At 38.3% G+C, this 71354-nt stretch overlaps 7 protein-coding genes and 3 long non-coding RNA genes across 13 annotated transcripts; 8 read left to right on the forward strand and 2 right to left on the reverse strand.

Moving 5' to 3' along the window:
- The first annotated feature begins 4261 nt into the window (after positions 1-4261).
- LOC103433033 (cyclin-dependent kinase F-4-like) lies at positions 4262-5611 on the forward strand. The gene has a single exon (XM_008371258.3). The coding sequence runs from the start codon at positions 4467-4469 to the stop codon at positions 5403-5405; it is 939 nt and encodes a 312-aa protein (XP_008369480.2). The 5' UTR covers positions 4262-4466; the 3' UTR covers positions 5406-5611.
- A 1264-nt stretch (positions 5612-6875) lies between these two features.
- On the forward strand, positions 6876-7772 carry LOC103419252 (cullin-1-like). The gene is made up of 2 exons (XM_008357371.2): positions 6876-7106; positions 7248-7772. Exons 1-2 carry the CDS (start codon positions 6876-6878, stop codon positions 7770-7772), a joined length of 756 nt encoding a protein of 251 aa, XP_008355593.2.
- Positions 7773-8539: 767 nt separating this feature from the next.
- LOC139195136 (uncharacterized) lies at positions 8540-10291 on the forward strand. Its single transcript, XR_011579770.1, has 3 exons — positions 8540-9010; positions 9103-9180; positions 9272-10291. It is a non-coding gene; the product is annotated as an uncharacterized lncRNA (long non-coding RNA).
- Positions 10292-20011: 9720 nt separating this feature from the next.
- Positions 20012-20536, forward strand: LOC139194966 (cyclin-dependent kinase F-4-like). Its single transcript, XM_070820128.1, has one exon. It carries the CDS (start codon positions 20012-20014, stop codon positions 20534-20536), a length of 525 nt encoding a protein of 174 aa, XP_070676229.1.
- Positions 20537-22008: 1472 nt separating this feature from the next.
- Positions 22009-22904, forward strand: LOC114824479 (cullin-1-like). The gene is made up of 2 exons (XM_029101622.2): positions 22009-22239; positions 22380-22904. Exons 1-2 carry the CDS (start codon positions 22009-22011, stop codon positions 22902-22904), a joined length of 756 nt encoding a protein of 251 aa, XP_028957455.2.
- Positions 22905-23671: 767 nt separating this feature from the next.
- LOC139195137 (uncharacterized) lies at positions 23672-26970 on the forward strand. Its single transcript, XR_011579771.1, has 3 exons — positions 23672-24141; positions 24234-24311; positions 24403-26970. It is a non-coding gene; the product is annotated as an uncharacterized lncRNA (long non-coding RNA).
- A 2428-nt stretch (positions 26971-29398) lies between these two features.
- LOC103433037 (cyclin-dependent kinase F-4-like) lies at positions 29399-30478 on the forward strand. The gene has a single exon (XM_008371261.3). The coding sequence runs from the start codon at positions 29539-29541 to the stop codon at positions 30475-30477; it is 939 nt and encodes a 312-aa protein (XP_008369483.2). The 5' UTR covers positions 29399-29538; the 3' UTR covers position 30478.
- A 429-nt stretch (positions 30479-30907) lies between these two features.
- LOC103419235 (uncharacterized) lies at positions 30908-35276 on the reverse strand. The gene is made up of 10 exons (XM_008357351.4): positions 35022-35276; positions 33639-33698; positions 33475-33514; positions 33158-33336; positions 32986-33024; positions 32739-32825; positions 32512-32572; positions 31797-31921; positions 31319-31410; positions 30908-31165 (listed from the first exon to the last, which is right to left on the reverse strand). The coding sequence occupies exons 1-10, from the start codon at positions 35067-35069 to the stop codon at positions 31051-31053; spliced, it is 846 nt and encodes a 281-aa protein (XP_008355573.1). The 5' UTR covers positions 35070-35276; the 3' UTR covers positions 30908-31050.
- Positions 35277-55641: 20365 nt separating this feature from the next.
- LOC114824347 (probable glycosyltransferase At5g03795) lies at positions 55642-60418 on the forward strand. Of its 4 annotated transcripts, none has more exons than XM_029100989.2 (6): positions 55642-55783; positions 56546-57214; positions 57300-57433; positions 58022-58370; positions 58688-59595; positions 60103-60418. In XM_029100989.2, the coding sequence occupies exons 2-5, from the start codon at positions 56741-56743 to the stop codon at positions 59372-59374; spliced, it is 1644 nt and encodes a 547-aa protein (XP_028956822.1). In that variant the 5' UTR covers positions 55642-55783; positions 56546-56740; the 3' UTR covers positions 59375-59595; positions 60103-60418. The 4 variants fall into 4 exon arrangements, with proteins under 4 accessions (XP_028956822.1, XP_028956821.1, XP_028956823.1 ...); XM_029100988.2 differs by having other exon boundaries at positions 60203-60418; XM_029100990.2 differs by having other exon boundaries at positions 60208-60418.
- A 6628-nt stretch (positions 60419-67046) lies between these two features.
- LOC114824348 (uncharacterized) lies at positions 67047-68474 on the reverse strand. Its single transcript, XR_003772597.2, has 2 exons — positions 68115-68474; positions 67047-67294 (listed from the first exon to the last, which is right to left on the reverse strand). It is a non-coding gene; the product is annotated as an uncharacterized lncRNA (long non-coding RNA).
- Positions 68475-71354: the final 2880 nt, after the last annotated feature.

Here is a 71354-nt window from a genome sequence, read left to right on the forward strand (position 1 = left end):
TCTTTCTGTTATGTAAGGCTTATATAAAGCCGGTTTTCTTGATTAATGACTATGTGAATTTCCTCCCAGTTTACAGAGATCTTTTTCAATAAACACTTGGTTCTAACATTTGGTATCAGAGCCCCACCCTGGGGCTCTTGATCGAAGCTTGAGAGATAGCAATCTTTTGAGTGAAGAGGTACGAGAATATGGCAGGCGACGGAAGTGGTTTTGTGTAAGCATCCATTCCAAAACTGGATGGGCATTATGACCACTGGGCGATGCTTATGGAAAATTTCCTACGTTCAAAGGAATACTGGAGTATTGTGGAGCATGGAATCCCTGCAGCAGCAGAAGCAGCCTCACCCTCGGAGGGGCAACGGAAAGTGCTCGAAGATCAAAAGTTGAAAGATCTAAAGGCCAAGAACTACCTGTTTCAGGCAATTGATCGGGGTGTTTTGGAAACGATCTTGAATGAGGATACGGCTAAGGAGATTTGGGATTCGTTGAAACAGAAGTATCAAGGGACTGCTCGAGTCAAGCGAGCACAGTTGCAAGCACTTCGAAAGGAGTTTGAGATGCTTCACATGAAGACAGGAGAAACTGTGAATGAGTTTTTTGGTCGAACTCTGACCATAGCCAACAAGAGAAGGATCAATGGCGACAAATTGACGGATGTAGAAGTCATTGAGAAGATCTTGAGATCGATGACTCCTAAATATGACTATGTGGTTTGTTCAATTGAGGAATCCAAAGATCTAGATATTCTCTCAATTGATGAACTGCAAAGTAGTTTGCTAGTGCATGAGCAGCGGATGATTGGACACATTGTGGAGGAGCAAGCACTAAAGGTGACCTATGAAGAGAATTCTGGAGGAAGAGGACGTGGTCGAGGAAGCTTCCGTGGAAGAGGTAGAGGAAGAGGTCGGCAAAATTTTGACAAATCAGCAATTGAGTGCTATAATTGTCATGAATTAGGGCACTATCAGTATGAGTGTCCTAAGAAAGACAAGGAAACAAAGGTCAACTATGCAGAGGCTGGTGAAGAGATGTTGCTAATGGCGTACGTAGATACTCAAGAGATCAAAGAAGATATTTGGTTCCTGGACTCGGGTTGCAGCAATCATATGTGTGGTAAGAGGGAGTTATTCTCTGATTTTGATGGAAGTTTTAGAGAAACTGTGAAACTAGGGAACAACACTAGTATGGCTGTTTTGGGAAAAGGAAACATTCGACTACAAGTGAGTGGATTGATTCAGGTGATCACGGGAGTCTTCTATGTGCCTGCTTTAAAGAACAATCTTCTAAGTATTGGTCAGCTTCAAGAGAAAGGTCTTGCTATTCTCATTCAACACGGGAGATGCAAGATCTTTCATCCTAAAAGGGGACTGATCATAGAGACGGTTATGGCTGCAAACCGCATGTTCACTCTTGTTGCCCAATATCAATCCAATGTCCAGGAATGTTTCAATGCCCTCACGGATGATCCGATTCAGTTGTGGCATTGCAGATATGGGCATTTGAGTCTTGGTGGCTTAAAGACTCTACAACAGAAGCAGATGGTGAGTGGATTACCTCAGATAAATGACTCTTCAAGAATATGCGAGATTTGCTTGGTAGGCAAGCAATCGAGAGATTCCTTTTCCAAAAATGAGTACTTGAAGGGCTTGTCAAATTCTACAACTCATTCATGCAGATATATGTGGACCGATAAAGCCTACCTCCAATAGCAAGAAGAGGTATTTACTCACCTTCATTGATGATTTTAGTCGTAAGACTTGGATCTATTTTTTAACTGAAAAGTCAGAAGCTTTTCGAGTTTTTAAAGCTTTCAAAAGTCTTGTGGAGAATGAAACTGATGCAAGTATTAAAAGATTGCGGACGGATCGTGGAGGAGAGTTTACATCTCACGAGTTTGTTGAGTTTTGTGTTGAGAATGGGATCCAACGACAACTGACAGCAGCTTACACCCCGCAGCAGAACGGAGTAGCTGAACGTAAGAATCGGACCATCATGAACATGGTTCGAAGCTTATTAACCGAGAAGAAGATGCCAAAGACTTTTTGGCCTGAAGCAGCAAACTGGACAGTTCATGTGCTCAACAGGAGTCCCACACTTGCAGTAAAAAACAAAACACCCGAGGAAGCGTGGAGTGGTACGATACCGTCAGTGAGTTACTTCAGGGTTTTTGGGTGCATTTCATACATACATATTCCAGACAATAAGAGGACCAAGCTGGATGACAAAAGTATGAAATGTGTGCTACTTGGAGTTAGCGAATGATCAAAGGCCTATCGGCTATTTGATCCAGTTTCGCAGAGGATCGTAATCAGCCGTGATGTTAGATTTGATGAGAATAGCAGCTGGGAATGGGATGAGCATCATCATGAAGCTGTCATAGCAGATCTGGAATGGGATGAAAGTGATGAAGATAAAGAAGTTGAAGCTGATGAAGTTGATAATCAGGGAGAAGATGAAGATGGATTCGATGGAAATGAAAATAACACAAGCAACAATAGTGGATCATACGGAGTCTCAGAAGCAAGTTCATCCAGTCCAGAAGAAAGAAGACCTAGGGCTCCGCCGGTGTGGATGAGAGATTATGTAACGGGAGAAGGATTATCTGAAGAAGAAGACATGGTGCACTTGGCTCTTTTAGCAAACAGCGATCCAACCAGCTACAATGAAGCTGCAAAAAGTGGTAAATGGAGGAAAGCTATGGATGTCGAGATAGCAGCTATTGAGAGGAACAACACTTGGGAATTGACAGATTTACCTCAAGGTGGGAAGATGATCGGAGTCAAATGGGTTTACAAGACTAAACTGAATGAGAATGGAGAGGTGGACAAGTACAAAGCTCGGCTTGTGGCTAAAGGGTATGCTCAAGAATATGGGGTTGATTATGCTGAAGTGTTTGCTCCTGTGGCTCGGTTGGATACCATTCGAGTTGTCATTGCACTTGCTGCGCAAAGGGAATGGACGATTCATCAACTGGACGTGAAAAATGCCTTCCTACATGGAGATATCAGTGAAGAAGTGTTTGTAGAACAACCACCTGGGTATGTGCAGAGAGGAAAGGAGCATAAAGTTTACAAATTAAGGAAAGCTCTATATGGACTTAAACAAGCCCCTCGTGCTTAGTATAGTCGTAATAGAAGCTTATTTCTTGAAGGAAGGGTTTGTGAAGTGTCCCTATGAACACACTTTGTTCATTAAAACTGGAGAAGGAGGTACCAAGCTAACGAAGGATGTGACGGGTGAGAAGGTCGACAATACCTTCTACAAACAGATCGTGGGGAGCCTCATGTATCTCACAGCCACTCGGCCTGACACTATGTTTGTAGTAAGCCTAATTAGCAGGTTTATGGAGAGTCCAACCGAGATGCATTTGGCAGCGGCAAAAAGGGTTCTGAGGTATTTAAAAGGCACGATCAGCCTTGGAATTCTTTACAAAAAGGGAGAACATGTTGAGCTCAGAGGCTATTCAGATAGTGATTATGCAGGTGACTTAGATGACAGAAAGAGCACATCGGGGTATTTGTTTATGCTAAGCTCAGGAGCTGTGTGTTGGTCTTCCAAGAAGCAACCTGTGGTCACGTTATCAACAACTGAAGCCGAATTCATAGCAGCAGCTTCATGTGCCTGTCAGGCAACCTGGTTGAGAAGAATAATGAAGGAATTAGGTCAAACTCAGCAAGACTCCACAACGATTTTTTGTGACAACAGCTCAGCAATAAAGCTCTCCAGGAATCCTGTAATGCATGGTCGAAGCAAACACATAGATGTACGTTTCCACTTTCTTCGTGAGCTGACTAAGGATGAAATTGTGAATTTGGTTCATTGCAACACTCAAGAACAAGTAGCAGACATATTAACCAAGCCTTTGAAGACTGATGCTTTTCTGAAGATGCGTGAGCTTATGGGAGTGTGTCTGGAACCAGGAGTAAACTGAATACTTAGTAATCAGTTTAAGGGAGGATGTTAGAATTATTAGGTTTGTTGAATGTAGTGGTTCTATCCACTACGTCAGCTTAGTTTTTGTTCGGGATAGCAGTTATAACTGCATGACTAAATAAACCCTAGAATGTAGGGATCAGTTGAAGTTGTTTTATTTCAGAGTTAGTCATACACCACGTTTAGGTTTGTGTTTAACGTGGGTTGCATGCTTATCTTTCTGTTATGTAAGGCTTATATAAAGCCGGTTTTCTTGATTAATGACTATGTGAATTTCCTCCCAGTTTACAGAGATCTTTTTCAATAAACACTTGGTTCTAACACTTGCTTCTCTCTCTCCCGTTATTTCAAAAGCTCTCAACTTTCAAATCTTCTGTTCTCAGAGATCCGGAACCCTAATCAGTGTTCAATTGTTCATACGTTCTAGGGTTTTCCTCAGAGATCGCAACTAGTTCCTTGGCGTTGAGGGGTTTAGTTTAGCTTCATTAACTATTGGAGGGTTGGTTCGGCTCCTTACGAGTTACGACCGGATCATGGACAAGTTTTGGATTACTAAGCAACTAGGCGGTGGTTCTTTCGGAACGGTATTTGAGGCGCAGCACCGACCGACGGGTGAAGTCGTTGCAGTCAAGTATCTGAGGGAGACATTCAGTTCCTTTGAGCAGTGCTTAAGCCTACCGGAAGTTCAGTCCCTTTCCAAGCTCAGGCACCCCAACATTGTCCAGTTGAAGGATGTCATCTTCGAAAACGATTCTGCATTCCTTGTCTTTGAGTATATGCAGAGCAGTCTGCTTGATCTTATGATGAAAAGGCGAACCAAATTCACCGAGGAAGAAGTTAGAAGCATCTGCTTTCAGAAGTTTCAGGGCCTGGCTTATATGCACAGAAACGGCTATTTCCACCGTGATTTGAAGCCCGCTAATGTGTTGGTTAAGGATGGTGCGCGTGTGGTCAAGATTGCAGATTTGGGTTCGGCTAAGGAGATTGATTCACCTCCTCCCTATACAGACTACGTCACTACTCGTCCGTATCGTGCTCCTGAGGTGTTTCTTCGGTCAGGCTTGTATGGTCCTAAGGTCGATATGTGGGCAATGGTTGCCATCATAGCGGAGCTGTTTTCATTCTGGCCTCTATTTCCCGGTGAAAGTGCTGATGATCAGATGTTCAAGATTTGCAGTGTTATAGGCAGTCCCACTTGGGAGTCATGGCCAGAGGGACAGCTTCTTGCCCAAAACTTGAACTATCAGTTTCCAAAAATTGGCGGGGTTGGTCTATCTGCGATGATTCCTTCTGCAAGCAGATCTGCCATCCAGCTGATTTCTTCCCTTTGTTCTTGGGACCCTTCCGCGAGGCCTACTGCTGCTGAGGCACTACGGCATCCTTTCTTCGTTGGCAACTACAAGATTCCACGAGCCATCCCTTTGAGACAAAGCAATATCCTGCCTGCATCAAACTCTCTTATTTTCGCCTAGATTTGACACGAATAATGTGGGTAGTTAACTGCATTTGATTCATTAGCTTTCAAAAACTAGATACAAATTTTATTTTAACGAGTGTAGTTTATTTGAATGCTCAACGTAGAGTGGCAGCAGGCCAACTACATGTAATGTATGTATGTATGATACAGTTTAGTAAGCTCTCATTAATCTGCGATATATACCTACAAATTTCATTTCAACTGAGTCCCATTGTTTTGTTTGGTTCACATTTCAGTGTTCGAAACATAATCAGACATCGACACTTAGTAAGTAAATGAACAAATTACTTGCAGGCTAATTTGCGAGGAAAAAGGAAACTCAGATAACATAACGCAAGGCTTTAATTTACAACTCAAGGCATCCAACAACGAAGTAGAGTATGATGCCTTATTAACAGGACTCTGAATGGCACAAGATCTGGCAGTCAAGAGGCTCGCAATCCATTCCGATTCTCAGCTCATCACTAGCCAGACTACCAGGGAGTATGCAACAAAGCATCTAAGGATGACATTATACCTCGAGAAGGTACGAAAGCAACTTGAGGCGTTTCAGACTTAGACCCTCACATAGGTGCCATAGGTAAATAACGCTCATGCAAACACCATGACAGCCTTCAACTCTACTTTGGACTACCAATTCAGATGCTCCATCCCGATCGAGTATTTGGGAAAGCCGAGTATAGAAGAAGAACCAACAGCTGAGGGGTTACAAGTTAGTACAATCCCAAGTTGGCAAGATCCTATCATCTACTACCTAGTCAATAGGACACTTATTGTAGAAAGATTAAAAGCTAGGAAGCTACAAATAAAGGTGACATGCTACTATATGTGGAACGACATTCTCGTCTGAAGGTCCTTTTCAGGCCCACATCATTCGTTGCAAAGTGCCTCCTGATGACTTAAAAGTTTTGAGCTCGATCCACAAAGGAGTTTGCGAAAACCACTAAGGAGGCCGATCCTTAGCACATAAGGTCTTCAACGCCGGCTACTACTAGTCTACCGTGCATTAAGACGCTAAGGAATTGTTCAAAAGTACAACAGATATCAACGCTCAAGCCTGTACCCTTACTACTTGCCAGCGAGCTCCACCCGCAGACAAGCCTATGGCCATTTATGCAGTGGGAAATCAACCTAGTAGGGCCCAAGCTGCCTGATACTAGGGGCAAAGCATAATGATTGTGGCTACCAACTACTTCACCAAGTGGGTAGAAGCTGAGCTCATGACCACCACTACTCAATTAGACATAGAGTGCTTCAACCATAATCTATCATCACTGACAATTGCCTGTAATTCGTGGGCAAAGACTTGGCGAAGTTGTTCTAGAAATATGGCATCAAGCAGAATATATCTACGCTTAGATATCCCCAAAGCAATGGGCAGGCGAAGGCATCCAACAAGACAATGGGTTACTAAGTTATCGAGTGGGATCAAGGATGGGACCACGTACAGCAGGGGATCGTAAAGATGAACAGGATTATACAAGGATCATCAGAACCTCAGTTCACCTCAGAAGAATATATGAGCCTTTACACAACTCTCTATAACATGTCTATTCAACAACCTCCTCATAATTATTCTCAGCAGCTCTATGAAAAGTATCAGGAGACAATTGAGGAATACATTTCTTCAACAGTGCTGCCGCCCCTAATGGAGAAGCAGGATGAGTTTATGTTGCAGGAGTACGTCAAAAATTGGGTAAATTATAAAGTTATGTTTAGGTGGCTCTCACACTTCTTTTGTTTTTTTTATGACCGTGGCATCACTCGGAATCAGACATCACTTCCTGGGCCGAATGAAGTTGTACTTAACTGCTTCTGTAATTTGGTTTATCTGAAGGTAAATGCTAATGTGAGATATTATGTACTTGGACTTATGCATAAAGAACGTGAGGGAGAGAAAATTGACAGAGCACTACTAAAGAATGTGATAAATATATATGTTGAAATTGAAATGGGAGAATTGGATGCGTATGAAAAGGACTTCGAAGAATACATGCTCATTGATACTCGCAAGTACTATTTGCATAAAGCATCAAGTTGGATTTTGGAGTACTCGTACACGGATTACATGTTGAAGGTAGAGGCATGCTTGAGAAGGGAGAGGGATAGAGTTTCTTGTTACCTGCTTCCGAGCAGTCAGAAGAAGCTAATGGAGACAGTGAAACATTGCTTGGTGGTTGTTCATGGAAGTCAATTGATTCAGAAGAAGCATTCTGTATCTGGATGTACTTTGCTCACGGTTGAAAATCTGGAGGAGCTTTCTAGGAAATTTATTGCTAATTTGGCATTGGAACAGCGAGTCTCTGCTAAAGGTTCACCATTTATTCGACAGGCAGAAGATGTAGCAATGATTGAGGATTGAGGGGAGTCCTACTGCAACAATTGACCTGTAGAAAAATGGTAAAAAATGTTTGGTTATTAGGGGTTTTACTGTCGAATATGCTGCAAATTTTGCGGTGCTTGTTTTGAGATCCTTTGATCCACCCTCTGATATGTCATATAACTAACTACCTTGGTGCCAAGTATGTTTTGTAATTGTTGTCGCTGTGGCATTAAAATGGATGTTTGGAAAACAATGGAAAACGTGGTTGATAAAATCGTTGTCGTTATGTCTTAGCTTTGCGTACTTGTGTTCAAGCATCAAATTGTAGTTTCAATGCAGCGTTTGAATCCAAATGTTAAAAAACAGAATCAAGAAATAGAAGTTGCGTTACAGTGTCTGATCGGTATTGACCTAAGTTGTAACAGCCTGTCCCTAAAAATGATGATTTTATAATTTTAATAGTTGAGTTATGAAGATGCCCTTCGAGGCAAAGTGTTGACTTGTGTTGACTACCGCGTCGTGTCATGTGAGACTCATTTTCTTGGCGTATTCTCATGTTACTAGTCGCTACGGACGTGTGGGCGCAAACAGGATGGGATTTGGAGCTATAACGAAAGAGTTATTAATATTTAAAGTTAAAAATATTTTAGTAAATTAATTAATTTCAAATTTTGTTGAGGGGAAAATCTGGAATGCCACGTGGGTGGCCCAGATTAAAGGAAATGAGGAATGGATGGTGGAGATGTAAAGGAAAGAAGATAAAAGAAAAAATGAGAGGAAGTGTGTGACTAATAGGGAGAGGAGAGAGTTAGGATGACCCAATCAAAAACAAAGGAAAGGAGGAAAAAAGGAGGGAAGAGAGGAGCGGGGGATTCGTTGACCCGGTTCCATTTTTCGACCCGACCCGGTCCTTTTCATCTTCTCCGGGGGTTTTTCGTCGGTTTTTCCGGCGAACCACGTTATCTAACCCTCTGGAAAATGTTCCACGACCTTCCCTCTACCCATTACAACCCAAAATTGTAGAAATTTAACCATGAAGGTATGAAAACCGCACCAGTGGGTGCGGGAAACCTTTACTGTCGATTCTCCTATTATTGAAACGATTTTCACCAATTACCACCACCTATAGCATCCTCATGAGGTCTTGAATAAAGCCCAAACAAGTTTTGGGGCGTCGGAGTTCGTTCGATGTCGAATGGAGCACACCCAAATTCAAGGGTTTCGTACGGTTCGTGGTGATTTGAGGTGTTTCTCGACCCAATTGGCCTTCGTAGCAGGTACAAAACAATTCCCCATGTTTTGTAGATGAATCCTCATGTTTGGATCATTTAATTTGGTGGAGAAATGAGATAGCTATAACGATTTTAAGGTTGCCAAGTTTCCGGTGACCTCAGCCACTTTCGGGGCGTTTTCCGGCTAAACTACGGCGAGTTAGCCATCATGTAAGGTACCAATCTCTTCGTCTCATCGCGAACTATGATTTCCGTTTTGAATCACCTATTTTCGTTAAGTATTGACAAAGTTATCGACATTGAAAGGTAGCCCAGAAATTCCGGCCAGTTACTAGTTTTCCCTCGGACAATCATCTTTCAGACCATTGTCCGACCACCTCCGGCCACCATTTGGAATCCAAGCTGGTATAAATTTGTTCTACATTTCTCTAGCTTCGATTTGGTATATTATGGGATGAATTTGGTTGAAAAACAAGTGAGATATGGAGTTCCAAAGATCGCCCAGGAAATCTGCAAAATCTGTAGAATCCGGCAAAGTTCCACTAAGGTCCATCACTTGATTATGAGAGTAATCGACGATCCGACCGTTGGATCGTCACCAAAATTTAATACATTATATTACCTAATATTTGAGAACCATAGAAACTTACAGATAGGGAATCTGAAGTACGGATCTTCCCGAATTGGATTTGTAAGTTTATAAAATAAATGTTAACTGCCACTTAGTTTTGGGCAATTGGCGGAGATCCGACCGTTGGATCGTAATGAAATTTTAGTATGTTATTCTAGAAGCATAATGTGGATCTTTGGAAGTTGCGGATTGTAAATCTAACGTGCGAATCTTCTGGATCGAGTTATACAGAGTTGTGGACCCAACCATCGATCTTCCATCGACGATTGACTCTTGGTCAATGGGTCTCAAATTATTCTTGAAGGTCCTTGAGGATATTTTTTTATGTAAATTATGTATTTTACTGGTAAGAACTCTAAGTCATGATTTGATACTTGGCCACAGGCGACGATAGTTCGTAATGTCTCGATATTTGTGCAAGAGAGTTGTAGCGCGGACCTAAGGTGAGTAGGTCTTTTCTCTTCTATAGTATATATCTATATATATAAGATTGACATCTCCTTAAACGTTTATAAATTGAATATTTCATATAATTACTGTCAATACTTTGAAGTACTAATGTGAACTACGAATGACTTGATCCCTGTTTAGGGTACGTAGGTAGTCTAACGAGACGTTAGATGCAGCCATACAATAAGTGAGATTAAATAATCGAGACAAAAGCTTTGTTTGGGAAAATGAGCAATGTGAAGGAATCTGGTGAAAAACGTGATATTTAACCCTATGTTTTGGGTGAATAAATGTTGGTTATAAATCAACGTACGAGGAAACAAGAAATTGTGGTTTTATGTTTTATAAATGCCATGCCATAATTAGTCTACATTTTAGTATGTGATTTAGTATAACCTTGCACAATGTTGAATTCACCTAAGTTACTCATTCCTATTAAGATAATTGACATAGCATAACCGTAAGACTATCATTTTGGTTATGGTCTTGATTTATAGTCACGCCTGTTATTTTCTGGGAAATTAAGCAAGTATTGCGGCAAGGGGCTACTATCTTTGGTAGTTGAAATTGGTTTGAAGAGTTTTATTTGACTCACTCACATTTTCTGTTTTTGTACCCCTCCAGGTTCTAGCATCAGAGTTCTGTATCACGAGGATTCGTGCCACTTCCCAGTGTAGGTGGCTTCTTATGATGGTATAATCATTATCTTACTTATTGTACTTTACTTATGCTTTGTATCATGTGCGAAATGGGCCCAAACCCGCTCACCGCGCACTTGTGTACTTAGGCACTTTTAGATTTTAATTTATTCACATTTTATACATTATCACACTTTATGGCTTCGTCACCTTCCAGGTGTCGGCCAGTACGGCTCGATTCGGGGTCCTAGTGGACATTCTGGGTCGGGGTGCGTCATAAGTCGCAGGTTTTGAAATTTTTTATTATTTTAAATGGCATTTGAGTATCACAATACATGATTGACATGTTTATAATTAAATAAATATTGTTGACATGCGCTTGATATTGTAATATTTTATTGATTTTATACAAAATCATTCTTAAAAATATTCTCTATATATTCTATTAAAAATATTCTCTATATATTCTATTTGATCGTATTTTACTTAACCCTATTATATGAGGGTTTAGTAAGAGAACATGTGTCGATTAATTAGATAGGACACATGAAAATCGACCACAAAAGATTTGAACTTGACTATTAAAGGTGAACGAGTAAAAAAAAAATTGTTTGATAAGCGATAGCGTTAGTGGGTTAAATTGTTAGTTGTTAAAGCAAAGATGATCGGTGAAAATGAAATCTGCATTAGAGTGTATATACACTTGTTTTTTGCCACTGCAGCAAAACGCGATCTGCGAACTAGTAGACATATTGTCTTCAAGGCAAATGAGCATCTAACCTTATGAGACCTGCATATTAAAAAATTGATGAAACGGGATTTGACACATCAGTTAGTTGCTGAAGGGCATCCTGCTTCTTGCCTTCAAATCCTAGTCAGACGTAATCAAGGGCGGCCCTGAGGGTAGCCCAAGTAGGCGCCCACCTAAGGCTCCTACTTTGGAAGGGCCCCAAAAAAGTTTTATATCCTGTAATTAACATATAAATACAAAAAAAAAGTAAGAAATATCATAATTCATTTGTTAGTGCAGTGAAAATGTTGGCTTCATTTTTCTTTGGAGTGTTGACTTCGAAACATGATGCTGCCTTTCAGTCACTAGATTTTTCTTGATTTTCAAATTTATTGCCAATCCATCTGTCCAACTCCCAATCCATCTGTCCAACTCTCAATCCATTTGTCCAAATGCATATAAAGTTATAAAACTCAAGTCTCTTTGTGATCTTTTTTTTTCTTTCAACTTCTCATTCTCTCCGTTTTTGTTGAATGTTTAAACCAACTTCTCATTCTCTCCATTTCTATTGAATGTTTAAACCAACTATCATATGGTCTTAAAGATTGTACTTTAAGGTAATAAAAATTTTGAATTTATATTTTTCTTTTCAATAACTTTTTATTCAATGGATTATTTTAATATTCAATTCGTTAGTGTGATGTTGATTTTAGAAGAAAAAAAAACACAAGAGAAACAATTGGCATTGAATTTATTATACTCGTCAATCAAGTTTTATTGTTCTTCACTCTCAATCTTAGACTTTTGACTGTAAACATTTAGTACATTTGTGTCTAAAAACATGAATCGTGTAAGGTTTAAATAATGTTTGTACATTTATCTTCTTTTGATATTAATTTTTAATGATATTTGATATGAAAATAAAACTTTTTATGTATTTAGCGAATTCTTTTTTATACAAATCAATATACAAAGAACCAAAGATCATAGAATTTTAGGGCCCCACTTTGAAGGCTTGCCTAGGGCCCCCAAATTCTCAGGGCCGGCCCTGGATGTAACCCTTCGGTTAGAGCACTTTGACGACATAACCCTTTGGTTAGAGCACTTTGACACCCCCACTTAGTTGATGCTCTAAATAAGCCTAAAGTTGTGTAATTAATTAGAAGAATTAGGTCACTTAGTATTTCGGTCTAGTAGTATTCCTCTTCATTTGTAAGTGAGAGGTCAATAGCCTACGGTTTAGTGGTATTGCTAGCTCATTGTGAGGCTAAGCCTACCCCTCTCCTTTAATGTAGATAATAAAAAATAAATAAAAATAAATAAAAAGTAAGAGGTCTCAAGTTCAAGTCTCGTCAAAGGTGAATTGGAACCAAATTGTTGCTAACTCGTTATGAGGCTAAACTCACCCCCTTCCTCTTAGTATAGATAATATCGTTTGTTCAAAAAAAAAATTAAAATATGAGAGATAAAGCTTTGTTGTTGTGAGGGGGTTGGTTTTGTTTTTGGGAGATTATACTTGCACATCCCAAATTAATTCTCCCACACCCTTTTAATTTTTTAATGTTTTATAATGTCTGGACCGTTGACAGCTATTGATCCATGTGAAAAGGAGTTTTAGAAAATCCAGACCGTTGGAAAATCCTATCCTTGTGCCCAAAGTCAAACCAATTTACGAAAAAGCCCTTTCCATATCGCAGTGGAGTTAAGTAGCAACTAGCAACTGGGAGAGTGAGGTTGCTTGCGTTACACGAATGGAACTACCAATACAATTAAGCCACGTGAGTTGCAATCCAATTAAACCGAGTGAGTTGCTTGTTTGCCGCGTTTCCTTGTTCAATCGGGAGATAATGGAATGGAAGAAGCTATAAATTGGAACCCTAATTTCCACACTATCCATAATTTCCCGAATCTCAAACCACAATTACCAACTTGCTTCTCTCTCTCTCTCGTTATTCCAAAAGCTCTCAACTTTCAAGTCTTCTGTTCTCAGGAACCCTAATCAGTGTTCAATTGTTCATACGTTCTAGGGTTTTCCTCAGAGATCGCAACTAGTTCCTTGGCGTTGACGGGTTTAGTTTAGCCCCACATTAACTGTTGGAGGGTTGGTTCGGTTCCTTACGAGTTACAACCCGATCATGGACAAGTTTTGGATTACTAAGCAACTAGGCGGTGGTTCTTTCGGAACGGTATTTGAGGCGCAGCACCAACCGACGGGTGAAGTCGTTGCAGTCAAGTATCTGAGGGAGACATTCAGTTCCTTTGAGCAGTGCCTAAACCTACCGGAAGTTCAGTCCCTTTCCAAGCTCAGGCACCCCAACATTGTCCAGTTGAAGGATGTCATCTTCGAAAACGATTCTGCATTCCTTGTCTTTGAGTATATGCAGAGCAGTCTGCTTGATCTTATGATGAAAAGGCGAACCAAATTCACCGAGGAAGAAGTTAGAAGCATCTGCTTTCAGATGTTTCAGGGCCTGGCTTATATGCACAGAAACGGCTATTTCCACCGTGATTTGAAGCCCGCTAATGTGTTGGTTAAGGATGGTGTGCGTGTGGTCTAATAACCAATATAACAGAATTGCCACATGTATAACAGAAATGCCACATGGCATTATCTAGAAGGTGGGTTAGTTAATACAGGTAGAAGGCTATTGTTGTAATTAGTTCTTATGGGTATATAAGGGGTAATAGGGTTCTCATTTGAGTAAGAATGTATTGTAAGAATTACTGAAAGCCTTAATACATTTCCTCTTTCTTCCACTCTATCTTTTCTCATCATCTTCTTATTCGATTCTAGTATCCATTGCTATTCATAGCTTCTCTGTGTTAATATGGTATCAGAGCCGGTTTAGCTCGTCGCCACTCTCGGTTCTGGTGAAGACTTCCGCTGTTTTGGGTGCTATTTTGACGATTGGGTGTTCGAAGATTTGGGTGTTTAGTGGTTATCTGGAACGGCGTTCTTCGGAGTTTCGTGGTGCGATTGTCAGCAAATCAGGTGATTGTGTTTCTCTCTGGGTGCTGTGGTTCGATTTGTTGGAATTTGATTGATGCGAAGATTTGGGTTGTTGTGTTGATTTCTGCCATTCTCATTCTGTGTGTATTGTTCCTTGGAGTATTATTCTCTAGGACTTGTTGATTTTCAAGCAGAAAGTGTCATTCTTTCTATGAATCTTAGAGTTTCAATCTCCTGTGCTGTGTTTGTTCCTTGGAGTATCATTCTCTAGGACTTGTTGATTTTAAAGAAGAAAGTGTCATTCTTTCTATGAATCTTGGAGTTTCAATCTCATGTGCTGTGTTTGTTCCTTGGAGTATCATTCTCTAGGACTTGTCGTTTTTAAAGAAGAAAGTGTCAGTCTTTCTATGATTCTTGGAGTTTTAATCTCCTGATTTGGTGTCGTGAGTTGAAATGTGTAATTTGGGTTGTGATTTGGAGTGTCATTCTCCCATATTTGGGTCTTGTTTTTGTGAATTTTAGAAGTCAGAAGTGTGGTTCATTGACTTTATTTCCAATGGCGTCTTCTTCATTCAAGATTGAGAATTTGTTGGGTATGTTGACTATAAAACTTCGAGATGATAATTTTGCTAAATGGGCCTTTCAGTTTCAGTCGGTTCTTAAAGGGTACAAATTGTTTGGTCATTTTGATGGTTCGATTGGTTGTCCATCAAAGTATGCTGTGAATTCTGACACTGGTATTACAAGGGAGATTACCACAGAGTTTCTTGATTGGGAGTCCACTGATATGGCGCTTATTAGTTTGCTGCTTTCTACACTCACAGATGAGGCCATGGAGTATGTCTTAGGGTGCAGGACTGCTTTTGAAGCATGGTCGAATCTTGTTGAAAGATATGCGTCTGTTTCGAAGTCTCGAGTTAATCATTTGAAAACAGAGTTGCAAACGATTCAGAAGGGGGCAGATAACATTGATAAATACTTGTTACGTCTGAAGACTATCAGAGATCAGTTAATGGCTGCTGGTGAGACAATTTCTGACAATGACATTATCATTGCTGGCCTGGCAGGTTTACCTAAGGAATATAGTGTTATTCGCACAGTTATCTTGGCACGGGAATCTTCCATTACCTTAAGGGAATTTCGTGCTCAACTACTTGGTACTGAAAATGAGGTTGAAGGAGAAATGAGTCTGCTATCTCAGAATATGAATGCTCTTTTTGTTCAGGGTTCTCAGTCTGGTCAGCATACTAGTTTGGGATCTTCCAGTGGTGCATCTTCATCACATTCTCAAGATCATGCTCATATACCTGCTACTACAGCAGGTACTATTGTTTGGCAACCACAGGGGTCATTTAATAATGCTCATCAACATGGTATGGAGTCTAAGATGTGTGGTTCTAATAATTTTCCTCCAGGGCATCATGATCACTCTTGTGGATCCGGATCTCAGATGTGTGGTTCTAATACTTTTCCTCCAGGGCATTATGATCACTCTTGTGGATCCGGATCTCAGATGTGTGGGTTTGTAGCTCACTCTTATTCTGGTCAGCAGCATGGTTTCAGATCTCAGAACTATAATGGGGGTTACAGATCTGGAAATGGTGGTCAATCCAGGAATAATAGCAACAACTATAGAACTGGTAACAACTTCAGAGGACGTGGGTTTTATGGTGGAAATGGTCCTTATTCTTCAGGGACAAGACAAGGTCAGAATGTTACTGGGTCGTGGTCAGGCAATACTGAAGCTAAAACAAATGTTGTAGTTGAGTGTCAAATTTGCAATAAAAGAGGTCATACTGCAGTGAACTGTTTTCACAGAAATACAGGCAATACACCAGCTGGGTTTATTGTGGAGTGTCAGATATGTGGGAAAAGAGGCCATTCTGCTCTAGACTGTTTTCACAGAGCCAACTACACATATCAAGGTCAGCCACCCCCAGCCTCACTATCTGCCATGAGTGCACAACAAACATCTCAGGATCTTTCTCAGGATTTGTGGATTGTGGATTCAGGTGCTTCACATCACATGACTGCAGATTTAAATGTTTTAAACCAAGTGGCTCCTTATCAAGGGTCTGATAATATAACCATTGGTAATGGTTCAAGTCTACCAATTAAACATATCGGTTCCACTGCACTTAATACTGCTGATCATTCTCTAGTTCTCAGTAAAGTCCTTCATGTTCCAAATATTGCCAGAAACCTTCTTTCAGTTAAACAATTGTGTGCAGATAATAATAGCTGGTTTATATGTGATGAGTGTGAGTTCTTTGTGCAGGACAAGAAGACAAAGGAGGTGGTGTATCACGGAAGGAGTAAACCCGAAGAGTTATTTCAGATTCCAGTGGTTAAAGCTTCTAGAGAGAACAAGTTTGTTACAAGCAATCCAGTGGCTTACTTAGGGAAAATGGTGAAATCAGATATTTGGCATCAACGGTTGGGTCACCCTGCACATGATACTATGGCTGCAATGTTAAAACAGTCTAAGGTTTTACACAAGTTAGATGCAACTTGTACTACTTGTATTTCTTGTATTAGGGGTAAAATGTCTAGGATACCTTTTCCTGTGAGAAATGCTAGTTGTTTGGCTCCATTTGAGAAAGTTCATACCGATGTTTCGGGTCCAACACCTGTAAGGTCTGTGGAAGGCTTTAGATACTATGTACTTTTCGTAGATGAATATACAAGATTTACTTGGATATTTCCCATGTGCAACAATTCTGATGTGTATGCAATTTTTCTCAAGTTCTATGCTTTCATTTACACTCAGTTTGGGTTAACAATTAAAGGTTTGCAAACAGATGGTGGAGGTGAATACACTTGCAAGCGGTTTACATCTTTTTTGGCTGCAAAAGGCATTATGCAATTTATTTCTTGCCCATACACGCCTCAACAGAATGGAATGTCAGAAAGGAAACATAGACATGTGGTGGACATTGCTCTCACTTTGTTAAATGCTTCTGGTTTAAGTAGTGAGTTTTGGTACTTTGCTTGTGCTCATGCAGTTTTTCTGATTAATAAAATGCCGTGTAAAACCTTGTCATTTAGTTCTCCCTATTTCCTGCTATACAACAAAGTGCTTGAGGTACAGTCCTTAAGAATTTTTGGAACTGCTGTGTTTCCATGGATCAAGCCGTATAACAGTCATAAATTGCAGTATAAGTCCAAAATATGTATCTTTTTAGGATATTCAATGGGGTATAAGGGAGTGATATGTTATGATCCACAGTCTAAGAAATGCATTATATCACGGCATGTTATTTTTGAAGAGTCAATATTTCCAGCAAGGTTGAGACCTTCTCACAGTGGTCTGGCATTAGCTGAGACAGTCCATCAAACTAGCTCTGTGATTATTCCATTTCCTATTCCCATGCAGTCTCCAATGGGTCAATCTGAGCAGGATGGGACATCGATGTCTAACTCATCAGCATCAACCTCCTCTCCAGCTAGTGATACACCAACTCCACCTTCTTTGCTTCCTGTCCTCGATCCTACTCAACTTCAGGTATTATTACCTTTGTCTGAGCACTCCTCTAGTAATGCTTCCCCTGTATTACCTGTACAAAATCCACTTCCTTCTCGGATTCAAACTAGGTTACAAACAGGTGCTATTTCAAGAAAGAATTATGCAGCTTATTTGGCCACTTTTCCTGAGTTAAATTCCTTACAAATACTGGAGTCTTGCTCGGATATGTCCTGGTCTAAGTCCATTCCTAGTGCATGTCCTGGAGGGTTTTCATTTCTGGCTGATATCACAGAACCTGATGAACCTATAACTTTTAGGGTAGCATCGTGTAAATCTGAATGGCAACATACTATGCAAGAAGAATATAATGCATTAAAGGCTCAAGGTACATGGGTTCTAGTTCCCTCTCCATCTCACAGAACAATTGTAGGTAGCAAATGGGTGTATAAAATCAAGAAAAATCCAGATGGTTCAATATCAAGGTATAAGGCTCGGTTAGTTGCTCAGGGGTACACTCAAGAACATGGCCTAGATTACTCAGAGACTTTCAGTCCTGTGGTTAGACACACTACTATTCGTTTAATTCTTGTTTTAGCTGCACAGTTTGGTTGGAATCTGCGACAACTTGACATTAAAAATGCCTTTTTGCACGGTGATCTCGAGGAAGAGGTCTACATGCTGCAACCTCAAGGATTTGTGGATCCTTCCTGTCCAAGTTATGTGTGTAAGCTCATTAAATCTCTCTATGGCTTGAAACAAGCCCCGCGAGCCTGGAACTCAAAGTTTACAAGTTATCTTCCATCCCTTGGGTTCACAACTTCCTTATCGGATACAAGCTTATTTGTTAAAGTAGATAAAGGGGATATTGTTCTCTTATTGCTTTATGTAGACGATATTATACTCACTGGTTCCAATCCTATAACAGTTCAAGTAGTGATCAGTGAACTTGCTGAAGTGTTTGATCTCAAGGACATGGGCAGATTATCTTATTTCTTGGGATTGCAGATTCAGTATAAAGATGATGGTTCATTGTTCATCAGTCAATCGAAATATGCTAAAGATCTCCTCAAGAAGGCAGCAATGGAGACATGTAAGCCTACATCAACACCATCTAAGCCCCATGCACAATTTCTTGAACAAGAAGGGGCTCCTCTCTCTGACCCAAGTCATTATCGAAGTTTGGTAGGGGCTCTCCAATATTTGACATTTACTCGGCCAGATCTTGCTCAGGCTGTTAACATGGTTTGTCAGTTTATGACTTCCCCGACCGATCTTCATATGCATCTTGTCAAACGCATCTTACGGTACTTGAAAGGCACACTTGAGTATGGTTTGCATTACAAAAAGAGCTTGGATTTCAATTTGCTTGCCTATTCTGATTCAGACTGGGTGGCAGACATAAACACCCGACGTTCTATAACTGGTTTTGTGATTTACTTGGGCGATAATCCCATTTCATGGCAGTCTAAGAAGCAATCCATCGTATCTCGCAGCTCTACTGAGGCTGAATACAAAGCTCTAGCACATTCTGCAGCAGATTTGTTTTGGATTCGATCTCTTCTCAAAGACATACATCAGTGCATCTTGGTGCCTCCAGTCATTCACTGTGACAATCTGAGTGCTTTAGCTCTAAGATCGAATCTTATCTTTCACTCGAAGATAAAACATCTTGATACCGACTATCATTTTGTTCGTGAAAAGGTACAACGGGGTGATTTACTTGTCCAATATATACCTACTGAAGAACAGGTTGCAGATGTTTTCACCAAAGGTCTGCATGGTCCTGTGTTTGCAAAGCACTACCGATATCTTGCTCTTGCTGTTTCAGGTTCAGTTTTAGATCCGGTTTCAGGTGGTTAGCTGTTTCAAACTTCACTTGGCAGATCTATGTTCAGTTTGAGGGGGGAGTAATAACCAATATAACAGAATTGCCACATGTATAACAGAAATGCCACATGGCATTATCTAGAAGGTGGGTTAGTTAATACAAGTAGAAGGCTATTGTTGTAATTAGTTCTTATGGGTATATAAGGGGTAATAGGGTTCTCATTTGAGTAAGAATGTATTGTAAGAATTACTGAAAGCCTTAATACATTTCCTCTTTCTTCCACTCTATCTTTTCTCATGATCTTCTTATTCGATTCTAGTATCCATTGCTATTCATAGCTTCTCTGTGTTAATATGGTCAAGATTGCAGATTTGGGTTCGGCTAAGGAGATTGATTCACCTCCTCCCTATACAGACTACGTCACTACTCGTCCGTATCGTGCTCCTGAGGTGTTGCTTCGGTCAGGCTTGTATGGTCCTAAGGTCGATATGTGGGCAATGGGTGCCATCATAGCGGAGGTGTTTTCATTCCTGCCTCTATTTCCCGGTGAAAGTGCTGATGATCAGATGTTCAAGATTTGCAGTGTTATAGGCAGTCCCACTTGGGAGTCATGGCCAGAGGGACAGCTTCTTGCCCAAAACTTGAACTATCAGTTTCCAAAAATTGGCGGGGTTGGTCTATCTGCGATGATTCCTTCTGCAAGCAGATCTGCCATCCAGCTGATTTCTTCCCTTTGTTCTTGGGACCCTTACGCGAGGCCTACTGCTGCTGAGGCACTACGGCATCCTTTCTTCGTTGGCAACTACAAGATTCCACGAGCCATCCCTTTGAGACAAAGCAATATCCTGCCTGCATCAAACTCTCTTATTTTCGCCTAGATTTGACACGAATAATGTGGGTAGTTAACTGCATTTGATTCATTAGCTTTCAAAAACTAGATACAAATTTTATTTTAACAAGTGTAGTTTATTTGAATGCTCAACGTAGAGTGGCAGCAGGCCAACTACATGTAATGTATGTATGTATGATACAGTTTAGTAAGCTCTCATTAATCTGCGATATATACCTACAAATTTCATTTCAACTGAGTCACATTGTTTTGTTTGGTTCATATTTCAGTGTTCGAAACATAATCAGACATCGACACTTAGTAAGTAAATGAACAAATTACTTGCAGGCTAATTTGCGAGGAAAAAGGAAACTCAGATAACATAACGCAAGGCTTTAATTTACAACTCAAGGCATCCAACAACGAAGTAGAGTATAATGCCTTATTAACAGGACTCTGAATGGCACAAGATCTGGCAGTCAAGAGGCTCGCAATCCATTCCGATTCTCAGCTCATCACTAGCCAAACTGCTGGGGAGTATGCAACAAAGCATCTAAGGATGACATTATACCTCGAGAAGGTACGAAAGCAACTTGAGGCGTTTCAGACTTACACCCTCACATAGGTGCCATATGTAAATAACGCTCATGCAAACACCATGACAGCCTTCAACTCTACTTTGGACTACCAATTCAGATGCTCCATCCCGATCGAGTATTTGGGAAAGCCGAGTATAGAAGAAGAACCAACAGCTGAGGGGTTACAAGTTAGTACAATCCCAAGTTGGCAAGATCCTATCATCTACTACCTAGTCAATAGGACACTTATTGTAGAAAGATTAAAAGCTAGGAAGCTACAAATAAAGGTGACACGCTACTATATGTGGAACGACATTCTCGTATGAAGGTCCTTTTGAGGCCCACATCATTCGTTGCAAAGTGCCTCCTGATGACTTAAAAGTTTTGAGCTCGATCCACAAAGGAGTTTGCGAAAACCACTAAGGAGGCCGATCCTTAGCACATAAGGTCTTCAACGCCGGCTACTACTAGCCTACCGTGCATTAAGACGCTAAGGAATTGTTCAAAAGTACAACAAATATCAACGCTTCAAGCTTGTACCCTTACTACTTGCCAGCGAGCTCCACCCGCAGACAAGCCTATGGCCATTTATGCAGTGGGAAATCAACCTAGTAGGGCCCAAGCTGCCTGATACTAGGGGCAAAAGCATAATGATTGTGGCTACCAACTACTTCACCAAGTGGGTAGAAGCTGAGCTCATGACCACCACTACTCAATTAGACATAGAGTGCTTCAACCATAATCTATCATCACTGACAATTGCCTGTAATTCGTGGGCAAAGACTTGGCGAAGTTCTTCTAGAAATATGGCATCAAGCAGCATATATCTACGCTTAGATATCCCCAAAGCAATGGGCAGGCGAAGGCATCCAACAAGACAATGGATTACTAAGTTATCGAGTGGGATCAAGGATGGGACCACGTACAGCAGGGGATCGCAAAGATGAACAGGATTATACAAGGATCATCAGAACCTCAGTTCACCTCAGAAGAATATATGAGCCTTTACACAACTATCTATAACATGTCTATTCAACAACCTCCTCATAATTATTCTCAGCAGCTCTATGAAAAGTATCAGAAGACAATTGAGGAATACATTTCTTCAACAGTGTTGCTGCCCCTAATGGAGAAGCATGATGAGTTGATGTTGCAGGAGTACGTCAAAAATTGGGTAAATTATAAAGTTATGTTTAGGTGGCTCTCACACTTCTTTTGTTTTTTTATGATCGTGGCATCACTCGGAATCAGACATCACTTCCTGGGCCGAATGAAGTTGTACTTAACTGCTTCCGTAATTTGGTTTATCCGAAGGTAAATGCTAATGTGAGATATTATGTACTTGGACTTATGCATAAAGAACGCGAGGGAGAGAAAATTGACAGAGCACTACTGAAGAATGTGATAAATATATATGTTGAAATTGAAATGGGAGAATTGGATGCGTATGAAAAGGACTTCGAAGAATACATGCTTATTGATACTCGCAAGTACTATTTGCATAAAGCATCAAGTTGGATTTTGGAGTACTCATACACGGATTACATGTTGAAGGCAGATGAATGCTTGAGAAGGGAGAGGGATAGAGTTTCTTGTTACCTGCTTCCGAGCAGTCAGAAGAAGCTAATGGAGACAGTGAAACATTGCTTGGTGGTGGTTCATGGAAGTCAATTGATTCAGAAGAAGCATTCTGTATCTGGATGTACTTTGCTCACGGATGAAAATCTGGAGGAGCTTTCTAGGAAATTTATTGCTAATTTGGCATTGGAACAACGAGTCTCTGCTGAAGGTTCACCCTTTGTTCGACAGGCAGAAGATGTAGCAATGATTGAGGATTGAGGGGAGTCATACTGCAACAATTGACCTGTAGAAAAATGGTAAAAAATGTTTGGTTATTAGGGGTTTTACTGTCGGATATGCTGCAAATTTTGCGCTGCTTGTTTTGAGATCCTTTGACCCACCCTCTGATATGTCATATAACTAACTACCTTGGTGCCAAGTATGTTTTGTAATTGTTGTCACTGTGGCATTAAAATGGATGTTTGGAAAACAATGGAAAACGTGGTTGATAAAATCGCTGCCGTTATGTCTTAGCTTTGCGTACTTGTGTTCAAGCATCAAATTGTAGTTTCAATCCAGTGTTTGAATCCAAATGTTAAAAAACAGAATCAAGAAATAGAAGTTGCGTTACAGTGTCTGATCAATATTGACCTAAGTTGTAACAGCCTGTCCCTAAAAATGATGATTTTATAATTTTAATAGTTGAGTTATGAAGATGCCCTTCGAGGCAAAGTGTTGACTTGTGTTGACTACCGCGTCGTGTTATGTGAGACTCATTTTCTTGGCGTATTCTCTTGTTACTAGTCGCTACGGACGTGTGGGAGCAAACAGGATGTGATTTGGAGCTATAACGAAAGAGTTATTAATATTTAAAGTTAAAGATATTTTAGTAAATTAATTAATTTCAGATTTTGTTGAGGGGAAAATCTGGAATGCCACATGGGTGGCCCAGATTAAAGGAAATGAGGAATGGATGGTGGAGATGTAAAGGAAAGAAGATAAAAGAAAAAATGAGAGGAAGTGTGTGACTAATAGGGAGAGGAGAGAGTTAGGATGACCCAATCAAAAACAAAGGAAAGGAGGAAAAAAGGAGAGAAGAGAGGAGCGGGGGATTCGTCGACCCGGTTCCATTTTTCGACCCGACCCGGTCCTTTTCATCTTCTCCGATGGTTTTTCGTCAGTTTTTCCGGCGAACCACGTTATCTAACCCCCTGGAAAATGTTCCACGACCTTCCCTCTACCCATTACAACCGAAAATTGTAGAAATTTAACCATGAAGGTATGAAACCGCACCAGTGGGTGCGGGAAACCTTTACTGTCGATTCTCCTATTATTGAAACGATTTTCACCAATTACCACCACCTATAGCATCCTCATGAGGTCTGGAATAAAGCCCAAACAAGTTTTGGGGCGTCGGAGTTCGTTCGACGTCGAATGGAGCACACCCAAATTCAAGGGTTTCGTACGGTTCGTGGTGATTTGAGGTGTTTCTCGACCCAATTGGCCTTAGTAGCAGGTATAAATCAATTCCTCATGTTTTGTAAATGAATTCTCATGTTTGGATCATTTAATTTGGTGGAGAAATGAGATAGCTATAACGATTTTTAGGTTGCCAAGTTTCCAGTGACCTTAGCCACGTTCGGGGCGTTTTCCGGCTAAACTACGGCGAGTTAGCCATCATGTAAGGTACCAATCTCTTCGTCTCATCGCGAACTATGATTTTCGTTTTGAATTACCTGTTTTCGTTGGGTATTGACAAAGTTATCGACATTGAAAGGTTGCCCAGAAATTCCGGCCAGTTACTTGTTTTCCCTCGGACAATCGTCTTTCAGACCATATTCCGACCACCTCCGGCCACCATTTGGACTCCAAGTTGGTATAATTTTGTTCTACATTTCTCTAGCTTCGATTTGGTGTATTAAGGGTTGAATTTGGTTGAAAAACAAGTGAGATATGGAGTTCCAAAGATCGCCCAGGAAATCTGCAAAATCTGTAGAATCCGGCAAAGTTCCACTAAGGTCCACCACTTGATTATGTTAGTAATCGACGATCCGACCGTTGGATCGTCACCAAAATTTAATACATTATATTACCTAATATTTGAGAACCATAGAAACTTACAGATAGGGAATCTGAAGTACGGATCTTCCTAAATTGGATTTGTAAGTTTATAAAATAAATGTTAACTGCCACTTAGTTTTGGGCAATTGGCGGAGATCTGACCGTTGGATCGTAATGAAATTTTAGTATGTTATTCTAGAAGCATAATGTGGATCTTTGGAAGTTGCGGATTGGAAATCTAACGTGCGGATCTTCTGGATCGAGTTATACAGAGTTGTGGACCCAACCATCGATCTTCGATCGACGATTGACTCTTGGTCAATGGGTCTCAAATTATTCTTGAAGGTCCTTGAGGATATTTTTTTTTATGTAAATTATGTATTCTATTGGTAAGAACTCTAAGACATGATTTGATACTTGGCCACAGGCGACGATAGTTCGTAATGTCTCGATATTCGTGCAAGAGAGTATAAGATTGATATCTCCTTAAACGTTTATAAATTGAATATTTCTTATAATTACTGTCAATACTTTGAAGTACTAATGTGAACTACGAATGGCTTGATCCCTGTTTAGGGTACGTAGGTAGTCTAACGAGACGTTAGATGCAGCCATACAATAAGTGAGATTAAATAATCGAGACAAAAGCTTTGTTTGGGAAAATGAGCAATGTGAAGGAATCTGGTGAAAAAATGTGATATTTAACCCTATGTTTTGGGTGAATAAATGTTGGTTATAAATCAACGTACGAGGAAACGAGAAATTGTGGTTTTATGTTTTATAAATGCCATGCCATAATTAGTCTACATTTTAGTATGTGATTTAGTATAACCTTGCACAATGTTGCACACCAATGCGGAAGCTAAGGTAAGTTCAGGTGAGTATATAATGTGGTAGGATTGATGAGATATGAATATGTCGTACATGTCACTAAAGGTGACTCGAACTTATATGCTAGCAACGATTGATGAGATACTCCGACTTATATGCTAGCAACGATTGATGAGATATATGATGAGATATGAATATGTCGTACATGTTACTAAAGGTGACTCGGACTTATATGCTAGCCATGATTGATGAGATATGTGATGAGATATGAATATGTCGTACAAGTCACTAAAGATGACTCCGACTTATATGCTAGCCATGATTGAAGAGATATATGATGAGATATGTGATGAAATGCTAGCATAAATGTGGTGATATATGATGAGATGCTAGCATATATTTATGATGAGATATGTGATGAAATGCTTGCATATATTTATGATGAGATATGTGATGAAATGCTAGCATAAATGTGGTGATATATAGCATACATTTATGATGAGATATGTGATGAAATGCTAGCATATATTTATGATGAGATATGTGATGAAATGCTAGCATAAATGTGGTGATATATGATGAGATGCTAGCATATATTTATGATGAGATAGATATGTGATGAAATGCTAGCATATATTTATGATGAGATATGTGATGAAATGCTAGCATAAATGTGGTGATATATGATGAGATGCTAGCATATATTTATGATGAGATATGTGATGAAATGCTAGTATATATTTATGATGAGATATGTGATGAAATGCTAGCATAAATGTGGTGATATATGATGAGATGCTAGTATCTATTTATGATGAGATATGTGATGAGATGCTAGCATATATGGGATGAAATATTGATTCAACCGTACATGATGGGTGGATCCGACTAACATGCCATTTCCTATTGGTTTAATTCACCTAAGTTACTCATTCCTATTAAGATAATTGACATAGCATAACCGTAAGACTATCATTTTGGTTATGGTCTTGATTTATAGTCACGCCTGTTATTTTCTGGGAAATTAAGCAAGTATTGCGGCAAAGGGCTACTATCGTTGGTAGTTGAAATTGGTTTGAAGAGTTTTGTTTCACTCACTCACATTTTCTGTTTTTGTACCCCTCCAGGTTCTAGCATCAGAGTTCCGTATCACGAGGATTCGTGCCACTTCCAAGTGTAGGTGGCTTCTTATGATGGTATAATCATTATCTTACTTATTGTACTTTACTTATGCTTTGTATCATGCGCGAAATGGGCCCAAACCCGCTCACCGCGCACTTGTGTACTTAGGCACTTTTAGATTTTAATTTATTCACATTTTATACATTATCACACTTTATGGCTTCGTCACCTTCCAGGTGTCGACCAGTACGGCTCGATTCGGGGTCCTAGTGGACATTCTGGGTCGGGGTGTGTCATAAGTGGCAGATTTTGAAATTTTTTATTATTTTAAATGGCATTTGAGTATCACAATACATGATTGACATGTTTATAATTAAATAAATATTGTTGACATGCGCTTGATTTTGTAATATTTTATTGATTTTATACAAAATCATTCTTAAAAATATTCTCTATATATTCTATTAAAAATATTCTCTATATATTCTATTTGATCGTATTTTACTTAACCCTATTATATGAGGGTTTAGTAAGAGAACATGTGTCGATTAATTAGATAGGACACATGAAAATCGACCACAAAAGATTTGAACTTGACTATTAAAGGTGAACGAGTAAAAAAAAAATTGTTTGATAAGCGATAGCGTTAGTGGGTTAAATTGTTAGTTGTTAAAGAAAAGATGATCGGTGAAAATGAAATCTGCATTAGAGTGTATATACACTTGTTTTTTGCCACTGCAGCAAAACGCGATCTGCAAACTAGTAGACATATTGTCTTCAAGGCAAATGAGCATCTAACCTTATGAGACATGCATATTAAAAAATTGATGAAACGGGATTTGACACATCAGTTAGTTGCTGAAGGGCATCCTACTTCTTGCCTTCAAATCCTAGTCAGACGTAATCAGGGGCGGCCCTGAGGGTAGCCCAAGTAGGCGCCCACCTAAGGCTCCCACTTTGGAAAGGCCCCAAAAAAGTTTTATATCCTGTAATTAACATATAAATACAAAAAAAAAGTAAGAAATATCATAATTCATTTGTTAGTGCAGTGGAAATGTTGGCTTCATTTTTTTTTGGAGTGTTGACTTCGAAACATGATGCTGCCTTTCAGTCACTAGATTTTTCTTGATTTTCAAATTTATTGCCAATCCATCTGTCCAACTCCCAATCCATCTGTCCAACTCTCAATCCATTTGTCCAAATGCATATAAAGTTATAAAACTCAAGTCTCTTTGTGATCTTTTTTTTTCTTTCAACTTCTCATTCTCTCCGTTTCTGTTGAATGTTTAAACCAACTTCTCATTCTCTCCATTTATATTGAATGTTTAAACCAACTATCATATGGTCTTAAAGATTGTACTTTAAGGTAATAAAAATTTTGAATTTATATTTTTCTTCTCAATAACTTTTTATTCAATGGATTATTTTAATATTCAATTCGTTAGTGTGATGTTGATTTTAGAAGAAAAAAAAAACACAAGAGAAACAATTGGCGTTGAATTTATTATACTTGTCAATCAAGTTTTATTGTTCTTCACTCTCAATCTTAGACTCTTGACTGTAAACATTTAGTACATTTGTGTCTAAAAACATGAATCGTGTAATGTTTAAAGAATGTTTGTACATTTATCTTCTTTTAATATTAATTTTTAATGATATTTGATATGAAAATAAATTTTTTTATGTATTTAGCGAATTCTTTTTTATACAAATAAATGTACAAAGAACCAAAGATCATAGAATTTTAGAGGCCCACTTCGAAGGCTTGCCTAGGGCCCCTAAATTCTCAGGGCCGGCCTTGGATGTAACCCTTCGGTTAGAGCACTTTGACGACATAACCCTTCGGTTAGAGCACTTTGACACCCCCACTTAGTTGATGCTCTAAATAAGCCTAAAGTTGCGTAATTAATTAGAAGAATTAGGTCACTTAATATTCCGGTCTAGTAGTATTCCTCTTCATTTGTAAGTGAGAAGTCAATAGCCTACGGTTTAGTGGTATTGCTAGCCCATTGTGAGGCTAAGCCTACCCCTCTCCTTTAATGTAGATAATAAAAACTAAATAAAAAAAAAGTAAGAGGTCTCAAGTTCAAGTCTCGTCAAAGGTGAATTGGAACCAAATTGTTGCCAACTCATTATGAGGCTAAACTCACCCCCTTCCTCTTAGTATAGATAATATCGTTTGTTCAAAAAAAAAAAAAATATGAAAGATAAAGCTTTGTTGTTGTGAGGGGATTGGTTTTGTTTTTTGGAGATTATACTTGCACATCCCAAATTACTTCTCCCACACCCTTTTAATTTTTTAATGTTTTAATGTTTTATAATATCTGGACCGTTGACAGCTATTGATCCATGTGAAAAGGAGTTTTAGAAAATCCTGACCGTTGGAAAATCCTATCCTTGTGCCCAAAGTCAAACCAATTTACGAAAAAGCCCTTTCCCTATCGCAGTGGAGTTAAGTAGCAATTAGCAACTAGCAACTAGCAACTGGGAGAGTGAGGTTGCTTGCGTTACACGAATGGAACTACCAATACAATTAAGCCACGTGAGTTGCAATCCAATTAAACCGAGTGAGTTGCTTGCTTGCCGCGTTTCCTTGTTCAATCGGGAGATAATGGAATGAAAGAAGCTATAAATTGGAACCCTAATTTCCACACTTTCCATAATTTCCCGAATCTCAAACCACAATTACCAACTTGCTTCTCTCTCTCTCTCGTTATTCCAAAAGCTCTCAACTTTCAAGTCTTCTGTTCTCAGGAACCCTAATCAGTGTTCAATTGTTCATACGTTCTAGGGTTTTCCTCAGAGATCGCAACTAGTTCCTTGGCGTTGACGGGTTTAGTTTAGCCCCACATTAACTGTTGGAGGGTTGGTTCGGTTCCTTACGAGTTACAACCCGATCATGGACAAGTTTTGGATTACTAAGCAACTAGGCGGTGGTTCTTTCGGAATGGTATTTGAGGCGCAGCACCAACCGACGGGTGAAGTCGTTGCAGTCAAGTATCTGAGGGAGACATTCAGTTCCTTTGAGCAGTGCCTAAACCTACCGGAAGTTCAGTCCCTTTCCAAGCTCAGGCACCCCAACATTGTCCAGTTGAAGGATGTCATCTTCGAAAACGATTCTGCATTCCTTGTCTTTGAGTATATGCAGAGCAGTCTGCTTGATCTTATGATGAAAAGGCGAACCAAATTCACCGAGGAAGAAGTTAGAAGCATCTGCTTTCAGATGTTTCAGGGCCTGGCTTATACGCACAGAAACGGCTATTTCCACCGTGATTTGAAGCCCGCTAATGTGTTGGTTAAGGATGGTGCGCGTGTGGTCAAGATTGCAGATTTGGGTTCGGCTAAGGAGATTGATTCACCTCCTCCCTATACAGACTACGTCACTACTCGTCCGTATCGTGCTCCTGAGGTGTTGCTTCGGTCAGGCTTGTATGGTCCTAAGGTCGATATGTGGGCAATGGGTGCCATCATAGCGGAGCTGTTTTCATTCCGGCCTCTATTTCCCGGTGAAAGTGCTGATGATCAGATGTTCAAGATTTGCAGTGTTATAGGCAGTCCCACTTGGGAGTCATGGCCAGAGGGACAGCTTCTTGCCCAAAACTTGAACTATCAGTTTCCAAAAATTGGCGGGGTTGGTCTATCTGCGATGATTCCTTCTGCAAGCAGATCTGCCATCCAGTTGATTTCTTCCCTTTGTTCTTGGGACCCTTCCGCGAGGCCTACTGCTGCTGAGGCACTACGGCATCCTTTCTTCGTTGGCAACTACAAGATTCCACGAGCCATCCCTTTGAGACAAAGCAATATCCTGCCTGCATCAAATTCTCTTATTTTCGCCTAGATTTGACACGAATAATGTGTGCATTTAACTGCATTTGATTCATTAGCTTTCAATAGCTGCAGATTTTATTTTAGAGAGTTTAGTTTATTTGAGTAGAGTGGCAGCAAGCCAACTAGAAGTAATGTATGTCTGATACTTGTAAGCTCTCAATAATCTGCAATATATACCTACAAATTTCACTTCAATTGAGTCACTTTGTTTTGTTTGGTTCATATTTCAGTGTTCGAAACATAATCAGACATCGACGCTTAGTAAGCAAATGAACAAATTACTCGCAGGCTAATTTGCGAGTAAAAGGAAACTCAGAAAACATAACGCAAGGCTTTAATTTACAACTCAATCATGACTTCACAGTACGGATTAGTCAGGAACTCGTCTACAAGCCTATGATTGACCGAGAATTTTAGGCAAAGTAAAACAGAAATCCAAGTGACAAAAATCTAAAATCTTCTGTATCTATTGATCTGATCATGTTGAAATCGACTTGAGCTACAGAAACCACTGTTGAAAAACAACGGATATGATACTGGCATCTCTGTGGATCGAAGATGAAAAGGAAAAAAAAAGTGAAATTCATACATCGGTCAAGATTAACGAAGATACAATCACAACATATGCCAGGAAAAAGAAAATGGCTATCTGCACGTAGAACTTCGGATTTTCCCTCATGTTTGGAGATGTAACAGCCCTGTAAACAAAACCATACATTCTATTTGTTAAAGCTAGAAATAAAGCAGAAGTCAGCAGATGAAACTGAGCAAAATGTTGGAGAAGAGAAACCGATTAAGTTCAGGTACTTGACTATCTCTGCGGAATATATGGTTGCAAAATAAACAGTTACCTAGCAATACGCTGAGAAAATCGATGAAAAGGTAAACTCTGAATGAAGACGATGCCTGGCCCAGTTAGAACAGCAGTTACCAGATTGTCACTCTGTGATTCGGTCAACTGTTAGGAATACTTGATTCTTGGAAATTGGAAATGGAAAGAAATAGCATGCTTAAGTTATATAATTTAGGGAGCTGGAAAGCATATTAGAAAAGGTTTTCACTCAAAGTATCTTTTTCAGCTTGGGGGAGGATTCTTTTAATAATCCGCCGGGGATGGTTCAATTAAAATTATTAAATTGCCTTTTATGTGTCATGCCGATAAATTTGGACAGCAATATTTTAAATGCAATGCAACTATACAAGGATGACGCTAATTTTGTTCAATGTGGTCCAAAGCAATTCCTGAATCTTTCAGTTGCATTAACAGCTCATAATATAAACACAAGCACTAAAAAAGAGTGCAAACTGAAGGAAATGGAAGCAACTTACACCAAACAGTGCTCTTCTCATGGTACCACTGAATTTGATTTGGATATTAACTGTTGCAGTCACGGCAGCTATACAAGACACATCAACAGATAACACCTCGCCCACTTCAAGATTTTTCTGTACAACTGGCAAAAGGTGAAACCAGAAAGGCTTCCAATTAGTCTTAGGGTGATAAATCCTTCCATAACTAAAGTAATCCTTAATCCTAGCTAATTTAGGGGTTCTTGGATAACCATTTTGTTTTGAGTTTTTAGTTTTCATTATTCAAGTTTTCAGTTTTCAGAAAAAGTGAAAACAAAACTGATAATTGATAACATAGTGGTTATCAAATGGCACCTTATATTTTCCAAGAAGAGGTAATCAGTCTTTTCACTTTATTTTCTCATGCATAAAAATTTATAATAATAAAAAATAAAAAAAAACTATAAACAGGTTGGTTTGGAATTCAAGGCAACCTGTCAGATCAAAAACAGAAACGAAAAAGGTGACAAAAATGAAGGTAATCCGATTTGGAAAGTACACCAACACATCTGAATTGAGAATTAGAAACTAAATGACTGAACAAATTATGGAAAACATGGAAATAAACCACCGAGAAATGTAAACCTTCAACAGGCATAAAATGCCTTCACTTTAAAGCAAGAACTGAAATTCTCTGCAGATATTGGGGCACACCCAAATTTTAAAAGGGTGAATCTGAAATTTAAACACTTACCAGATCCACCTCCAAGGATAAATGCAAGACCTCGGCCAGACAGCTTCTGTCTTAGAAATATCTGTAATAGTGTTATCACAGCCGTCAGAAAGATAAAGATAATACAAATGGCTTTGAGAAACAATTAAAGTGACGAATTAGAAAAAGGAAAAGGGAAATTGGTTGATTGTAAGAGCAGTCTAAGAAAATTCAAAAGAAGAAATTCTGAAACTTCCGTCATATCTCACCTCTGGACCAGGAATAACATTACGTGCCCTTTGGTCGAGTGTATTACTGACTTTAACATCATTCACAGAACAAAGGAATGCATCTGGCTACAAAAATTGTAACGAACTCCATAAATTTCCAGCTGATTAAGACTAGTATAAATTGACTGTAACAGAAAGCATGGAATAGCTAAATTTGTTCACTGAAAACTGGGAGAATAACAGAAACTGACAGGAAACAGTTACTCAACAGAAAAATTATATATACCTGGCACAAAATCTCTCCACCAAACATAGCCAAATCAATCTGTCAAAAGAAACAAAAATACAGACAACCGAAACTAAACTAAGTCATTTACCGTGTATGGGGTCAAGAGCAATGCTAAGTAATCAAAAAAGTGCTTTATTCACATAAATTTGGCATGCTTAAAATCACCAACCGGGAGAACTCTAGCAAGATAAGGTGCACCAATTCCAACAAATCCATCACTTTGACCAGCATTACGAAAAACTATGCTACTGACTGTCTTCCCAAAAATCCACTGCCACATGCTTCCTTCATTTTCAGGAACAAAAACATTTTCCAATTCCATCGACCCAGACATGAAGCACATTGAACCTAAAATTTATTCCTCAATCAGTTGCAAATGCGATAGTGACAACAAATTACATGTTTTCTAAGGGCTTGGAAACAATTTAGATAACTTCATCGTGACAATGCACCTCACAGAAAGTAAAGCCCGGGCTTGCAACTTACCAGGCTTGGCTATAACCTTTTCGTCTGGCTTCAACATTATCTGATAAACCAAATGCAGAAGTTTTTAATTCTAGTGATGAAAACGAAATTCAGAAGATGAGTAGAAAATACAGACAGGAGACACACACACACATGATATAGGTTGGGATTCTTATAGCATGTACCTGAACCAGTTGAGCTTCACCGCCCAAAATTTGAAAAGGTGTCACGGCATCTTGTGGACTCTACAGTACATTATAGAAGATACAAACATTAGTGACGTTTAAGTTACACAATCCAACTTCATTTTTTTCCATTAAAGTTGACAATTAAATATTTGCGGAACAAACCAGACACCATAAACCAGTGTAATGACCATTAACATGAGATTACTACCCATACCCACCAATGACTAGACATTTTGATTCAAAGTGTATTATAGATTGCCGTGTATCAAACTACAATGTTTATACCAAAAAAGGAATTCAACAAAATCTTGCAAAAACAAAGAAAAAAGTTGGTTTGTTGAAGGAGCCTCTTGTTGCAGACAGAAGGAATTCTACTCAAAGTACTGCATTTGTCTGCCAATTTATGTCCAAGTGGCAGAAATAGTAGCAGACATAATAATATAAGAAATAAAAACCAGTAGAGAGTAGTCCATGTATAGTTTATACTTCCTATAGAACAAGTATGTGTTGGTTTAAATCATATACTTCTATACAAGTCAATATACATTCACCATTCTTTCTTAATAGTAGTTCTGCTTGTACAAAAAGAAATATGAACGGCTATAGAAGCCACTATCATGTCGACCCGTTAACGAGTGGCTGAATATCTCCGTTTGGAGGATGAAGTTATAGGTTAATGGTAGCACAATCCATGAAAGCAGCATCTATCACCTGTACATCCAGACATGTTAATGGCATAATTAACCTCTTACCACCTCAACCGACCACTGAAGTTGGAATGTCGATTTGAAGGATCATGCACGTGAGCCGTACAGCAAAAGATCAGAACTTGTATCACATCAACATTTTCCATGGAGTAAATTCATGCCAATCTACCTTTTATAGCATTTAACTTACTGTCTACTTAATTTCTTCACGATTTTTTGTACTAAACCCACTATCCACGTACCCGCAATTTCTTCCCATAATACATGATTTTCATAAACTAAGAGGCAGAGATGCATCCAAACATCTACCAACTGAACACTATCTAAGCAAATCTTAGACATTGAATTAAACTTTGAAAGTAATTAAGCCAAACAGTACAGCTGATAAACACAGATCAATTTTAGCCAATCACCATCACCACACGAGTAACACGAATCAAATCCCTAACTTGAAGCAAAAACACCAGATCAAAACCAAACAAAAACCCAAAAATAACTTATTCAAATGCTTAATTCAGTCTCTGCAATTCAGTAATCAACTGAATTTATCAACATAAAAGATACGGAAATTAACCAATTTTCTATATTTTTTCCAGAGCTTTCTCGGCAACCAAACAGATGACTATAAAAAAAAATTAATGTATTCATAAATTAATAAATAAAAAATGAGTACCTGGTAAACGTAAGGCTGAAAAGGCGTTGAGAAAAACGGAGCAGCCATGGGAGGATGATCAGAAGCTCTGAATTCGACGAAGATCAAACAGAATTGATGAAATCAAAAGCTGCAATCTGGCGATTTCTACAACCATTCACTGAGCCATTTACACTCTTTTTGTTTTATATTTTTTAATTTACGAACCAAAATAATTCCATTTCGTTTTTCTTCTGGTCTTTTATTTGTCTTTGTATATTTATACCCGGTTTTAATGGGTACAGTAATAAGTGTGATTGAATTCCAACAAAAAATAAATAAAAACAAAATTATTGTTTTGATTTATGATTTCGTCTAATTGACTAAAATAACCTTTTTCGGAAGTTTTGTTAGGCTCTAGGTGGAAGGATTGTAAAGTTTATGCAGTGGCAATTTTGTCAGTCTAAGTCACGCGTCAACTTATTTGACGTGGCGATTTCTCATTGGTAGCAATGACAAATCTCGACGTGTTAAAGAAGTAGTAGTCAGTCATTCAATCTCTCAACTCCTTGTCTCATTAGCATAAGGCTCTCATAAGAGCAAGTTCATCTCTAAAAAAATGTGTCAGTATCCAGCCTATTTAATATACTCAGTAAATCGTGATAGATCCTAATGAACAGTAATAGACCGAATGCATTTCCACTCTAAACAAAAAATAACCTAGCCAATTTTATTAAAATATTATTATTTTTTATTATAAAATAATAAAAACAATAATTTTATTTTTAAAAAAAAAGGTAAGTCTGGAACCTCCATGGTTCCACTAGAACGCTCTATACTCTCCATCTACATCCTCCTCAATTTGTTTCTCCGATCATCCCTAAACACCAACTATTGCCACTACCGACGCGTCAACCTCCATTTGCATCTCTCTCTCTCTCTCTCCCTCTCTTTCTCTCTCCCCATTTGGATTTGGAATTGCGTCTGTTGGGTAGAATTTTTGAGGTGGGTTAGTGATGGGTATTGGCAGTCTGGGAGGTGCTGTAGTGGTATGCATTGGTTCAGGGGTGGGGATGGGTGCGTTTTAGGTGTTCTCATCCTTCTCCCTCTGTGGTTCCTTCCCTCCTGACACCTTCTCCCGCCTCGACCTGCTCCGCTACTCAGCCTCCACAACAACTCCCTCTTTGGCGAAAAAAAAAGGTGGTCGACATGACGCTGGCTTTAGCATGACGTTAGATGGGCTGGTCTATGGCTCTGTCGATTCTGGGATGGTGTGGATTGGCTGGGTGCCAGCCTAAAGAGTCCCCGGTGGAACTGCTCTAAGTATTTAGTGAGGTTGGAGGTCTAATATACATGAAGAGGATCATTTTCAGATTCACTTTGTAAGGATCTTAGGGATCCTTACATTCTAACCGTTCATCGTATATTTTGCGATCAGTTTTCGTCGGATACTATTTGTGTTTAATTTTAAATAAAAAAAGTCAAATGATTTATGACCGTACAATACACGATAAACGACCCACAAAGTGGATCCAGATGGGATCCCATTCCTAATATACAATACTTGAAGAGTGAATTGCAGACATATCTTCCTTGATGAATTTGTAAGCCTTACATTATCTTTATCTCATTAAAAAGAGAAAGACAACACCAAGGACGTTGCGATCCTTGAAATAGTGTCAGTAAAACCTATGAAACAACTTCAATTTGTAAAGCATGAATTCCCATATGTTGAAACAAAACAACCATATGATGACACACTCCAACTCTGATATTCAAGTGGATATCGAAATTGAGGCATAATGCTTGACACTTAAAAGATGACGAAGCCATAACATACAAATTCTGTGTAAAAAAAAATGCAAATTTGTAAAACTAAAGTCTAGAACTAAGAGTAAGAGTGCATAGTGTGGAATGAATCCTTAATACAATGCATGCAACATCAAAGCATCAGTATAAATGTAGCAAAAAAGAATATTCTCATCCTGGCTATGATGAATATTTTACAACTAACAGACAATAAATTTCCTACACTGTTAAAAGTGGATGTCTGAATCCATCAATGATCCCTCGCTTGCCACATGATCCAACTATTAAGTCCTGGAGGAAAACAAAACAGAAAGTGTGAGTAAATAAAAATAAGGATTTACTACCACTTTGTTTTTTCGCAACATATAATCCCTCGCTGTAAAATCCGTATAGTTTTCAAAATCATACTAGAAATAAGCATGAAAAACTAAAGCGAATAGTATAAAAGCAGTTATCCTAAGGACACTAGTAAATAACAAATATCTCAACAAATGTAATATGCTCATTAAAAATGCAGACACACGAATCCATGCAAAAGTAACAATCTAGGTGCAATAATCTACACTTTTGTACTACATACAAGTGAAGCTAGCGCTAAGCGTGTCGTTGGATTTGAATTCTAACATTAACGTTGAATTTCAATTCAAACAAAAATCAACCTTAAAGTAATCCTACAAATTAGTAGGAATGTAATTAGGGACTAATATCAATGATTACATGAAATCACATGTAATTAGCTTGCTGACTATTATCAAAGGGCAAGTTAATGTCATGAACTCTTGATATTATTTACCAAAACTAACAACATATTATAGCGCTGTGATGGAGGGATTGGACTCTTTTTCATGGATAGAAGTCAAAACCTCCTATAGTAGTCTCTGCAAAGACACAACATATAGACTTTCTATTGAGCGTTTATAAGGGTGGGTATTTTGTAGAAGACTATAGGCGTTCAAATTTGCTTCCCATAGATATCAAAATCACCGCATTAATTTAATGAACCTTCAATGACTAAGTCTGTTTCTCTAGAGAGAGAGAGATTTAGGGTTAAGTTACAGAGAGTTCACTTCAACTTCATTCGGAAGTGTGTAGAATGAGCTTTTTATAGGGAGCATAACCGCCCACATGTGTAGATTTTTCATGCCACATGTTAATGTTTAGTTGGTCAAGGTGTGTTATCCAATGGATGGAGTTGTACTTCAATGATGGTCCCACGGATAATCCTTGAAGCTTGAAGACATTATTAAAATAATTAATGAATAATATCCTAAGAATTATTTGGGAGAATCCTTGATTGGATGTGAGTGGGTTTGAATAAAGGAATATGTCTTCAATTATGAAAGCTTAAAGGTAGGGTTTAGTTATTAATTCTACCTTCAATTCAATTGTCACTTCGAGAAGTTGTAGTCAAATCTCACATCTCTTGGTGGTTGAATTGCGAGTGGAATTGATATGGGCATCGCCAATTTAATCAAGGGCATTCTCGTTAATTGTGAATAAAACTTCACGTGTCAAGTTCAGGTGTATCTAATCAGGATTTTAATATAGTTTATGACATTCCAAGTGTATTTAATTAGAATTTTTTTTTTTAAAAAAAGTTTGGGAATTTGAGAGATTTCATAGTGTATTTTAAGCATTTTCAAATGTCACATCTCCTAAGAGAATTTGAGGGCTTTCAGTCAAAATTATACATAAAATCTCTAGAAATCAATTCAATTGGGATTTTGAAATATTTTAATTCTTTTAATGAATAGAGGGGTATTCAATTAGAATTTTAAGTGATTCTCTGAAATTTAACCTACATTCAATTAGGATTTTAAGAAAGTTTATTAAAATCCATAAAAATTCGAGTGTATTCAATTAAGATTTTGAAGAAGTTTATTACATTCATATATTCAATTAGAATTTTATTTTAAAGAATTTTAAAAAATTGAGAAATTCGAGGAAAATGAAGAGATTTTGTTGTGTATTTTAAGTATTTACAAATCTCACATCTCCCTGAGAACTTAAGAGAATTAAATCAAAATTTTACAGGGAATTTTTACAAATCAATTAAACTGCATTAGCATTTATGGATTTATAAATCCACTAAAATCCGTCAAAATCTCAATTGAATACTCTCATAAAACTGCATCAAAATCTATGAATTTATAAACCCATTAAAAATCTCAATTGAATACACACTCCTAAACTGCATCAAAATCCATAAATTTATAAATCCATTAAAATCCCTCAAAATCTCAATTGAATACAGCTAATTCTAAAAGCAAACGAAAATGTTTAGAAAATTATCAATCCAATCCCAAACTTGTATACCCTGACATCATTTACTAAATAAATGTCACGCTATCGACATTTCAATTATCGAATCACATATTAAATGAAAAAAAAATAAAAAAGTAAATCTGTGTTGATATAATTTTAATTATTCAAGCAACTCTATAAATTCAATCCCACAGCTACAGCAACGAATCACAAATCCAAATCTAATAGTAAGATTGTTCTATTTTTTTTAGAAAATAGTAATTGTAAGGGGATATGATGGCGAAGGTGGTACCTCAACTCAACCTTGTAATCATCATGGTTATGCTTGGTTCAGGTATATTGTCTTTATGTTCCATGTTTGTCAATTAGCCAAATAACAACGTTTTTATTAACCATTTTGTTGGTGGTTAATCAGCAATCGTCACCAAAGCAATCATTCAAGGACGTGACTCAAACGGTAAGTTTAAAATCATTTTATCTTCGTATTATACCAATAATACTCGACCAATAAGGTCCAGTTTTGATACAAACCAATGAGGCTCTAATTAAAAAGACTGAATAAGACATTTTCGCAGGGTTCGAAACTCATTGCTGGTGTGGAAGTCAGATTTGTGGTCGGGAAATGCTAAAATGCCTCTATGAGTCTTTCCGACCTCTCAGAAGAAGTAGATAATCGTATTTTACCACCAGTTATCTTAAAAAAATAAATAAATAAAAAATAATAATAATAAAGACATTCTCACTTGACTTAACATGTTTGTATTAAAAAAAAAAATCGAAAACATGACGTTTTTAGGACCACCTACTCCAACTTGGTATCGATAATTTTGTAGGCTCCAAAAACCCCAAATTAAAAATCGAAGCGAACAAGTTTGGGAATTTAAAATGTTTATCGAAACCGAACTGTAATGTTTGATTTCTTGAAATTTAGTAAAATTGGAAAAAATTTAGTATTTCGAGTCGGTTCGGCGAAAGCATATCAAAAAGAAGGAAGGAGAAATTGTACGAGTATTCAAATTGCTTCAAATTGGAAGAGGATTCAAATCTTAGAAACAACCAACAACTGCAAACAAAAAAACAACAGCAACCATCAAAGTCATAACCCTTAAATTCAGCCAATTCTCTAGTAATTTACCCCAAATTCTATAATTCATCGCCAATTTGAAATCAAAATACTTAATTTTAGAATTCCACAATTTGTAATTAGACTTATTTTGAAGGAGAGAGACGAGCAAGACGGACTGGTGGTGTTTGGCCACCGTTTAGAATGAGAGGGAGAGAGACGACCAACCAAGTGGTTGTGGTGGCTTGGTTCGAGATCGCGAAGATGGTATGGGTTCAAGATTTTTGCGATTTGCAATTGAGGGCGAGGTTTGGTTTGGTGTGGGCGGCAACGTTTAGACAGGCAAAGAAGAAAGTAAGGAGAAATCGAGAGAGGGCGTCAGAGTCGAGAGAGAGAGAGGGAGTGAGATTCTGAGGTTAGGTTGAGAGAGTTGAGTTTAAACGAACGATTGAGATTCAATCTCAAACAAATCTAACATCTAATATTAATTCAATTAAAAATAAAATTGTATTAAAAACTATTTCGGTTCGGTTCGAGATTACTGAACAAATGTTTAATGAAAAACTAAATCATAGCGAAACTTTTGGTTTTGATTTTTTGGTTTTCGGTATAGTTCATTTTCGGATGGTTCGGTTTTGGGTTCAATAATTTTCGGTTCTGGTTTGGGTGTTTTGAGAATTTTATTTAGCCTTATAATTTTGTAGAATTTATTGCTTTATTGTTGTTGTCGTTGATGTTGTTGTTTTTTCCATGTAAAATTGGCATTTGTGCAGGTAATATGGTGACGACGACAGTTGAGAATGGGTGCAACAAAGTGTTGTACGATGTGTATTGCAGCAAACCAGGACATGACAAGAAATGCACTAAGAAATGTTTGGAGGTAGATCCCCAAAGCGATTCATACTGCGACCTACAAGTACCGGGCCAGACCAAGCATAAATATTTTTGTATATGTATCTTGCCTTGCTAGATGCTCTTTTGCTCCATTTTGGTTGTCTATCCTTTGAATAAATAAAAAGATGACAAAAATATAATAAATAAATATAAGATATAAATATTTTTTTTTCTATTGCATAAATAAGTGATACCAATGAATTTGGTTAGTTTGGGTTATCATATTGAACCACCACGCGGTGGCCTAGTAGTTGTGGATGAATTTCAGGTTCGTATTCCACACGATACGTCCTGGTTTTGATTCCTAGAGCTGATGAATCTCACTCTACCTTTCTTCTAGGTTACTTCATCTATCTATTCTTGACCAGAGCACGCTCGCGAAGGTCAGCTCACAATACTTTATATTGACTCAAGATAAACCCAATTTTGTTAATCAACATTATTCGTGTGGTGGGAAGAATGACATTGATGTACGGTAGTATAATTTGACAAAATTGGATGGGAGGGAGGGACGACATTGATGTACAGTAGTATATTTCAAAGACGTCATTGATTGATTTTTGATTTAAAGAGCGAAACTGATGAGATATGTCAATTTCAGGACTTTTTGTAATAAAAACCCTTATTTATTTATTTTTTTATGAAGTTGTTTCACTTGAGCATTTTAATTTGTTTTTCATTCCAATAAAACTAGAAAAGGCACACAGACTAGGCGTGAAAGAATTTTTTTTGGTTTCTTTTCTTTTGAATTAGGTAGTAATTGAGAACAATAATGTTGTTTCTTTTTTCTTTTTTTTTTATAGGGGGACAATTGGTGGTAAGCCACGATTATCCACCATTTCCGAAGGTCGAAAAGACTCATAGAGGCATTTCAGCCTCCTGTATCCACAAGTCTGGCTTCCACACTAGTGCTAGCAGGTTTCGAACCCGAGACCTTCAATTTTTAGTTTAAAAGAAGTTTTGTAATCCGCCATTTACCACTGAATCACAAGCTAATAATGTTGTTTCTTTTAACTCCCCTCTAAATAATGGTACCGTTTCTTTTGAAAATACAATGGGAATTTGCACAAAAATTACATGAACTATTAGGAGTGTGTGCAGTTGTCACCTAAATTAAAAGTTTTGTCTAATTACCACCTAGAGTTCAATTTTGGTGCCAATGTACCATCTTTGATGATTTCTATTAAATTTTTCGTTAGAGCACCTTCTTCATGTAGGTGGGTCCAGTTCAATATTTGATTATTTACCATCCTCGACTTAGTGACCTTCTTTATGTAAATAGAGAAGGGAAGAACTATCTCAAAGAATAAGAAAGGTTGTTTAGAGAGAGAAAGTATATGTTTGTATTGTATTTTCTTCAATATCACAGATTACACTTACACAAATGTATATATGTCTAACTATCTTAGCTTAACTACTAAGCTAAGATAAAGCTCACAAGATGTTGACACTTATCACAATCTAAGTTCATGATATGTTAACCAACTTAACTACCTTACACACTATATCTAACATCCTCCCTCAATCTCAGAGTGAGGCTTTCCAACTCTAAGATTGTAGCAATGTGTGCGAAACAAAGGAGTAGACAGTCCCTTTGTAAGAATATCGGCAAATTGGTCATTGGATGAAACGAATTGCACTTGCAGTAGCTTCTTGGCAACTCTCTCTCGGATGAAGTGGACATCGACTTCAATATGTTTAGTGCGTTGATGCATGACATGATTGTAAGCAAGAGCATTGGTAGAAAGATTGTCACAAAACAAAGTTGTTGGACTAGAAACCTCAATCTGCATAAACTGAAGTAATTGGGTGATCCAATCGATTTTAGCAGCAATACTTGAGAGTGCTCGATATTCAGCCTTTGTAGATGATCGAGAGACTGTGTTTTGTTTCTTGGATGACCAAGAAATAGGATTTGGTCCGATATACACAACCAATCCTGTTGTAGATCTACGGTCATTTGGGTCACCCGCCCAGTCTGCATCGCTAAAAGCATGAAGATCCAAATCCCCTTTGCTAAACTGAATGCCAAAATCAATGGTACCTTGCAAATACCAGAGAATTCGTTTCACAGCAGCATAGTGTGATTCCATAGGGCAATGCATAAATTGACAAACTTGATGAATAGAGACTGCGATATCAGGTCTGGTAAAAGTTGGGTATTGCAGAGCACCTACAATGCTTCTATATAAAGATGGATTATTGAAAGGATGTCCATCATCTTTTTCCAATTTGTTATACGGTAAGCAAAGAGTAGTGCATGGTTTAGAATGAACCATATCTGCTTTTCCCAACAAATTTGCCACATATTTGGACTGAGACAGAAACATCCCACTAAAAGTCTGTGTGATCTGAATCCCAAGAAAATAATGAAGAGAACCAAGATCTTTAATATCAAATTCTTTAGTCAAAGCCCTAATAGTGATATCAATAGCAGCTGAATCACTATCGGTATGAGGATATCATCAACATAAAGGAGTAGGATAACCACAGACTTGCCAACATGTTTAACAAACAATGAGGGATCATAATATGTGGAAAGGAATCCCAGAGAAGGAAGAAATGAGGTAAACCTGTCATTCCATGCCTTTGGGGCTTGTTTTAACCCATACAAGGACTTGTGTAGTCGGCAAACATGTGCAGGATAGTGAGGATCACTAAACCTAGATGGCTGTGTCATATACACCTCTTCCTGAAGAATGCCATGGAGAAAGGCATTCTTGACATCAAGTTGTCGTACTGGCCATCCAAAATTAGCTGCTAATGCCAAAACCAACCTCACAGTTGTTGGTTTAACAACCGGGCTAAAAGTTACTCCATAATCGATACCCTCTTCTTGATTAAACCCTTTGGCAACAAGGCGGGCTTTATATCGGGAAATAGAACCATCAGCATGCTTTTTGATCTTAAACACCCATTTACACCCTACCAAATTTTTATTATGAGGCAGTAGAACTAAAGACCAAGTGTGTTGAGTGTGAAGAGCCTGCAACTCTTCTTCCATGGCAGATAACCACACTGGAGACTTAAGAGGAGACTTGTAAGTGGCAGGTTCAACTTGTGAAATATCAACTGTGTCACTTTCTTGAACTACTGAAAGAAAAGCCTTCTTTTTCGAAATACCACTCTTAGCTCGGGTTTGCATAGAGTGAGTATTCATATAAGGAATTGGAAGAATAATCTGCAAACTATCAGGTTGAAACTCATGTTGCAGTTCAATTGCAGTAATACTCGGAGTTGCAGAAGTGAACTCATGAGAAGGCTCAGAACATACCCCACTTGAAATCTCAAGAACCACAGGGAGTACAGAAGAGGATTGTTGATCTGTGGATGCAGTAATAGATTGTAATGAACTAGAAGTACCACTGTGTTGAGGAGATTGGGATGACATAGACACGATATGATTGTCACGATTAACTAATATGGAAGAAGATGATGGGAGAACAACAGAATTAGGAGTAAAATGTAGGTTGACAGAACACTTAGCAGAGAGAGTGGGGTATGGAACTTCAGACTCATCAAAAACTACATGTTTGGAAATATAAAACTTGGTAGAACAAACATCATAACAAATGAAACCCTTGTATTTGGAAGCATAACCAAGAAAGATACATTTGGATGTCTTAGGTTGCAATTTGGTACTGTTATATGGTTTTAGTAAAGGAAATACTGAACAACCAAAAACTTTGAGATGATGTATATTTGGAACAGCACCAAATAACAATTTAAATGGAGATTGATTTTGAAAAATAGGTGAAGGCATGTGATTTATAAGATATACAACAGTTTGGCACGCAAAAGACCAGAACATGGGTGGTAGAGAAGCAGTTTGCAAAAGAGTTATAGCTATTTCAATGATATGCCGATGCTTCCTTTCGGCCAAACCATTTTGCTCAGGTGTATAAGGGCAAGACAATTGATGTGTAATCCCCTTGTCTAGTAAAAATTGTTGAAATGATTTACTAAGATATTCACCCCCACCATCACTCTGTAATATTTTGATAGAAATGGAAAAATGATTGGACACATAATTGGAAAAACCAACAAAAGTAGAGAAAACATCACTTTTATTGATAAGAGGAAACAGCCAACAATGTCTTGTGCATTCATCAATGAATGTCACATAATACCTAAAACCATTTATTGAATTATAAGGAGATAGACCCCAAACATCACTATGAATGACTTGAAATGGATGAATGGACTTAGACACAGAGTTGACAAATGGCAGTTTACAGAATTTACCTTCCAGACAAGTATGACACATCATAGACAGTGAATCAGGTAAAACAGACACATTACATTTCTTTAACATCAAAGACACCACAGAATTGGAAGGGTGACCTAACCTATTATGCTAGAGACTAGAATATACACGATGTCCAAGATAAGCAGTGGGAGCCGAAGGAGTGATAACCTTCTTTTTAGCAGAAATTGGGATAGGGTACAATCCATTACTGCAATTGCCTTGAAAGAGAATCCTCCATGTGGCTTTGTCCTGGATCCAAAAAGAGAATGCATCATATATTAGCCAACAATTGTTGTCTAAACAAAGTCTATGCACAGATAAAAGATTCTGAGATAAACGAGGAACATAAAGAACTGAATTTAGTTGCAATGGTTTGAAGGAAGTGTGAAGAGTAGAAGAACCAATATGAGAAATCGATAAACTTGCACGACTCGTAGTCTGAATGGTGTCATTAGTAGGGTATGAAGAAGCCAATGACAAATTAGTCAAATCTGCAGTCATATGGGAAGAAGCTTCGGAATCAGTAAGCCACAGTTGCTGAGAAGGGGCACTTGGTTCATGAGATTGAGATGTCGAAGCATGCATAGATGTTGGAGCATGAGAGGACATAGTAGAATTCCTGAAGTGACAGTATTTGGCACTATGATTCTTCTTCCCACATATTTGACAGCCTTCAGAGACTGCATTATCAGAATTTCGAAATCTACAGGTAGGAGCCAAATGACCAAACTTGCCACAAATCTGACATGAGGTATTGGAAAATCCCTGTTGCCGTGGTGGAGAAGAACCAAGAATTCCAGGAGCTGGACTCGCATTGTAATTCCCATATGTATTCCTGAAACCTCCAGGACGAGAGTAGGAGTGATGCTGAAATTTACCCTTGTTTTTGTTCTTACTATAATTCGATTTGAACCCAGAAAAACCCCCCATATGAAGAACCATTGGAAGGATCTCTAGTTTTGGTAGAATCTCCATAAGACGGTGAATGACTGCCATTATTTCTAGCAACCATAGCAGATAAGAAATGAGTGATAGGGATATTGTCAACCATTGCTTCTTCAGCAAGTAACTGGGACCGGAGGTCCTTCATGGAAATCACATTCTCACGGCCTCGAATAATAGATCGCAGAGTATTGTATTCAGATGGAAGGCCATTCAAGGTTAAGATAACTATATCATCATCATCAAAATGAACCCCAGCAGCAACCAGATAGTCCCGAGCTTCTTTAATTCGTTGCAAGTATTGAGAAATGGAATCAGTACCTTTCTTGATGTTCTACAACTCTGATTTCATCTGAAAAATCGTAGCTCGAGTAACAATAGAGAATTGTTCTTTGAGACGCACCCACAGATCACGAGCACTAGTACTACTGATGGCACAAGAGACCGGCGAGGGAGATAAAGTGGCGGTGATTAATTGCATCAATGCCCTATCGTGCATCTTCCAAACCTTGAACTCATCACTTTCAATCAAAGAACCCCCATCACTTGAAGAAACATTAGAATCCCTAGAAGAAGAAGCGATAAACCGTGGAGGACAGATATGAGATCCATCAACAAAACCCATAAGACCATGACCTTCAAGAAGCAAGTCGATCTGAAAATTCCAAGTAAGATAATTGGAATCATCAAGTTTAACATTCACAGACGAAGAAACTGTGGAGATGAGAGACGTTATAAGAGATTGAAAAATCTGCAGCTGAGCAGAAGTCACCATTGCAGAGATCCAAGACAACCCAGATAAAGATTTTCACTGAGGAATTATATCAAACACTTGGTGTGCAGAGAAGAAGATACACCGAGTATAGAGAATAGAGAATAATCACGACCCCAAGAGAGAGAGAAATCGTGAATCACAATAGAATGCGGAAGCAAAAGAACCAAGATCAAGAAACCGTCAAGCCGAAGCTTTTCAGGCGAAAGATACCATGTAAACAGAGAAGGGAAGAACCATCTCAAAGAATAAGAAAGGTTGTTTAGAGAGAGAGAGTATATGTTTGTATTGTATTTTCTTCAATATCACAGATTACACTTACACAAATGTATATATGTCTAACTATCTTAGCTTAACTACTAAGCTAAGATAAAGCTCACAAGATGTTGACACGTGTCACAATCTAAGTTCATGATATGCTAACCAACTTAACAACCTTACACATTATATCTAACACTTTCAACCCTCACATCCACCAACTGGATATCAATAAATCTGGAAAACGGGTTATATATGTCGTGTTTATTAAAAAAAAGGTTATATATGTTATATTTATGTATACTTGTTATTTTAATAGGTTGTATCGTATCAGATATGTTATCTTAACAAGCTCTTAACAAGTGATCCGATAATGACCTAATTGGTTAACGGATCGTGTCGTTTCATATCTGGTTAACTGGTCATGTAAGGAATAGCCATATCCAATTTATAGATTTAGAAAACATCATCTTATTGTGTTGCTAATAGGTAACCCGATAGTGACAAGATTTGTTAGTGGGTTATTAATGGATGACTCGAATTGTTAACATGTTGACCTGAAACCTGTTATTTTCGTATCATTTCGTGTTGGTTAACGGGTCGTTAAAAAATTTTCAAACCTAAATATTAAACACTCCCCCGGGGGGTTGCGTTTTCATGTATCTTCCTCTCCAACTCCATTTATCTATCCCTAGCCCACTCCATGTTTCTCCCTTACCTCACTCATTCTCGGCCTTCTGCAGTATATTTCCTTACCTTCCCATTTTTTTAATAATTTTGATTAAATTTTTTGAATAGAAGAGACAGAACTACCTTTTAACTTAACATCATAGTCAATAGAACATAACAAGGGTAGAATTTAGCATTAAAATGAAAGTTTAAGTGGTAATTCAACCGCCACTTAGTACCTAGTGGTATTCATTTTTACTTGTAAATAAGAGGTTTTATATTCGATTATCGCCAAAGGATAATTTGAATCACATTGTGAGGCTTAGTCACCATCTCCCCTTTAGACCATCTCCAATTCTTGGGGATAAAACTTAAAAATTTAAGTCATAAAATTTTAAGCCATAACCTAAAAACTACTTTTCTCCTCCAACTCTTATGACTTAAAATTTTAGCCCAAGATTATTAAATAATGATTTTAGTATTTTTTTTTCCAATAACCTTTTTGAAAATAAAATTTATGTAGATTATCTTAATTTATTTTTATGGACATTTTAATCTAAAAATATTTAAATTTCGATAAGTAATTAAAAATCATATTGAAATACATAGGTATATTGTACTCATATTAGAATAGGAATGTGATTGTGTAAATCCTAGTGGATTTAGGAATATATCTTATATTCCTATTAGGAGTTGATTACCTATGACGAGTTGTAATCCTAAAAGGGTAAGGTTTTTGCCTATCCTACTATTATAAATAAAGGCACAATGGGGTGATACAAATACACCTCACAATTAAATTACTCTCTTCTCCCTCAATACCGTTGGCCCCATTTCTCTCTAAACCCCTAGATTAGTTCAGTCAAATAAACCTATAACACGTTATCAACACACTCTTGCCAGAAACTGAGGAATTGACGGATCGTAGGAGGAGGATATCTTCTACAAAATTCAAAAGCTTATATTTGTCTTCTGCTAATCATGTATGCTTAAAATAAATGAAGATGTTTGAAACATTCATGAAGTATGAAAACATTCCCCATGATGCATGAACCCCTCTATGTTTATATTTTCCTCATGATATATATATATATATATATATATATATGTTTCATGCATTATGTAATTATATTACAATGTAGAATTGTGAGTCAAAGCATATAAATAAATATATGTTGAAATTGTTTTTTGCGTTGCGCATTGTGCAACACACCTACCGCACCACCACCGTGGACCACCTTGGGACGGCGTCTTCCGATGCCTTAGATTGATCACAGTAACCTATTAGGCTCGCTGTCCCTGCACCACTGCCAGGCCTTGGCCTGGACTGGATTGCACCACAGGCCCGAAAACCTCAGCCCACGCCTGCATGCCTGCAGCCATGCTGGGCTTTCGTCCCCCTTGCCCCGGCCAGCATGCCGCAACTTTCTTGGTAGCTGGGCTTATGCCACAGCCCAATGAACTCGACCCCAGCCTCGACTAGGCCTCACGTGACCCAAACTTGCAAGCCAGCTTTGCTAGGCTTGATTCCCGCACCATGGTCTTGGCCTAATTAAGCAAGCACTTGTTGCTGGGCTTCAAAACCCATATGGCCCGTAGCCTGAAGCCACATATGGGCTGCATATTATAGTCGAACCCAAGCCCAATTTTTCTTGGACTATGCCTTTTTGACCCAATGCTATTATTTGGCATTTTAAATAATTTTAACTTGAATGTTATTATTATTTTTTGCTTCTACAATTGACCCTGTATGGCCCAATTTATTGAATTAATTAAAAGTGACCTGCAATCCATTAATCTGATAATGAATCCAAAATTATTGACCCGAAGATCACTTTTGGACATTAACAATTCAATACTTTATTTTTATACTTTGAACCGTTGACATACTTTCGTAGTAACGAAGCTCTCACACTTGAGTTCCCGAAGAACCTCAAATCCACTACACTTAAATTAGCATATTGCATTTTGTGTTTCTTGCAAGAACCTCTCCTTTATGAACTAATCGTTTATAAAAACTAAATGGAACTTGTAGTTTCATATTTAGCGCCTTTGAAACCCGAAGTTTTCATTCAAAACATACCACATGAAACCTGTAGTTTTCATGCATAAATTAAACCAACACATGTCTATAGGACTCAAATGTTCTATGATATATGTCTATGGATCACCATATGACTAATCACTTTTTTTTTGTACCCTCCGTTTTAGAGACATGTCAAACTTGAACAAGCTCGATTTCACCGCTATAGAAGTCTCCGGAAGAAACTATCTGAAGTGAGTTCAAGACATGAAGCTCCATTTGACTGCAAAGGGTATTAGAGCCACCATCGAGGCACCCGTCGATGACAAACCTGTCGACGAAGCTCAAAAGTCTAATGCAATGATCTTTATTCGAAGACACATCCATGATGCACTGTAGACCGAGTACCTTGTTGAGGAGGACCCACACACCATTTGGCTTGCTCTGGCCAACCGTTTCGATCACTAGAAATACATCTACTTGACTGAAGCAAGACACGACTGGCAGCATCTTCGCTTCTAAGACTTTAAGTTCATGAATGAATACAACTCTGAAGTTTGTAGAATTCGTTCACTGCTGAAATTCTGTAAAGTGGAACTAACCGAATTAGATCTCCTGGAGAAGACCTATTCGACCTTCCATGCCACCAATATTGTCCTGTAGCAACGATATAGGGCACAAAAATTCACCAATGGTACAATCGTAACCATTAAGGAGGCACTCTATTCTCCATGTTCCGGAAGAACGTTGTTGAGTTTTAAAGATATTCGAGATAATCAATATCATATTGAAACCACTGAAGATAATGGTTCTGAATTTCTTTGTATCACTTCGTATGAATATGGCCAGAAACGTATTCAAGAGAAGTTGGAATGTTTCTCGAGTGGGTTGTACATCACAACCATTTGCGACATAGAAGCCCATCATGTGGTCGGCTCTATACCTGAGTTTCAGAACACTTTGTTGCTTTTGCATGACCATTTAGGACATCTTGGATGTGACATGATGCGTCGTATCCTCAAATCATCACATGGGCATCGATTACCTCCCTATGTTGGATTCCCGCCATGCAAAGCATGTTCTTTAGGGAAGTTGAATACTCAACCCTCAAATACAAAGATCATTCACGACCCCCCTAAGTTTCTTCAAAGGATTCAAGGGGATTTTTTTGGACCTATCCAACCAACCTGCGGACCATTTAGATACTTTATGGTGTTGGTTGATGCATCGACACGATGATCACATGTTTGCTTGTTGTCTACACGCAACGCTGCATTTGATCAACTCCTAACACAAATTATTAAGCTAAGTGCTCACCACCTTGATTATCCGATTAAGTCAATTCGACTGGATAACGCTTGAGAGTTTACGTTATAGACGTTTGACGATTATTGCATGTCAGTAGAGATTGATATGGAACATCATGTACCCTATATTCACACCTAAAATGGCCTAGTAGAAGCTTACATAAAGTGCCTTCAATTGATAGCTCAGACTTTAGTTATGAGAACCAAACTGCCGGCATCTGCCTGGGGCTATGCAATATTGCATGCAACTATGCTGGTCCGTATGAGGCCCACTGCTACCCAACCATATTCACCGTTACAGTTGGTTGCTGGATACGAGCTTGACATCTCGCATTTACGGGTGTTTGGGTGTGCCATTTATCATTTAATAGTGCCCCCACTACGTACCAAAATGAGTTCTCATAGAAAAATAAGAATCTATGTCAGTTATGATTCACCATCAATTGTTCGCTATTTAGAACCCTTGACATGAGATCTCTTTACTGCATGTTTTACGGATTGTCACTTTGATGACAAAGTATTCCCGTCATTAGGGGGGAGATAAGCATGCTAACGTTCTTGGAGAACGCCGCGAATTATTGTGGTATGCTCCCACTATGTTTTATTTAGATCCCCGCACTGCCCAATTTGAAAATGAGGTGTGACAAATTATAAATCTTCAAAGCATTGCTCATAGCATGTTGGATACTTTTAATGATCTAGCAAATGTGATAAGATCACATATACCCCCTGCAAACGCACCTGCAAGGATAGATGTACCCCGCGTATGTCAACAACCCTCTTAGGAAGGCCGGACTATCCCCGAATGTGGGGATGCCGCACCTTCCGTGTGGCATGGTACATTGGCGGTTAGCTAATCATCTGCTTCGATCCTGAAGCTTGGCAGACCCCTTGGTTCAAAGGATTCACAACCCTGGAAGAGGAAATCGGCACCACCTAGTGACCCTAATTTGAATCCGACCATTGCTCACTCATCCGTTCCAACGCATGAGGTTATTCTACATTACGATGATACTTCAGATGAAACATGCCGATTTCATGAGAATCGTGAGATTTCGGTCCACTACGCAGTATTGGATGAGGTTTGGAATCAGAATGAGATGATCGTCGACGATGCATTTGCGTACTCAGTAGCTACTGACATCATGCTTAGTGATGACATTGAACCACGTTCCGTCAATGAATGCTGAGTATAACATATTGATCAAACTGGAAACAAGCAATCCAGGTCAAACTCGATTCGCTTGCGAAACGTGAGATGTTTGGACCTATTGTTCCTACACCATCACACATGAGTGCTTAATGAGAAGAATGAAATAATGTGGTACAAAGCACGCCTCGTGGTGCAAGGCTTCTCTCAACACCCTGTGATTGATTACGAGGAGACGTATTCCTCCGTAATGGATGTTATAACATTCCGCTACCTTATCAGTTTGGTAGTTTCTGAAAAATTGAATATGTAGCTTATGGATGTGGTAATTGGGTATCTCTATGGGGATCTAGATACAGAAATTTACATGAAAATTCCATAAGGACTTCTATTGACTAGCTCAAATAGTTCTAGACCACGGAACACTCTCTCAATTAGTTTGAGGATGTCACTTTATGGATTGAAACAATCCGGGTGGATGTGGTATAACCGTCTGAGTGAATATTTGACAAGTCAGGGTTATATGAACAACGAATTATGCCTATCCATGTTCATTAAGAAGTCACATTCCAAATTTGCAATCGTTGCAGTTTATGTCGATGACATGAACCTCATCGGGACTCTCGCAGAGCTTAAGGAAATTGCTACGTACTTGAAATTGGAATTTGAGATGCAAGATCTTGGGAAAACTCGATACTACCTCGACCTAGAGATCGAGCATTGTTTAAATGGAATCCTAGTACATAAATCGAACTACACTCAGAAGGTGTTACGTCATTTTAATGAGGATAAAGTGAAGCCTTCGAGTACACCCATGGTCGTCGAACTTTAGATGCTAAACGAGATCCCTTCCGTCCAAAAGAGGATGATGAATAGATTTTGGAACCTGAAGTTCCTTACCTAAGTTCATTTGGGGTTTTATTGTACTTGGCTCAATGAACTAGACCTGACATCTCATTCACTGTTAATCTTTTGGCTAGATATAGTAATGCACCCACACGCAGGCACTGGAATGGTGTTAAAGACATTTTCCGCTACCTCAAGAGTATAACGGATTTGAGCTTGTTCTATACCCATAAATACTCGGAGAGGATACGTCCCCCCCTCAGTTTTCGGGTTGATTCTCGCCTTGTTGGTTACGCAGATGTTGGATATCTGTCTGATCCACACATGGCTTGTTCTCAAACGGGTTATGTCTTTACCATTGGAGACATTGCTATATGTTGGAGGTCTACCAATCTGTAACATCCCACATCGACCAACAGAGGGGGTGATGTGCCTTATATGTACATGCCCATCTCCAATTAGCACGAGGCCTTTTGACAGCTCATTGGCTTCGGAGTTCGTCAGAACTTTGAAGTTAAGCGAGTTCGGCCAAGAGCAATCCCAAGATGGGTGACCCATTGGGAAGTTCTCGTGTGGTTCTCAGAAACAATATCGTGCTACGGCAGAGTCGAGCCCATGATGTGGTGGAGCCCGGGTCGGGATGTGACACAAGCAAACGCTAGTTGCGACTTCTTCAAACCATGATGATATTCTCACCCTCCATGAAGCATCGCGTGAGTGCTTTTGGCTTAGAGTAGTTATCGAACATATTCAAAGCATTAGTGGTCTTACTTCCGTCATTGACCTTCCTACGACAATCTTTGAAGACAATGCAACATGTATTGAGCAGTTAAAGAAGTGATACATTAAGGGAGACAACACCAAACATATAGCATCAAAGTTCTTTTACTCACACCAGCAGCAACAACATCAGAACATTGAAGTCAAGAAACTCCGTTCCCAAGACAACATGGCCGATCTCTTCACCAAGTCATTGTCAAAGTCTACTTTTCAGAAGCTCATCCAAGGAATTGGTATGCGTAAATTATCTGAGTTGAATCGCTTGTAGTTCTCTTATTTAGAAGTTATGTCTAACTTAGGGGGAGTATCCCAAAGCATACTTACTTGGTCTTAATGTACTTTTTTTCCTACGATTATGAGCATTTTTCCACTGGGTTTTTGCTACCTAACGAGGTTTTAATGAGGCATCCATCTTTGGATGATCATACTCTGTTGAGTTCACTACTTTCGTCCTGTTTGATGTTTGTTTTAGACATTATGCATACTTCTCACTTTTCTCCTTAGTCTATAGGTTTTTCCCATACCTTGGGGTTTATCATAGCGAGGTTTTGTGAGTTTTACTACAAATGCATACTTTTTTAAATTTGAGACTCGCATTCACCCGTTGTGCCGATGACTTCATCAACTATTCTACATTCTCAGCTGAAGATTTGAGGCGATGGTTTGTTGAGTATTTACACACTTAAGGGGGAGTGTTGCAATCATATTTACAATAGGAATATGATTGTGTAAATCCTAGTGGATCAAATGAATATCTCTTATATTCCTATTAGGAGTTGATTACCTATTAAGAGTTGTAATCCTAAAAGGGTAAAGTTTTTGCCTATCCTACTACTATAGATAAAGACACAATTGGGTGATACAAACACACCTCACAATTAAATCACTCCCTCTTCTCCCTCAATACCGCCGACCCCTTGTCTCTCTAATCCTTTAGATTAGTTCAATTAAATAGGCCTACAACAAGGCATTTATAAAGTTTTAAGTTAAATTTGATTTAAATATTTTTTTTTAAATTATTTTAGACGTTAAATTTAATTTTGAACCGTTAATTCTATTTTTTTTACCTTTAGATTTGATCATAGCCATTATATTATAAGTAAAAAAAAAGTTTGAAATATGACAGTTTGGTGGATTCAGAATAATTTAAGCCAGACTTAAATCCTGGGAGAATATAGCGCATAGAGATATTTTATCCCCAAAGCTTATTTTAGCCCAATGGTTGGAGATGGTTTGTGTGGTTTCAAAGCTTATATTTTGGGAATTGTTATTAGCATTCCAAAAATCTTATTCTACACTCCAAACTTTCTATATTAGGAAACAAAAGTATATAATGAGATTTTTAGAATGTCAATAACATTTCTCTATATTTTAATCCTATGAATTGGGGATGATTTTAATGTAGATAATATTTTTTGTTAAAAAAATTGGTAATTCAACAAAAAAGATTAGTTTATGTAGTAAAATAAGCATACCGGTAGCCCTACTGGTTGTGCAAATTCCCCAAAATAAAAATATAGAAGTTAATTTGGTTGACAACGTAGAAGCCAAAATCGTAAGCAACACGGCGAAAAGATATAACCAGCTTGCGTGAGGTGTTGAACTTGATCCATTGAATAGTCAAATATTCAAAAAGTCTATTTTTGTAACCAAAAGTGCACAACCGTTACCGTCTGGCTCGCCAATTCTCTCTCTCTCTCTCTCTCTCTCTCTCTCTCTCTCTCTCAGAAACACTGAGATTCATCAGCTTCTATGAATTCGATTTCTACAATTCAAGGTATAATTTCTAAACACATACATATAACTTATATGTTGTTATATTTACCCATCATTTATTTTCCTCTTTTTCTTTTGCTTTCATTATTTCTAATTCTGGAATTCGAATTTCATTTAATACCACCAAGAAAAAGTTGGAGTTCATTTTACAGTGTATGATACATAGATATGATTGTTTTGGTTTCTATTTTATTTATTTATTTGCTTATGGTATAATAAGAATCTCCTATTAATTTTTGTTAAGCAATCATGCTCCTCATATTTCTTGTGCTCTTAAGGTGTGTAAAAATTGAATTCAGCGTATTGGGTTTTCTCCAGACTTTTGAATTTTGATTGTTAACAAGATTACCAGCATGATTTCATTGTTTTCTTGGCAAACCATGTGAGGAAGGAGCTTGCATCATTAATTTGAGTATTACTTGTATTATGAAGTTTCCTTGTAAATAGACCCAATTTGCATGCATACACACACATATATAATACACAAACCCACACCACATCGAACTTCAAAGATCCGAACTGCTTAATTTTTAAGCTGAGCATTATAGATCATCCTTGCAAAATATTAGTTAATTCGGATATGTTTGAGGCATGATTGTGGTGAAAGAAATTGACAAACACTATGCTATATATCTATATTTGTTTTGACTTATGGTAGAATTATATTTGGCTTCCCATAAAAATTGTCTTTGATCACTGCAATGTCTTGGTGAAAATCATATTGATTACTCCTCTAATCTCTCTCTCTCTAATTCTTTACTAGGAAGATGATTTTGTCATTTTCCGGAGTTTACGCCTTTCAACAGAGGGATCAGGCTTGCACATTATCGAACATTTGTTGAAACTTTGGGCAGACGTTGTTATGAAAGCTGAAACTTCCAAAGCTGGACCGTTCATTGAGGTGAATTGTAGATTAATATGCTCATGATATCATGAGGGGAAACCTTGTTACAATGCGATGAAAAATTTACTTGAGAGCCTTGCTGTGATCCTGATGAAAGAATTTTTCCGGCTCTTTGCCGGGCATAAAATTGGCTGGAAAAAGATATTTTTTATTGGGGCCATTATGACAGCGGTATGTGTCATGCTGCAAATGTTTATACTTGCTGACCCACTGGACTTGTGGTTCCTCTCTCTGCCCTTTGAGATGCCATCAGGTAAACTCTTGAACAATAGCCTGCGCTTGAACAAGACCTCTACTGAGGCAAAGATCAAGCGGTTGCAAATCTTTCCTCGTGCTCCCATTGTTTCACCACAACCTTCTATTGAGTTGAATCTTTCAGTGGCAATTCAGCCAGCTGCTCTCTCAGTTCCTCCGCAGAGAAAATCTCCATCTAGAAGGAGAAGAAAAAACGCCAGGGGAGATAACATTGCAAAGGTCACACCTCCTCCTCCTCCCCCTCCATATCCAAAGGTGCCTCATCGTTTGCAGGTAATCTCATTCCTTTTTTTTTCATTGAATCATGATAAAGAAAGATCTTACCAATGATCTTAACATTGTAGAACACATGTTTTAGAAATTCATTTGGTCATTGACACCAAATGAGGCACTTGTGTATGCAAAGAAAGAGATTGAGTATGCCCCAGCACTCACTGAAGATGATCCTGATCTATATGCCCCTATATTTCGGAACGTTTCAGTTTTCAAAAGGTAATCTCACAATTTATCACCATCTTACTCCATTATCCCAGTTAATCTTTCATATGTGTGCCTAGTCGGTGTGGTAGATTTTCACATACAAACCTCTAGGCATTGTGGTGATCCTTTAGTCTTTCATGTGGGAAAAATATATTTGTTAGGAGGTCAATTGAGCAAGAGCAATTAAATCACATGGACTTTGGATGGCTTTTGGATTTATTAGTTAAAAGCATTTATCCATGTTTTTATTTTATTTTTTCCGTCCAAAACTTACACAGTGTTTGATCATGGTTGGAAACCATTCTTTCGTAGTGACAAAATTATATATAACAGGAAAGTGCATAACTTCATCAGGAACCTATGCCAGAACACTGTTTCTCTCTCTAGATGCAATAATACTTGTTAAAACTACAATATAAACACGAGAAAATACTTATTGTCATTGTTCTCATTTACTTTATGTTTCAAAATCATGGCTTTCTATGTCTATGTTCACTTGTATTTATAGATATCTAAGAATAGTTGCCCAGAATGTTGGGCAGAAAACTCAATCTTGGGTTTTCCAGGCTTCATAAAGGCGGAACTTTGGTTAAATTTCAGGAGCTATGAGTTGATGGAACTGATACTTAAAGTTTACATATACCGTGATGGAGAAAGGCCCATTTTTCACAGACCTCATCTCAGAGGAATTTATGCTTCTGAAGGATGGTTCATGAAGCTGATGGAGGAAAACAGGCAGTTTGTCACAAGGGATCCAGAAAAGGCTCACTTATTTTATCTTCCTTACAGTATGCGGCAACTGGCGATGTCACTTTATGTTCCCAATTCACATAATTTGAAACCACTCTCAGTTTTCCTGAGAGAGTATGCAAACATTATTGCTTCAAAGTATCCTTTTTGGAATCGCACACATGGGTCAGATCATTTCCTTGTTGCTTGCCATGACTGGGTATGGTAACTGTTTCTTCCTTTCCACAGAATGCTTTGAGGCAGATTAAATTATCTAGGAAGAATAAAAAAAAAAGATCCGTGTCCTTAGCAGTCTTTATTGTACATGTTTCTCCAATTTGTAGAATAGCTGAAAAGGTATGCACGAGATAGAGATGTTTGCTGATCCAAGTTGAAGTTTTTGACAGTAAATATCTATCCATATTAATATCTCGACTTTAAGTAGCATTGTTAGTGAAGGTCAGTCAATGAATACAAGTTGATGCCGTAGTGATATATTTAACTAAAATTCCTCCATTCTGTTCTGACCTTTTGCAGGGCCCGTACACATTGACTGCTCATGAAGAACTAACCAAAAATACTATAAAAGCTCTATGCAATGCTGACACCTCTGAAGGAATCTTTGTGGCTGGGAAGGATGTTTCACTGCCAGAAACAACTATCCGGACCCCCAGAAAGCCTCTCAGAAATGTTGGTGGGTTAAGAGTATCCCAGCGCCCACTTCTGGCCTTCTTTGCAGGAAACATGCATGGAAGAGTCCGCCCGACTCTTCTCAAGTACTGGCGGGACAAACATGATGACATGAAAATCTATGGGCCTCTGCCTCTTCGAGTCTCGCGAAAGATGTCATATATCCAGCATATGAAATCGAGCAAATTTTGTATTTGCCCTATGGGATATGAAGTGAACAGCCCTAGGATCATTGAGTCCCTCTACTATGAGTGTGTCCCAGTGATTATTGCAGATAATTTCCCCCCTCCCTTGAGTGATGTGATAGATTGGAGTACATTTTCTGTTATCGTGGCCGAGAAGGATATTCCCAAGTTAAGAGAAATTTTAATGGCTATTCCTATGAGAAGATATCTTGCTATGCAAATTAATGTGAAAATGGTGCAGAAGCATTTTCTTTGGAACCCGAGACCAATCAGATATGATTTGTTCCATATGATTCTGCATTCGATTTGGATTAGCAGGTTGAGTCAGATTCAAATCCCGGAATCCTAGTATAGCGTAAGACTAGTGAAGAGTGAAGTGTAAGACTGACTACTGACCACGATGCAAGTCCAAGAAGTGGCTTGGCTGTTGACTTTATGAAGGACTTCAGATAACATTTGGTGCCTCCAGCCGGGTTTCATTCTAAGTTTCCAAGTTCTTTGAACTGAACCACGGATGAACGTTTTCTGGGAAGACAGGGGTGGATGCCAAGATGAGAACTCCTAATGCAGGTATGCCCGAAAATATATGCATCCTTCATTCTGCAAATGATTTTTTTTTTTTTGTTACTATTTTTCTCAGAGGTCGCACTTGGTGCGATGGCAAGTGCCTTCGCCCATGAGCGGTAGGTCTCGGGTTCGAGACTTGGGAGCAGCCTCTCCATAAATGGGGGTAAGGCTAGCCGACATTCACCTCTCCCAGATCCTGCGTAAAGCGAGAGCCTTGTGCACTGAGTACGACATTTGTTACTATTTTTCTCGTGACTGCTAGCTCCAACACCGGCGTACTCTTCTTTTTTCGCTGTTTTACTGTTTTGGACCTCGTCTTTTTTTTTTTCTTTTTTTTTTATTTCAATTTTCTTTTGTTCGTTCATATCTTTCTTTCATTTTATTTCATCAAACAATACTTCATAGAACATTCTTGTTTCTTCACTATCTTGTATTTTTGGTGCTGATAGTTAAACAGAGTCAAATAAAAGCCGCTGTCTAGCAATATCACTTTATTGCTTCTCGTTGCAGTTTCGATCTTTTTCGAGAGTTCATTTGATGTTCAATCTGTGGCATGACTGCGACCTTAATCAGATGCGTACTACTCTACTAACTTGTTAATACATTGCAGGATAGACGAGAAAGGGAAGGAGTCTGCGTTGCTCTGTGACGCTTTGTTGGACCCAGATAAATCTTAATTAGACGCTCCATCATAATAAAATCATTGTGCATTTTACCGTACACAGACGATCCGATATGATTCACTGTAAATCGAAAATTTTCCGTTGTTAGGAATGTAAGTCCATAATTGTTGATGCTGATATGTAAGTCGTCAATTTTGAAACAAGCACTATGTGATCCTTTTTGTTTTTAAGGTAATAATGGGATTTCATTTATAAAAAGACCAAATAGTAGAATACAGGGAGCATGGAAACAGGAGTGGCTCTGGAAAATCCCTGTCCCTGGTAAGGCACTTGGGAAAAAACTCGAGGGAGGATAAAGAGCCACCATTGGTAGAAAAACAAATAAATCAAGAACATAATCATCTAACATCATCCCAAAAAGAAATAGAAATTCGATGGCTGGATACTTTGATAAATCTGATTAATTCTCTATGGTTTATATATATAGTTACATGTGCCGTATTCTACAAGGAAAATAATGACAAAGAAATTAGGGAAATACCCATAAATAGGACAGTTTCTTAATCTTGGGACAGAAATAGGACATTTAAAATATGCACACGTCATGCACACGTCATGCAAAACTATCGGATAGAAATAGAATTTTCTACACCTTGAAATGACTTAATAGCTCTCGTATATAAATGAGTTTTTTTCTCCCATTTTCTGATTTCCCTCTTTTTACTCTCTCCCCCGCCCTCTCTTGTCTCACTTTCTCCCTCACGTACTCTCTCTACCCTTCTCACTGTGCACACACGGTGCACAGTCCTCCCGACTAACACCGTCCAAATCAAATCCACCACCAATTTCATTTCGTTCTCACGAGTCCAAAACACCTAACCTTGTCACGAATCTCATCCTCCAATCGTTGGGATCAAAACCCAAGCAACCGCGAGTTTTCCGGCAACACGTCAAACAATTGAGGCTTAAGACCACCACCACTTACTCGCATCGACAGTGCGAACAAAGCCCAGTCATTAACTGCTGTGCACAAAACCCATTTGTTTTTTGCTCTCTTCCTTCCAATATTTGCAGATTAGTGGGATTAAAGAAGTGATTTTTTTTCATATTTGGGGAAGGGAGAATAAACCCATAAGTTGAATGAAGTTGTGATGGGATTCCCTACCTTGTTTGAATGTTGTGATGGTGTTTACAAAAAATTGGCAAAAATTTGTGTTTTGTTGGATGAAGTTTTCAAGATATATTCACTGTATATACACAATATGCATATGATATGCTCACAGATCTAAGCCAGCCCAAAAACCCAGAGCTCACAGCTCTTTCTTCGAAATAAAAAAAATGATGTCATCACATGTAATGTCACCACCATATACACTATATGCACACCACATGCATATCATATGTATAGTACATGCACATGATATGCACAGAGTTGGAGATCGAGCAACAAGCTGTATTTCGCATTAATAAGAAACTTTAATGGCAACCTATTGGTATAGTGGATACAATTAAAATATAATTGTTACGTATATAAGGTTACTGTGGTGGTTTGAAAAGTCTTGTTAATTATATCAATCACTGTTTAATCGTGCACGTAGAAAATATGATACTCGTCATTATTTCATGGACACGCAATATCCTTAATGTCCTCTAACCTTTTTCTTAATTTTTTTCTTTCGTCGAGGCTCATACTCGCTAAATTTTGGGACACAACATACGTGCATCATAACTAGTGAACATTTCTGCTTCTCATATTAAGATGTAGCCATGCACACTATATGCACACTACATGCACATTACGGAAAAAATTTCACAAATTTCTGCAATTGAACACTTGAACCAAAAATTGTTCCATCCCAGTTTTGCAGCACGTCAAAACTTGAAATTTATTCCACAACCTATAGGCCCCAACATGAAATATAACCCTAATTTAACTTCTAAATTTTTGGGTTGGCTCAGATCTGTGAGCATATCATGTCCATATCATGTATATACAGTGAGCAAATCTTGAAAAACTCATCCAAGAAACACCATCATTTAATGACTAGGCTTTATTCCCACTGTCGATGCGAGTCTAGTGGTGATGGTCTCGAGCCTCGATTGTTTGCCATGTAGGTAGAAAATGGTCGGAAAACTCGTAGTTGCCCAACAATCGGGGATGAGATTTGTGACAAGGTTAGGTGTTTTGGACTCGTGAGGACAAGAAAAAAATTGGTGATGGCTTCGATTTGGATGGTGTTGGTCGTGATGACGGTGCACCGTGTGAAAGGAGAGAGAGTGTATGTGGGAGAAAGTGAGAAAAGAGAGAGAGGAAGGGGGAGGGAGAGAGTCGAGAGAGAGAAATAAGAAAATGGGTGGACATAACCATTTATATGTGGGTATTTTAGTAATTTCGGTTTTCTGCATGGTGTGCATGGCCGGTTTGTCCTATTTGTGTCCCAAGATTAAGAAATTGTCCCATTTTGGTGTATTTCCCAAGAGATTATAATTAAATATAAACATCTTATTCTTACAAAAAAATAGGACTCCTCGAAAATTTACTAGTTCATAGTATCGTGATTTTCAAACTTTCATGCATCAAGTGTTTTTCATCCCAATGTTACACCCCTAAAGTGAGGATTGAGGGACAGTTTCATACTTATGTTAGGCTTTCTATCATAACCTACATTAAAGCGTAACGTGGCGCCACGTGGACAATGATTGGGCATCACGTGTCAATTTGGCCCCACATGGACATTAAAAATTTTAAAAAGCTAAAAATTAAAAAAAAAAAAACTAAATATCTAATGAAAACAGAACTCTAGGTTTGGCTGGGTTGGTTGCCGTGTCCTTTTCTCTCCCCTTTGCTTCTTTTCTCATCGCCTCTACTATTGGTTCTCCCAAATTTTGACTCTGGTCTGTCCAATTCCTCTATCCCCAAGGGTATTCCTTTTCCCAGCTATCCCTTGGTTCGATCATCAACCATGTTTCCTATTGAGATCGTGTGTAGAGTTATGGTGCTTACACCAATTATGGTGTTTCCAACACCATCACTTTCTCCTTGTTGTTTGCCGGTTCTAGCAGTGTCGCTCGTTGGTTTCTACAAGCTTCATACTGGTAGTTTGCTTCTATCGCTCTATTGTCGACTATCCCCTGTTTATGGCTATGCTCAGGTATTTGACCGGGATAGGAAGTGGCATTTGGTAAGGCATTACTCAGCGGCTGTGGACAAGGGTTCGTTTGGTGGAAAGTTGATAGTGGAGATGGCAGTGGAAACTTCCTGGTTTCTCAGCTGCTGTGCAATTTTCAAGGCCTTACTATTTTGTTGGGCTTTCTCTTTGTTTGTTTTTAGTCTTGGGCCCTTTTTGTTTGTTTATAGGTGTTTCTTAGGCCTTTGTTTTACTTGTAAGTTGTGTTGGTTGTTTAATAAAATCTCCATTTGACAAAAAAAAAACCCATCTCAAATCCCAAATTATGGAACCCATAACGAGTTCCTTCCAAACCCTAGCAGAAACTCGTTGAACATTGTCGCTCGAATGCCTTTGCACGTATTTGCACGATGGCGTAGAAAACTGCTAACATAGACTGTTATAAAAAGTCCTCGGCACTGCAGCATCGCCATCTTCTCGCCACAATGCACTTCATCCTAACAACCGAGTCCATGTTCCTCACTTTGTTTGCCTAATTTGCCGCCACCATCTTCAAAATCAACAACATGTCATCCTTTGCGTCCTAGACCTGGACCCCACCACCACAGTGACACTTGTTGATGCATAAAATCAGTGAGGACTTTGGTACAACAGAAAGTGTTAAGTTTGTAACCTTCGCTAGATTGCTCTGGTCACTAGTGTGGATAAGTATGTAAATGGATAGAGACAGGAAAGCAAACACAAGATGTACGTGGTTCACCCAGATTGGCTACGTCTACGGAGTAGAGGAGTTCTCATTAATTGTGAAGGGTTTACACAAGTACATAGGTTCAAGCTCTCCTTTAGTGAGTACTAGTGAATGATTTAGTATAAATGACATTAGGAAATATTATGAGTGAATGATCTTTATTTATAGAAGAGAGTTTCTAGTTTCATTCTGACATTGACACGTGTCGTGTTGTGATTGGCTTCTGATGTTGACACGTGTCACGCTATGATTGGCTTCTGATGTCGACATGTGTCGCGCTGTGATTGTCCTCCTGGTTGGAGGGAAACTCTTATGGGTCCTTGACGGTATAACGTTGACTGGTGCTTAGTAGTTTCGGGATTGGTCAAGTATGGTACAAACAACACTGTTGTGTTCTTGGCCATAGTGCATTCTAGGACCATCTTGTTGGCCAAGCGGTGAGGTGGGATCGATGCTGATTGAACTTCTAGAGAGAGAATGAGTTATCCATGCCCGCCAAGAGGGCCTTGATAAAGTGCTTAGGGGTTTTGGTACGGTTTTGTGATTTGAAGGCTTGGGGATCCATAAACATGCTTTAATTTTTCTATTTTTTAGTTTTTTTTTATTTTTTTTATTGTCCAAGTGGGGACAAATTAACATGTGGAGCTTAATCATTGTCCATGTGGGTGCCACGTCACACGTTAATAGAGGTTTTGACGGAAAGCCTAACAGAAGTATGAAAGTGTCCTACAATCCTCACTTTAGGTAATGACATTGGAATGAAAAAAAACTTGATGTATAAATGTTTGAAAATCACAATATTTCAAGGTAGTAAGCGAGAATTACCCTACAATTTATGACTTATATCAACATTACCCCACAAGTTGGTGCATAGATATCTAACATGCCCAACTTTGACGAATGAGTTATTAAACACCCTACTACATATTGCATGAGTAAGAACATCCGCAATTTTCCTCTCGAAATTCTCCTTGTCAAAGTGTCGATCAACCTCTACATACTACTTATTCTATCATGTTGTACATGATTACCTTCTATTTTCCTTGTAGAACTTACTATCACAATATAATTTCAACACTTCCTTTGTTTATAAACCAAGACATCCCAAGAGTTTATGTAACCAAAGAAGGTCATAAACTCCTTGTGCCAAACTCTTATATTCAGCCATGGCAAAAGACCTTGACACCACTTGTTGTTCTTACTACACCACATAACCAGTTACCTCAAACAAACGTAAATACCGAAATGTAGAATGCCTATTAGTAACATTACCAACCCAATTTGCATTTGTAAATCCCTCAACTTTAAGGTACCCATGTCTCCTACATGGTATTCCTTTACTAGGTGCATACTTCAAATACACTAAAATATTAAGTACAATAGTCATATGATCCTCACTAGGTAAGTGAATAAACTAACTCACAACACTTACAACATATACAATATCAGGATGAGTGTGAGCAAGATAAATTAATCTTCCCACAATTCTTTGATATCTACTCTTATCAATTGGAAATTAATAAGGATAAATACCTACGTCTACTTTACATGTTTCTTTCAGCAAATCCAACACATATTTTTGCTGAGACAAGAAAATAATTTAAGTCCTCAAATCTTTCATCTAAATTTAGATTCAAGATTTGCCTGTAACTTCCAATCTCTTATGAATCATCTCTTGTAATAATCATATCATTCACATAATTAAAGCAGTTATTTTTACCATACCTACGCTTTAGAAACAAAGTGTGATTTGAATGAATCTGGCGATGCCCATGTTTTTTTATTGCTTGAGTAAACCTGTCAAACCATACACGAGACGATTGCTTATGCCCATAGAAAGACTTATGCAATCTATACACCCCAATATTACTACTTGCACCATAACTTGGTGGGAAAACCACATACACTTCCTCTTTCATGTTCTGGTGAAGAAACACATTCTTCACATCAAATTGCTTAAGAGGCCAATCCATATTTGCAACTAAGGAAATCAAAACACATACTTGATACATCTTTGCTACCGGAGAAAAAGTTTTTTGGTAATCTACACAATACGTTTGAGTATACCCCTTCGCCACTAACCTTGATTTGTATATAACAATAGCTTTAAAAACTAAAATACTTGCTTGTTATTATGATTGGAAAAATAAAAATGATATCGAATCAAAGTGTCATTTGTCGATCCTCAAAAAAAAAAAAAAGCAAAGTTCATTCAAGCAAGAAATGGAAAATTCATGGAAAGTTACAAACCACGTAATAATGCACCTACACGCCTCGACGTTGTTTTCGACTGGAAGACCAAGAGCTAACTATCGAGACTTTTGGTTATCTAGACACATACTTCGTGAAATGGTTCATGCATGTTTCCATCAGCCTTTTACTTGATTGTAAACACCCAATGACAACCAACATGTTTCTTCTCTTTTGGTAACTGCACTATCTCCAGGTTTTGTTTTTATGCAAACCAGACATTTCTTCATTCATAAATTGTCTCCATTTAGGATCCTATAAGGCTTATTCCACTTGAGTTGAAATTTTTATTGACTCTATATAATTTACCAATGCTTTACGCTCAGGTGCAATGTGCTTACAAAATACATAATTAGCATTTGGATACTTCATTTTTTCTATGTGAGGGAACTAGGGCTGGGCACGGGCCGGGCCGAGCCGGGCCGAACCTAAGTTTGTAGGAACCTGACATTACCCGAAACGGGCCGGGACGGGGCGGGGATTGGATTTTCTTGTATAGGAACCGGACATTACCCGGCCCGGTTAAAACGGGCCGGTTCGGGCCGGGTCCACGGGTACCCTTTTTTTTTTTTTTTTTTAACTGCACTGCACAGTTTGAAAACTGCACAGTTTGCAAACTACACAGATTGCAATTTGCAACTGCACAATCACAGTGACTGCATTTATGCAGATTTTGCACAAATTCACCATTATTCACATCTAATCTAAATACAAAGTCTAATATCCAAGTTCATAAATTAAGTTTTAACAATACATCCAAAATAACAATATTACATCGTCCTCCAACATCTAAAAATGAAATCCACATACACAATATCCGAAAGTCCAAGACATCCAAATTCCAAAAATCAAATACTCCAAAACAACATAAACATGACATCCGCAATAAATTTCAAATTAAAACCACATCCAACGCCCAAGTTCCAACAACAATCCTCAATTCCTCATTGAATCTGTAAGCAAAAATAGAATATAAACATCATATTATCCTCATTGAACTTGAAAATTTATCATGTCATAACCATCTAAATTCAGTTTTTTCAAATTGTCTTCAGATACTCACTGTACAAAAGTGAACTTGACGCATAGTCATATTAGTCATGTCATTCGACTAGATACAAATGGAAACATGATCTATTAAATATAAATGCACAAAGATTTCATGACAAGTGAATTATGGTAGCAACCTCACATTCTTATTAACCACTATATATCACTGAAACAAAATCTGATCACACGTGCTGCATTGCAATCTCAAGTCCATTACAAACATGATAGACAAACAAAACTATACTCAATCGAACCGCAGCTATGCGAGCAACTATGCACAAACTCCCATTAATTTCCCACAACTCCGACATTATTGATCAGTTGGACAGAATCCCAGCTACCCACATTACAACCGAATAGTCTTAAATCCAAATTATTGATTCGAACAGAATGACATAAACATAAATCACCACAAAATTTCATCACTGAAATCCAAAAAAGTCATGAACATCACACAAAGTACAGATTTTCAACCTGAAAAACCACCTACTCAGAAACATTTCATCTCAAATAAATCAAACCCATCTCAAATTTTCCACCTATCAGTTAGATGAATCCCAAGAGCCATGCAAACACAGCAAGCACAAAAATCCCAGAAAAAAAAATACCCACAAACAGATGCACTGCAATCGCATCCAAACATCAAAAGAAAAAGGAAATTTACGGGCATACTAAAATGGCAATATACAAGAAAGTGAGGAACTTTATAGAACAAACACGTACCCTTTGATAAAAAAGCATATAATTCGAGAACCCATTTGGATTCATCAACCCATCAATGGCGGCGGAGGGCTTCGATTTCTCGTAACGCCGACTGGTAGCCGCGGACCTCACGGTAAGGTTGACGGAGATTCGGAGGGCTATGTACACGTCGGAGTAGGATCCGGACCCGAAGCTCTTCTCAGGCCCACCTCCCGGTACCCTAGCTCATCGACGGCGAAGCCTCAGTGTAAACCCTAGATCGAGGTCTGATGATGATGGTGGCGGCGATAAAGGAGATTCAAGGAGATTTTGCATGTTGGAAGGTTGAAGGAGATTCAAGGAGGAGAGATCGAGAGAATGGAAAGTTGAGGAAGTGAGTCTGAGAATGAGAGTCTTGGGAGTCTCGGACAAGAATAAGAGAGAGAGAGAGAGAGAGAGAGAGGGTGAAATCAATGGTAGGAAATCAAGGTAGGAATCAACGGTCCGGGCTGGGGGCCCGTATTTTCCCATTTCTGTACCCGCCCCGCCCCGTTATTTACCTGTACCCGGCCCGCCCCGCCCCCTTTTGAATTTACAATATCTGTACCCGCCCCGTACCCGCCCCTTACCCGCATTACCCGCCCCTACCCGCGGGTTCAGGACCCGTTTGCCCAGCCCTAGAGGGAACTTGTCAGGTGGCACACCTCGATGTTGTGCCAATTGCAATTTATACTCACAATAGCATTTGGCTTAGTTGAATTATCATCTAAAATTCAATCTATACTAAAACTCAAAATCAACTGAAACATTGTTCATAAGCACAGTGTTCTTCCTGTTTTACCCTCGCTCATTTTGTGTTATTACAAGGCTGCCACATTCCTTTTGACACGTGGGATCGCACTCCCCTTCGTCCTTACTTCTTCCTTCCTATTCGACTACCTTTCCAGTTAAAACCTTCTGCTCAAATGGCATACAAAAACAGCTGCCCTCTTTTACCTTGGACGAAGACGAAGGAAGACGCCACCCACCACCCACCACCCATCCTTCTTCTCCTCCTCCACTCCAACCTTCGGCGGAATTCCCCCATGTTTCCTCGATTCCAAGGTCCGTTCTCATCTCTCTCTCAACATTTTGTTTTTTGCTTTAATAGTTCATCGTTTCCTTCTTTTAGTGTGTCCGATTATAGATTTCTGCTTTTTCTTGGGGAAATTGACATGCTTTTCACAACATCATCTCCCTAGAACCTACGAGCTTGGTTTGGGTTTGAATTTTCTGACGTGAATTAGATAATTCCGGCAACGCCCAACATCAAGGTTGGTCTCAAACCATTGTCCATCACCTCAAGTACCTTCTAGATCTCCTTCATGTCCAAATATGCATCAAATTTTTGATTTAATATAATTGGGTTGTAGTCAAATTTTGATGAATTTTTAGAATTTTACGTTTGAAGTTCTGGGTTTTGGAGTCGTTCCCGTTGTAGCTATATCAGTACCTTTGGATTGTTATTTGTTTATGTCGGTTGATGTGAAGCCTTCCATTTGAACTTTGTTAGTCTCTCTCGATGATCATGCACTCTATAATGTCCTCATTGTATATGCAATGTGTGTGTTCATTGCGTTGTTTGATCAATAATAATATTGAAATTTGGGTATCTTTGAAATGCCTTGCAAAATCTCTCCACTTCTAGGGCACCCACCTAAACAATTGAGTACAAGCAGTTAGTTTTCCTTCCATATTTCTCCATTGTGCTTTGATCCAAAATTTGTTTTGGGACAAGCAAAATTATTTCTTTTTAGTTTTTGTTTCATTTATTTCATCCTTTGTAGTTGAGAAAGAGTTCTCCTCAATTTATAAACATGACATCACTAACAATAAAAAATTTACAATCAACATATGAACGGCTGACAACTGATACATATAAGCAACTAACAGCATGCTCAGGGTCAACTGATGCATATCACCAAGCATCATGCTCAGGGCCAAGGCTTCTGCTATTATTACTATTATATTATTCTTTTAATTATGATAGAGAGTGTTATTTTGTGATGAATTTGGTTACTGACTTATTATATGTAAAGAATAAGCATTCAAGAATTAAGGTAACTTCTTGGAATAAGCTGTTCAGTCTAAGGGGACCTTCAGTGTTGCATTGCCCAATTCTCATGTGCTTGAAATTTTTCGATTTTCAACTGACAGTTATATTAGCAAATCTTAAGTCAAATGTGTAGACGATAGACACTAAAATGGATACATACATTGATATGGTAGATGTTTTTAAGTTATATGCATACAAGGAGAGTGCTGACTCTTTCGAACAAGTCTGATCTGGCTCTTTCATATGATATTGTTGAAATGATTGTGGACCAAGGTTAGGATTTTGACTCCATTTATCTTTGATTGTGTTGTACTTCAGTTTGCAATAAACATAAATATATTCAAAACTTCATTACCTTATTATAATATACAGATTAGTGATTTCGATTTTGCGTGTTGGTATGAACACGTTTGATTAGTATTTCTAACATTAATTATTTCGTTTTTCTAGATGTGAGAAATCATCGTTTTGATATAATTCGTTTAACTGCTAGAAGTAACTTATATAATACAATAGCTGTTTCTTCATAACTCATTTTAGCATTCATTTCATTGTTTACCAAATCAAAAGGAGTTTTTAAGAAGTAGAATTTAGAGTGCCTTACTGTTCAATATGATTTGAGATATTATAGTGATTTGAATACTATTCACACCTCATTAAGAAAATAGTAAGACACTCTAAATAGATATTGAACAGTAAGAAAATAGATATTGAGTGCCTTACTGATATTTAGAGAATAAGAAAATAGTTATTGAGTGCCTCACTTTAAATAGATGTTTGAATACTATTCACACCTCATTAAGAAAATAGTAAGGCACTCTAAATTCTAGCATTAAGAAAATAGATATTGAAAAGTAAGGCACTCTAAATAGTAATATAAGTTTTTAAATAGCATTCATTTCATTGTTTGCCAAATCAATAGCTGTTTCTTCACACCTCATTAAGAAAATAGTAATATCAGTTGTTAAATAAACCCTTTTGCTCAATTTGAATATCTGCATATTTGATTTTGGCATTGTATAAATTAAGAAAATAGTAATATCAATTTTTAAATAAACCCTTTTTTCAATTTGAATATCTGCATATTTTGGCATTGTATAAATAGGATTTTTAATTTTAGTCTTGAGTAAGACTTTGATTGATAGTGCATTATGGAAGGAAATGTAGATTGAAGTTGTCTGCTTACT

The sequence above is a fragment of the Malus domestica genome, chromosome 04 (assembly GCF_042453785.1).
Source record: "Malus domestica chromosome 04, GDT2T_hap1".
Classification (NCBI taxonomy): domain Eukaryota; kingdom Viridiplantae; phylum Streptophyta; class Magnoliopsida; order Rosales; family Rosaceae; genus Malus; species Malus domestica.

Bases quoted from the DNA above. Each gene is read 5' to 3' on its own strand.
- LOC103433033 (XM_008371258.3), top strand. From the start codon at position 4,467: ATGGACAAGTTTTGGATTACTAAGCAACTAGGCGGTGGTTCTTTCGGA.
- LOC103419252 (XM_008357371.2), top strand. From the start codon at position 6,876: ATGAACAGGATTATACAAGGATCATCAGAACCTCAGTTCACCTCAGAA. The intron at 7,107-7,247 runs GTAAATTATAAA...GTTTATCTGAAG, and splicing joins AGGAGTACGTCAAAAATTGG to GTAAATGCTAATGTGAGATA.
- LOC139194966 (XM_070820128.1), top strand. From the start codon at position 20,012: ATGGTCAAGATTGCAGATTTGGGTTCGGCTAAGGAGATTGATTCACCT.
- LOC114824479 (XM_029101622.2), top strand. From the start codon at position 22,009: ATGAACAGGATTATACAAGGATCATCAGAACCTCAGTTCACCTCAGAA. The intron at 22,240-22,379 runs GTAAATTATAAA...GTTTATCCGAAG, and splicing joins AGGAGTACGTCAAAAATTGG to GTAAATGCTAATGTGAGATA.
- LOC103433037 (XM_008371261.3), top strand. From the start codon at position 29,539: ATGGACAAGTTTTGGATTACTAAGCAACTAGGCGGTGGTTCTTTCGGA.
- LOC103419235 (XM_008357351.4), bottom strand. From the start codon at position 35,069: ATGGCTGCTCCGTTTTTCTCAACGCCTTTTCAGCCTTACGTTTACCAG. The intron at 32,573-32,738 runs GTGAGATATGAC...ACACTATTACAG, and splicing joins ATGTTATTCCTGGTCCAGAG to ATATTTCTAAGACAGAAGCT. The intron at 31,922-32,511 runs GTAAGTGTTTAA...ACCTTTTGCCAG, and splicing joins TATCCTTGGAGGTGGATCTG to TTGTACAGAAAAATCTTGAA.
- LOC114824347 (XM_029100989.2), top strand. From the start codon at position 56,741: ATGAAAAATTTACTTGAGAGCCTTGCTGTGATCCTGATGAAAGAATTT. The intron at 57,215-57,299 runs GTAATCTCATTC...CACATGTTTTAG, and splicing joins AGGTGCCTCATCGTTTGCAG to AAATTCATTTGGTCATTGAC. The intron at 58,371-58,687 runs GTATGGTAACTG...GACCTTTTGCAG, and splicing joins TTGTTGCTTGCCATGACTGG to GGCCCGTACACATTGACTGC.